This window comes from Cupressus sempervirens, chromosome 6 (genome assembly GCF_028749045.1).
Source record: "Cupressus sempervirens isolate cs-2001-9-10 chromosome 6, ASM2874904v1, whole genome shotgun sequence".
Classification (NCBI taxonomy): domain Eukaryota; kingdom Viridiplantae; phylum Streptophyta; class Pinopsida; order Cupressales; family Cupressaceae; genus Cupressus; species Cupressus sempervirens.
The window spans coordinates 654,606,805-654,678,893 of record NC_143123.1 but is presented as its reverse complement, the minus strand read 5'-3'; the positions used below and the strand labels follow the sequence as shown (position 1 = coordinate 654,678,893).

General features: G+C 34.8%; 1 protein-coding gene across 1 annotated transcript; it reads left to right on the top strand.

Annotated features, from left to right (window-relative positions):
• Positions 1–46,045: 46,045 nt before the first annotated feature.
• On the top strand, positions 46,046–52,889 carry LOC149553895 (uncharacterized). Its single transcript, XM_089789242.1, has 7 exons — positions 46,046–46,625; positions 50,958–51,074; positions 51,216–51,394; positions 51,511–51,604; positions 51,732–51,809; positions 52,053–52,154; positions 52,325–52,889. Exons 1-7 carry the CDS (start codon positions 46,161–46,163, stop codon positions 52,475–52,477), a joined length of 1,188 nt encoding a protein of 395 aa, XP_089645368.1. The 5' UTR covers positions 46,046–46,160; the 3' UTR covers positions 52,478–52,889.
• The last annotated feature ends 19,200 nt before the right edge of the window (positions 52,890–72,089 follow it).

Sequence of the window (72,089 nt, the reverse complement as noted above, 5' to 3'; positions counted from 1 at the left end):
ATAGACCCTAACAATACACATAGAGTTGGCCAAATACATCTTTGACATATTATTTTAGAAATTTTGGTAGCCCAACTTCTGAAGGCCATAACGCACGAACCATTGCTCCAATTAGCTATTATAGCCACTTTTTGGAAATGCTAGCTCATGATTTATAGGCTTGAAACTGTGCTAGCACCCTTTCATCAAATTTGCAGACCTCCTCTAGGTACTCTAAGGCCTCCAACAATGAGCCTAAATATTTTTCTACAAATTTTTCCATAGAAAATCTATAATAACTTTTTTGATACTTAAGCTGGAGCAATGAGATTTTTATGGTAGGCTTATATCTCTACAATGAAACTTCTTGTAGAAAATGAGAACATTCCAAGCTCATATGAAAAACTTAATAAAAATAGAAAGTTCTCATAAATAGTAACCACCCTATCTACTAGTCCTTATTAAAATAGAAAAGACTAAAAATAAAATATTTTTGGGCGACGTAAGATTTCCCTTACACCCAGGATGCTCCTGCATCAAAATGACTATTATATTATTCAAAAAGTAGGAAAATGATCCCCCAAAGAGTAGGCTAACAATGTGACAAGTGTAGGAGTAACATAATAGGGATGTAGATGTATCAAGTAAAATGATCTTGAAAAATAAACCATTCATCATAACAATTCACACAAAACATGATATAGAACTTTAATTTAAAATAAGAATGAACCATAAAAGATCTCTTAGATGCAATAAGATGAAAATATAAAGAGAAGAAATTAATATGCATATATTCATGAAATAAAGGTATTTGATGCAAAAATTTGAGAATCTATGATGTTGGTATAAAATCTAAGGTTTTCCAATCTTGAAGAGTTGAGAAGCCACTTATAGGGTTGATATGAGTAGGGTCCTTATGATCTAAGTTTGAATTGAGGAAAGGAAATTCATAATAACTATCATCTTTAAAAAGACCTAAATTAATTTGAGATATATTTGTAAAGGTACAAGAAGAGGAATCAAGGGTGTGGTCTTCTACAACTAAGACACTCATAGTAGAAAGACAAACAAAACTCATCAAGGCCTCATGTATAGAAGGAATATTAATAAAATGTAGAGAAAGAGGTTGATCAATAGGAGGAATAACAATAAAATCATCCAAAGGTGTCTCATGAGGAAGAGTTTAATCCATATCCTTATATAAGGGTTCATCCCAAATATTAGAATCATGCAAGAGGGAAGAAATCACACATTAGAGGAGGAACAATCATGACTAAAAAAAGTTTCAAGAAGGAGAGAGTAATCATCATTCATATACAAGGACTCATCTCAAATAGTATCACTATCAAGGGTAGGAACATCATTAACCACTATAGGTTAATCAAAATAATCTTTGAAAAGATTACCCTTTGAAGGGGAATGTGAATCAATGCAAGGAAAAACCCAATTCTCATCATATGCATGAAAATAAACATCGTGAATATCATGAATAAAACTTGAAAAGAAACATAACAACTCCATTGGAAGTAAATGCAATCTAAAAATGAACTAGATGCAATTTTTTGTATTTTCAAAATGAAAATATATGAAATGCAATCTATATGAAAACAATGCAAAAGGAGATCTAAATACAACCAATGGAAACAATAGAATACAAAGTAGATCTAGATACACTAAAAGTAATCTAACTCCAAATTTGAACAATGGAGAAAAATCTAACACCACAAAAGAAAGCATTGATGCAATTGGGTTGATGAAAATGTGCAAGGATAAAATGGGATCAACCACCTAGTACATTGGGAAGACCAAGATCCACCCCTTTGATTAGATTAAATTGATACAAGAGGAAGTATCAAGGAAAAGCTAATGGAAAAAAAGAATGAATAACATGGATATTTTCCCCTATCACCTCCATCTTAAGAGGGTTTAAGCAAGAAGATATGCAGTATAGAGTTGAGATAAAAAGATATGATGAAATGATGAAGTGTATAGAAATGAAAAAGATGAAGATGAAATACCTTGTGAGATACAAACTTAAAAATGAGCTATCAAATAATCTCTAAAAAGGTTGATTCTCATTGACTGGATTGAAAACTCCACTATGGACAAACCTAGAACTATTTCATTGATCTATTATGAGTGAATTAGTGTTTCACGGGAAAATAAGTTATCAAGGATTAAAAAAAGGCCCTTAATGATGATGATTTATATTGATTTTTATTTTTTAGTCATGTAAAAAGTTGAAAAGGGTACTCTAATCTGCAACATGTTCATCAATTTGGGATCTCAAACCTGGAAAACAAAGAGATTATTTGTTTGTTGTGGGGGATGGGGAGGGGGGGAGGGGGCTTTCTTCAGCTAAACTAAAATTTCCCTTTACTGATTTTATATGATATTTCATGCCTCTAATCAGATTTTCAAAATCAAACAACTAATATCACAAAGATCCACCAAATTTCTCAAGAAACCCCAAATCGGGTATGCCGAAAATAGTGCCAAAAGCTTCACAGCTTCACCTATTATTAATAAATCTGAAGTGGTAATTTTTACAGAAATTTGAGCAGCATAACAACCTATAAAATGATATTTCCAGATCTGTATAACATGCACACAATAGCTCCCAAATGGAGGACAAAAACAATGCTCATCGGGCTCCCAAAAATAGCACAAAATAGCCCGAAATCACCACAAAAACTTAATAATCTATCACAAAAGTATAATCATATTCAAATATATATATTCAGCTCTATTTTAACATTCAAAAGTCCGATATACAGCAGCAACCCAAACTGATATGAAATACTCAACCGGAAACACCAAACTCTTATTAAAAAAACACACCCAAAAACTCACAAATCTGCACTGTTCAGCACAAAGGAAAACTCTGCATGAGTATGCACATGGAATGAATTCAAACTCCTATCCTTAGCCTTCTTAGAAACCTAAAAACTCCCATTCTTGGGTCTCCTTCTCCACAGGTTTGGCAGCCTCTGAAGAACAACAAAGAAATGAGCAAAATCAAGTTCTGGAATGAGCCCAGAATACCTCCAAACCCCTTAAAAGAGGGCATAACCCTAACTCACGTCCAAGAGGGGTTAATAAAACATATTTTAATAATAATTTTTATTTATTAGTCCATTCACTTCCAAAGATTATCCCCTTTTGCTGAAACTTCGCCTTTTTGGGCATGCCTGCCTTAGCAAAGATTATTATTTTTAATTATTTGAAAAGGGGACATGACAAGTCCTCCCCTCCCAAATATTGCTTGTCCTCAAGCAATGGCTAAACAATAAACCAATCAATCCACCTGGATCCCAAATGTAGTCATGAACTATACTACTACCGAATAACATAGGCTCCTGCAATACCTCTGCAATATGACCAAGAGGAATCCATAATCAAATTGACAATTACAGCTCAACCAAACTCCAAAATCACCACTACCACAATCAGAAACCCATGAGACACAAAATCTTAGAACATCAAAACCCAAGTAAAGTGGACAAATCAAACTGCCAACACAACAAATACCATCAACGCATCCCACTGGCCTATACAAAATGTACAATCCAACTCTGCAACAATGGTGAATGCTCTCAAATGAAACTATACCAAGTATGGAGAATCCACACACTGTACAACTCTTGCAGTCAACACAACTCTGTAGATCATCGGCCACTATCTCATAACCATAACTCCCATGCACCCCTGATGGTGAAAAGCCATCACAAGATAAATAGCAAGAAATGGAACCCAAACCTAATTTTCCTGCCATCAACTCCTCAACACAAGGATCAAATGTTAACTGATGTACATACCCTGCAATATAATGTTGATTAAAAAAACCAACCTCAGTCAATAGCTCACCATGAACAAGTGATACAACCCACTATGACTGATCACTAGCTAAGTCAGGAGATGTCATAGCCAAAGGAGTAGAATCAATAACAACACCCACTAAAGCATCACTCCCAAACTCCTGCTCTAAGTCACATATTATCAAGCTATCAACTGCAGAACCTATCACCATGTCATGCCCATCACAACTCTCATCTTGAGGCATTAAAAAAATATTTCATCCTAAATTCTACACCACCAGCTCATCAAGCTTATCTTCTATACGGTTCAATAATCCAAGAAATCAAACTTGTCAGCTCAGATTCATAGAATTCATGATCTTTCTCATAATGATGACACTCGACATTAACTTGCTTCTGATGCTCAACACATACTATGTTTCTTGACATGAACTAAATTTTATTGGTGCTCGACATCAACTAAACTTTACTCGACTTGCACTATATGACTCGACATACATTGAAATTTGACTTTTCTTGGCTTCAACTAATTTTTTCTTGGTTTAAACTAACTTTGATCAACACCTACTATATAGATTATTAAGCTTGATAGACTCAATTTATTTTACTTGTTCTTCTAAACTTAATCAGTGTATCCATCCTTTACAAGTTTAAGTAAATAATCAATGAACTATAATTTAACTATCTTAACTGATCTTTGTACTCCTTTTCCATATCATAACTCAACTTTTCCTCTAGGTACTATTGTTACCTCATTTGATCAAATCCTCTCCATCAATCAAAAAAATGATAGTACTCAAATCATCTAAGCAATTGTCTTACTAGCAAGTAGCAGGTTTGAGATCAGTGACAAAACAATGATTGAAACACATTTTCATACTTGTATCAATTTGTTTTGAATAGTAAGGTGCTAAATATTGCATAGAAACCTTCAATAGCTTGAATGCATAAATCCTTTGTTGATCTTAGATTGGTTTTGACAAGTGAGTGTCAACACACTTAAGCTATTTACTTAGTTCATGCCAAACTAGTAATACATGTCGAGCACAACATATAAATATTAGACCATGCTGAGCTATAGTGAGTGTTAAGCCACTCATGTGTTGAGTCACTCAAGTGTCGAGTAGATAGACCATGCTAAGTGATTCAGGAGCCAAGTAAATAATGTGCCAAGCAATGCAAGTGCTGATTCATAGTATAAAGATTAGTGCATGTCAAGTATCAAAGACTTCATATGCTGAGTGACATAGTTTTGATATATTTGTTTGTAATGGTACAAACAACTATGTAAACTATTTTTGAGCTAACTTAAAGGTGAATTATGATATTTTGGATATAAGGATCAATCTCTATTTGCATTCCCTATGCAATTACATGTAACCAATCAAAAAAAATGGAAGGATTAAGCGAAAAATGGATGAATCTCAACCGTAGATTCATACTTAACCTTAAGCCACCAAAGTCTTCCTAAGGAAGACAAAACCCTAAACTATCTATCAATGAAGGAGAGTTAAAGGAGCAAAGAGGATAGTTTTCCATGCGAACACAAAGCATTCAAGGTGACTTAGATGTTATGAAGAGATAGTGAATTATAGAATCAGTTAGAATAGAATAGAGGATAGAGAAAAGGATACAACACTGAGACATCTGACCAATAAGGATCAAAAAGACATTGTATAGAGGTGATTTTTTATCAAGCAAGCAAGTGCCAACCATAGGATCTATGCTGAGACATTTTAACAGGTGATTTTAGTCAAATCTCTTAATAGAGTAGTCTTAATAGGTTGAATGAAATCATTTAATAGGGTGCTTACTTAGTTGTAAGTTGAAATCCTCCAATAAGGCACACTTCTAATAGGGTGTTGAAATCCTCTAAAAAGGTGAGACCTAACAGTCTTTGTAAGCCTTTAACAGGATAGACCTTTCACAAGGTAGATCATGTTTTATGGTCAAAACATTATAACCTTCATTGGATAAACTTTATTACTGCAGTAGTGAAGATTTGTGGGTGTCATCCCCACCCTAGTTTTACCTTCTCACTTGGAGGGTTTCTAGGTAATCATATCTAGTATTATGTGTGTGAATTCTTACATGTTTTCATGATTTAGATGTATATGTTTTATATGTTATATTAGTTTACTCATTGAACGCATGAGATGAATGTGTGGTGAAAATTTTATGGGTCCAAGTTTAAACTATTGATTCACCCTCTCCCACCCCTCCCCCCCCTCAAAAAAAAAATTACCTTTCCTATTGTAATTCCAACAATTGGTATCAAATCTTTGTTCTCTAAAAGAGAAGCTTTGCAACTTTGAGGAAAGATCTTGGAATGGAAGTCTACAAGTTGGGAAAGACCATTAAGAACGAGGAGATTGAAATACACCTCATACTACATCAACTAAATGAAGCAAGAGAGGAACTAAAGAAATTCTTGAAGAGAAGGAAATAAATTATTATTGTAGAGAATGACACACAATACAAAGAGATAGACACTACTAAGCTATTTGTAGATGGAAACTCATATAAATTTGATGCATCAATTGCAGACCTAGTTGAAAAGAATAGAGTCCAAGCTGAGCAGATTCAAAATCTCAAATTAGAGCAAGAATCACAAGCCATATCACTATGTGAAGTGGTTGAACAAAAGAAGAAAGCTATGGAAGAAAAAGCCATGATTGAAGAAGACAAAATAATTCTAGCCAACAGACTAGAAGAGAAGTCAACAAAGCTAACCAAGATTTCCAACATGTAATTAGATACCCTAAATCAAATAATGAATGCCAACTATGAGTTGAATGTCAGGGACATTGAGATAACCACATTGAAGTTGTAGAATGAACAATTGTAGAGTGACCTGAAGAGAGAAAAGGAATTTTTTGAAAGTTTAAAGAAACCAAATGAAGCCATAAAATACTCTAAGCAATTATTGAGATCCCCTAGATCCAATAATGATACATCTGGACTAGGATATACAAGCACTGAAGAAGGAGAATCATCAAAAAATGCAGAGGAAAGGATCAACAAAAGTAAACTCTAAACCTACTTGTCATAATTGTGGTAAGAAAGGACATACTACTAATGTGTGCGGGAGCAATACTACAAATCAGAATGTCAAGCCTAAGAACATGGTTCATTTCCACAAGCACAATAAACAAGTTCATCAGGCACATGAATGTAGAACCAAAACCATGCATGTACAAAGATCTGAAGGATATTGCTACAACTGTCAGAAGTATCGACATAGAGCTTTTGAATGTAGATCCAAACTCATGTGGTCATCAAACAAGCAAAAAAAGGTAAGGAACAATGACAACTCTTATAATTGGGATTATAATACAAGATATAGCTATTATTATTGTCAATAATATGGGCATGCTCTTGAGAATTGTATTAGGACACACTTCAAAGGCAACTACCAAAGATGGTTAAGTCAAACCGCATGTTTTAGTTGTTTGTAAGACTGGTCACATCAATAAATATTGTCCAACTAGGTTAAAGGCACCAAGTTGTGAATTTGATAAAGACAAAGGCAAGGTAAATTTTCAACACATTAGAGATGAGATGAACAAGACATGGAAGAGAAAGGATGTTTGCAGCACATCAAATGGAGAAGGGATCACTTCACCCAATGGGTCAGGTGATCACACCTCATCAAACTAGGCAAACAAGAGGTATGTGGGACTAATATTTAAAGGCTATATCATACATCAATTCCAAAAGGTTATAGTATTGAAAAGAATACATTAGCATGAATAAAGATGCAAGATTTTGATAGGAATCCAAGATAAATCTTTAATTTTTTCATGTTATTGTCGAGCATGAAATATTTCCTATATGTGCCAAGTGGAATGCTAGAAGATGTTGAGATAGAAGTCTGGCTAGTTGATGTCAAACTCATAATGGATACTAAGTGATGGAAATATCAATGGATGTTGATTGAGCCTAAAATAGACTAATGTTGAGCTTATAGTTGTGTAAGCACTTAGCATTAAATGCAAGGGATTTAAAGGGTATTTGATTGATTTTAGCTCATTTTTCATCATTTCAAATTTGAGCAAGAGTGAGTAGAGCATAAGGCAATCTAGAAATTTATCAAAGTAATTGTAAAAGATTTTAGCTACAATCTTAAGTCAATTCATCAGATTTCCAAAGGTATTTATCAAGAGTTGAGCTATGCAGTTTTAATTTTCATAAACCCTAGTTTCATACAATGGCATCAAGTTCAAAAAATGTTGAAGGGAAGGAAGTTTTAAATTTTTAGTTAGTGAGTAATGAAGATAAACAACCTGTGTTTAAAGCCATTCCTAACATCGAATATAAACAAGATCCTTCTGGCACATTGTTAATGATCCTGTTGAATGTAATAATGGTTCAAGATGTGAGAAAATGCTACAACTACAAGATTGGTAGCACTGGTGACATGGATATTAGGGAAGCATATAACAAACTGTGTGAAAATGGTTTTTTGAATGAAGAATTCAAGTTTGGGAAAAAGGTTTAACACAAGCCCTAGATTTTCCAAATGTGTTTAGGAGAGAGTGGATATGAATAGTGTTGAGCCAAATTCATGATGGTTCCTTATGGCTGGAGAGTGGACCAATCAAAATTACCAAGAGAATAATTCATAGAGTTATTGACTACCTAACCCTACATTGACCTAAGACACTAAGAAGTGATTCCAAGAAAGTGATTAAAAAGAGTATTGCAGCTATCTGGAAAAAAAGAGGTATGACCTTAGACACAATCACAGATCCTCTTATTAACTTTGCTATAACGGTTATATCACATAAGTTCTATCACACTAGTAGATTGAACAATGTACCTTGCATAACTATGGATGTTGGATATAAGATTGTCAAAAAAGATCATATATATGATCTAGCAGAACTCCAATTACAATAACTGATGGAGAACCTTGGAGAAATCAAGAAAACCAAGAGTGCACAATGCAAATTTGGTTCAATATTGATTTGTATATTCTTTTATGTACAAAACACATTCCCCTCATTTGTTACTATTAGGTGGAAGACCAACAGATCAATTGCAGTACATATTGGTGAGTACATTGAGTAGCTAGGAGAAAATTTTGAATCATTAATGAGTAGTTACTTTGAAGATTTCAAAAATTCAATGAAGCAGAGACTTAAGATACCACTATCTTTTCTTGAAAAACATTATAATGATGTATGTTTTCTTGTGGATGTTGATTATACAATTGTACAAGCTGCCACACCAAGGGTGAGATGGTTGAGACCCTTAGGATATGAGGTAAATGTAGATGAAGCCTCAACAACTATAACATCTCTACTAGCAGAAGAGGTAGAAAAAAGTGCAAAATTTTTTGGAAACTATGAGATGGTAAAATCAAATATTGCCATGGAATGGAAGACTGCCTCTACAATCAAGAAGAAGAACAAGCTAGTAAAGAAACTGAAAGCCAAATTTGGAGAGGGTGTTGAGGAGGAAGAGCAAGAAGAAGAAGAGGGTGAAGAGGAAGAAGGAACTCAAGTACAAGAACCTCTAGCATTAACACATGGCATGGGAGAAGATAATGAAGAGGAGGAGAGTGAAGGTGTTGAGGGAGAAGAAGCCAAGGAAGTACCAACTCTTGTCAAGCAAAAGAAGGGGAAGGCCAAGGCATAGCCTATGGAAAGGACCAAGAAACTTGTCAAACCAAGTCAACCAAATCCCACTGCACCTACAATAAGAGCCAACACATGTGCTACAACACAAAAGACCAAAGAAAAGAAAAAGAAAATAGAGAAAGGAGGCTAGGAGTAGAAAAGATAGAGAAGGAAATATATGGCACAACCAGATTCTAATGAAGAGAAGACATATTCAGATGAAAATGGCCAATTTAAGGTGGTGAGTCATAATTCGCTCTGAGATCTTGAGAATTTATGTGAAAATGTTAAGAACAATGCAGATCTATTAGGTTCTAGTCATGTTGATTTTGATAAATTGGGTAAAGATGAGAAAAACCAAGTGGAAGAGGCCCTATATGCCATGATATCAAAATTCAAGACAACACCTTTAAAGTTTTCCAACTTAGTACCTAAAAGTCTATATGACATAGTTGAGAAAAAATTTGGCATTATTATCTAAATTTGGAAAGATAAATTAGGGAGACCACACTAGCCCAAGTAATGCTTTAGTTAGCCCAAGTAATGCTTTAGTTAACTAAGGGAAAAATTGCTAAGGTTGTAAAGAAATATGTAGTTAGGTTCACACCTATATACAAAGCCTTTAGCATTCTACAAAGATGTTGTAAAGAAGTCAAGAAAAGTATGGAAACTCATTTATGAGGTAACCACAGTTAAGAAAGGATAAACTAAACCTTTAGAGGTTAAAGATGATAAAAAAGAAGATGATGACAAAGATAACATAGTTGGAGGAGAGATAGAAATGAAAAAAGATGACAAGGGAACAGCTGAGCCTGAGCAACAAGAAGAACAAAGTGTGCATGACACACAATTGTTGAATTTCAGTCCTCCACATGACACAACCAAGATAACTAAAACTATAACTATCAAGGATCTCTCTGATCTATCAGATCAGAACATCAATCCTCTTACTAAAGAAGATTTGAATAAAATATTGGATCAATTTACATTGCAGGCCAAACTTTTTTGTAATCCAATTTTGGTAAGTGTAGATGAATTACAAAACTTAGTAACTAATGTTACAAGGGAAAAGATGAATCCACAAGAACCACCTCCTATCATCCCCTCAGTTACTTATGTACAACCTTTGGTTCAAATTCTTGAAGCTACATCTACCAAGGTTGATACAATTGAGAAGAAAACAACAAAAGAGAAATACATTACTATAGATTAGAAAGAAACAAGATAGATAGAGTTATCTACACCTACAACACAAGGACAAGGTGCTAGTCAAGTCATAGTAGTAGACCAGGGCAAGCCTAAAGAGAGTGAGAAGAAACATAAGGTGAAGGAACAAGTGGCCATCCAAGCATTAGTATCTTTACTAGCATCTAGCACTTCTTCTACACAAACTCTTTAGAAGCCAAGCATAGAAGCTATTCCATTGCAGATCTCAGTGCCAAGCCCAAGATCATCAAAGGTTGAAAAGGTAATCCACTATGGAGATATAAGCCTTGATGAAGAAATTATTATACCAAAATATGATAATGATACTATGACATTAGAACAAATAGGCATACTATAGCAAACCTTAGAAAGGAAGAAGCATCAAGAAATGCTTAGGAGAGAAACTAGGAAAAAGCAAGCACTTCAAGACATTAAGGAAATCTTTCTAGAAGCATTTAGTTTGCCAACTCTTGAAGAGAACAAGCCACTAATGGAACAACTGATAGATACAGTGGAAAAGGTCATTAATGAAGACCTTGACACTAATGCCAAATTATTAGAATGGTTAGAAAAGAAGTTCCAAAATAAGGTGAATGAGAAAATATTTGGTGAGATAGCACTAACACAAGTTGCATTGGCAACTAAGGTTGAGGATGTGAAGAAGTTACTTGAGAACATCTTCTCATTGTACATAAAACTATGAAATCCAACGCTCTTCAGACAAGAGACCAAAAGTCACATTCTAAGCTTGGAGAGCCAAATTTTTGCATTAGGTGCAAGATTACCATCAAATCTAGCTTAGAGGGAGAAGCATTTTAGGACACTACTTTAAACACAGAGTTAGTTAGTTGTATTGATAGTAGATGAGGCTAACATAAGAGCCAAACTAACAAGCATACAAGAAACCCTCACCCCACATATGGAAATATTGCACAAGGAGCTAGGCTATGTTGAAACTCTACTAAAGAAAGACTTCAATCTTTCTAGTTTAGATGGCCTAGTTCACCTTGCTGGTGAGCTTGCAATCCAACTCAAGTCAATGGATGTTGCATGTGATAACTAGGATGTAGCCCTCAAGATCATATTGGATGTTCATAAATACTTTTTGGACAAACACACAATAAGTGTATAGCCCATTTGACATAAGTGTCAAAAAGGGGGAGAAATTGAAAGGGGGAGCATAGTAGCAAGGGGAGAAGTATTTTTGAGGAAAATAAGAAAAAAGAGAAACATGGTAGGGAGAGCATATCAAATGGTAGAGTATCAGTAATATAGTATATTGAAGTCAAAGTGTATCAATAGAGACACATTGACTCAAAAGGAGCATAAGATTTTGGTTACAGAATAGACATATCAACTCAAGGGGAGTTATCAAATTTTGAGGTATACAAGTTATTGCAAAATTTTGATATTTTGAAATTTTGTATATGATTTGATTCATGGATATGTTGTGCTCGAGAGATCAAGGATATTAATGTATATTCAAGTGTTTTTGACACTAATGTCAAAGGGGGAGATTGTTGATCTTAGATTGGTTTTGACAAGTGAGTGTCAACACACTTAAGCTATTTACTTGGTTCATACCAAACTAGTAATACATGTTAAGCACAACATATAAATATTAGATCATGCTAAGCTATAGTGAGTCCCAAGCCATTCATGTGCCGAGTCACTCAAGTGTCGAGAAGATAGACCATGTCAAGTGATTCAAGAGCCAAGTAAATAGTGGATGCCAAGCAATGCAGGTGTCGAGTCATAGTATAAAGATTAGTGCATGCTGAGTATCAGAGACTTCATTTGCCAAATGACATAGTTTTGACATATTTGGTTGTAATAAAACAAACAACTATGTAAACTATTTTTGAGCCAACTTAAAGGTAAATTACGATATTTTGGAAATAAGGACGAATCTCTATTTGGATTCCCTATGAAATTGCATGTAGCCAATCAGAATAAGGGAAGGATTAAGTGGCAAAATGGATGAGTCTTGACTGTAGATTCATACCTAACCCTAAGCCACCAAAGTATTTTTAAGGAGGACGAAACCCTAAACTATCTATCGATGGAGAGTTAAAGGAGTGAAAAGCATAGTTTAGCATGCAAACACAAAGCATTTGAGGTGACTCAGATGTTATGAAGAGAGAGTGAATTGTAGAATCAGTTAGAGCACAATAGAGGATAGAGAAAAGGATAAAACATTGAGACATTTGATCAATAAGGATCAAGAAGACATTGTATAGAGGTGATCTATTATCAGGCAAGCAAGTCCCAACCACAGGATCTATGCTGAGACATTTTAATAGGTGATTTCAGTCAAATCTCTTAATAGAGTAGTCTTAACAGGTTGTATGAAATCCTTTAACAGGGTGCTTACTTAGTTGTAAGTTGAAGTCCTCTAACAAGGCACACTTCTAATAGGGTGTTTAAATCCTCCAACAAGGTCAGACCTAACAACCTTTGTAAGCATTTAACAGGGTAGATCATGTTTCATGGTCAATACATTGTAACCTTCATTGGATACACTTTATTGCTACAATAGTGAAGATTTTTGGGTGTCATCCCCACCCTACTTTTACCTTCTCACTTGGAGGGTTTCTGGATAATCATATCTAGTGTTAGAGAAAATCAAGTTTGGAGCTAAAGTGGGTAAAGTTTTATATTCAATATTCAATTAATAAATTCTTGGAAGATTAAATGATGTAAGAATTGCAGTTTGGGAGAATTTTTTATATATATTTTAATTTAAAGAGTTTATTAAATATTAATTTTTATCAATATTTAATTAATGAAATTTTGAAAAGAATGATAAGGAACTAGATTGATTAAAATGTAAAGGTCATCAAATCACCTTTTTTGAAAATGCATTGGAAATTTCCTAGGAATTTTTGTGACAATTAAAAATTTGGAGAAAATACCATTTTTTGACAAAAGGCGAGTAATTGACCAATATTTCAAAATTAAAATATCAAGCAAATGAAAAAAATTCATGTTGAAGTCACAAGTTTAAATTAGGACTTTCTAAAAGTGACAAAAAACTATGACAAGTGATATTAGTTCTATAAGAGAATCTTCATTTGAATCAGAAACTTGGAAGTCAAACAAAACAATTTTCCAACTATAGCTGATAAATTTTAAATTAGCTTTTCATGGTTACTGTCTATGCAAGAAACTATTCTAATTCCATTATTACACCTAGAGATGAGGAACAAGATGAGAGAAATAGTTTGAATATTCCAAAGGTTTGGAAGAGGATTTTAATATTTTTATGAAAGTGTAAAGTTCTTGAAAGAAAAAGTGGTTCTGGAAAGTGTGAAATCGCTTAGAAAAATTCAAATAAAATTGTGGAATCCAAAGAAGAGGACTTTTTTTGTAATAAGTAGAAAAATTGTGAAAAAAAGAGTTTTAAAGGATAGAGAAATCCCAACCTCAACAAAGTGGAGAAATTCTGAAAAAAATTTAGAATTCTCTTTTATGGGGAAATTGAGTTTTTTTTTTTTGTACGCTATTATGAAAAATTATTTTATACAATTTTGCTTGAAGCTAAGACAAAAAAACCTAAAGGAATGAGTACAACTAGCAGGTTGATAATAAATAATGAACAAAGAGGATTCTATAACAAATTCAAGATTATTTTAAAATGGGTAGAAGTTAGAGACACCAATCTCAACTACTCGGATATGATTGAATTCCACAAAAGAATGTGTAGTTACAAGGATATTCACCTAATGCATCTAGATGCTCAAATTGTGAATAATGCTTACCCCCATATTTTCAACATGCTAAGTTGATTTTAGAATGTGTGAAGCACTACAACCTAGTGACAAAGAAATTAAAGATTCACATGGATATATCATTGTTCGTTTCTCTCAACTGACTATTGCATAGGCACTTGGGATGCCTTTATCCCAAAAAGTCAGTGATGAGGAAAAAATAACAAGTCTATAGAGTTTACACCTTTAGGGTTCAACATTTTGAGATCATCATAAACAATAAATGGACAACAACTAATAAATAACACTACACCAAATTTCCCAAGGAGCTAGTCTGATTAGATTTTCAATGGGAATATAAAAACTTAGTTATATGCTAAGTTGAACTTTTGGATTGCCACAATCCTATCTATTTTAGACATCGATGTGGTACTTCATTGAGTAGGTGGTTGAGGAGTAAAACCATATGGATAAAGTCATAATGATTAGCAATAACTTGAATGAGTAATAGATGAATCTAGAGAAATCAAGGAACTTTTATGTAAGCTCCTATATCATTTACATGTTGGCATGAAATAAAAGATATGATGGACGTAGATGAAAATGAATAATAAAAAGTAGAACTCCATGTTAGAAGGTTCAAAAATGGTACCTTTAGTTGTATTAGATGCCAAACATGACTTAGTTAGGGTCAATGATGCATTTTTTGTGTACATTTTTAGGACCTTGTAAAAAAGTGTTCACATGAGATTATTTATTGTGGAAATAAATTTAGTAGATAAATATGGTGCATGGTTTATTCAATTTCTCATTTCTTCTGACACAATATTGTAGGAGCTTTATTCTCAACCATACAAGCTTTCGTGCTACCAATTGATAAAATTGTCTTATTGAAGATCATTCAGCAAGTGGAAATTTACAACACAACTCATATGGGAAATATTTTGGTGTTATATTTTCCAATTTAGTTTGGAGAAGAGAATGCTAAAATGTGCCCATGTTTGAAAGTGATTGAGAGGTTATCAAATTATCCAAATTTCTTCCATCTATCGCTCTATCCAAGAAGACTCAATTTTGACCCTTACAACAAAATCAAAATAGTGGAAGGTTGAGACATCAACTCATAATGCACCTTGAATATGTTTGGGTCAATGTTGTAGATGAGAATGAGATTAGAAAGAAATTGTGTTCCAATTTTCCACTAAACATGATTAGAACATGAAAAATATTTCAAGTACCTGATCACTTGGAGGATAACTTAAATGTGGTTAAGAAGGGATACAATCTAGAAAATCAAATATCCATTAATCCCTTTGATTGGTTAAAGATGGATATTTCAGACCTCAATACATTGCCTAAACTAGTCTTGAATTTCATGAAGTGGTGGATTGAATGGAAGTTGGACAACTTGACCATACTAAAGGATGAATTGACATATATATGTTAATGGGTCATCTACTATTGTGAGATGAGAGACCAAAGAAGCCATCAAGATAAATAGTATAAAAAGGAGAAATACCATCAAGAAGTATAGAGTGAAAAAAGGAGACAAGTATTTCTTAGGAAAAACAACCAAGAAGGAGGTTGGATCTTCATATTGATGAAATGCAACATAAGAGGAAAAGATCCATGAATATTCCATCATCACCTAGTTAAAATCCAATTGTGTAGGAGATAGGCACTTAAACTAGGAAATAAGTAGAAATAAGAAAAATAGGAGTAGAGAAAGAACAACACATGACTAAACCAATGTAGGATACACTATGAATAAATGTATATCATATATCTATAAAATAAGTAGAGAACAATATGCCCAATGGTGTAGGAGATAGGCACTTCCACTAGGAAAGAAGTAGAAACAAGCCATAGAAGAGCAAAGGAAGAAGAACACATTATAGACCAATGTAGGATAGACTAAAAGTCAATGTCTATCAAAGATCTATAAAAAGAAGTAGATAACAAGATGTTTCCATTGAAGAAAGTATTGTACACTACTATAAAAGGTGATGATGGAAGAAGAGTGTCTCGAGGAAGAAGCAGAAACTCCTGCAATAGAGGCAAACATTCCTACTAAAGAGGTAGCAACTCCCAAGGTAACATAGAAAGCCCAAGGCCATAGGAAGGAATTAATATTAGAACAATCCAAGGGAAAGATAAGTTCATTCTATAGAGGGATCAAGATGCCAATATTCTAGAATGTGTGAGGAAAAGGATACAAAGAAGTCAAGAAAATGAGGTTGATCTAGAAGTTAAATTACAATAGATCCTTAACTAAACTAACCAATCTAAGGAGCAAAAAAAGGTGTGAAATTTACAAAGGTCATAAGAGAAGAATCTAGATCTAGAATTATATAGTTTGAAAAACCAATAGTTGATAATATAAAGGATCATATCACTCCAGAGTAATACAATGTGATAGAATTTGATTTAGGACATGCCTCCTATGTACATTTTATGGAAGAATTTGATGATTTTGCACAAGCCATGAAAGATAAGATGAGGAAGCTAGAAGATAAATATTAGACACAAAATTTGAGATGAAATCATTACACAAATTCATTAACAACTTACCTTGTCCAATGAGAGAAGATTTTCCATCCTTTGTCTCTACTCTAGTTATTTTGGTCAAATCAATAGAGGGTATTAGTGGGATCATAAGAGTTTCTAAAAGTGCATAAAAAATGAGGTTTACAAGCATGGTAAGGATTTGGTGGAATTTTATGATAGTGTATGGGCCATCCTTTTCATGATTAATTTAATGAAGGAGTAATGGGAAGATGAAAACTTTAAGTAGGAGATCATATTAGACTTGTAGGATTTGGTAAAGATGCCTAATAAGATTTTGGTTAATCGCAAGGTCATTAGGGAAGGAGAAATAAATAGTTTTTTTTATAAGTATGGCTCAATACTCATGGAAAAGGAAATATTTCAAAATTTTATTGAAAAGTCCATTTGATTGAAAGGGATAGCTAGGAATATCCAACATGAAGCCTCCAACACTATTACATCATTGTTATCACAAAGGTTGATAAAAAATGAAATAACTATGGGCAACCTAAAGAGAAGATCATATGAGTCTTTTTTATTGAATTTATTCATTGAGGATGATTTTGACAACTTATCCACTTCCTCAAATGACATGCATATAACACAAGATTTATTTCCAAAGTGGGAGGATAATTTGAGAAATTTGAAATGGGAAATGGTAGCCTTAGAATTGAAAAAAATATTTAACACTAAGTATCAACATGAATGAGTTAGAGACACTATTAGATACATTCTAGGAATTCAAATGACATGGTTAAAGATAGGGTATTCTTGACAACAAATTCATAATGAACATGCATAGTGGGAATTTATTGGCCCAGTAAGATTATTATATTCTCTTCATTGATGTATGTAATTATGTGCATTAATTTAAATTATTTTGCTTTCCCTAAACCTAATTAGGGATGATTTGGAAAAAATGGGCCATCCGTTATTATTTTGGTATAGGTCACACATTATATTCAAGGACCTATATAAAGGCCTCATTTATCATCTGTAAGGCAATGAAACGTTGATATTATTTATAAGAGATATTGAGAAAGCAAAGTTATCATTGAATTTTAGTTATTATTGGACATGCCTTGGTGCTTGCTTGGTTTCATATTTCCCTCATATAGGTTAATATTGTCTAGATGAAGTGTTGTGATTTTAATGGAGAATGCAATAATTTATTGATGAATTGCTTGGTTCATACTTTTGATGGTTTATTGATTGTAATTCATTGTGAAAGTTTAGCTTTAACCCATCAATCCTATGTATGCTTAACTTCCATGATCAATGTGCATTTTTTTATGGTATTTGTTGTGATATGAAAACCATTTACATAATCCCTTGATGATTGGTCTAGTTTTTGTGTAGTTGTAGTATAACTTGGTGAAATGAAACTTTGTTATCCATGAATTTGTCCATCAAAGTTATATCTATCATTGTCATAAACTTAGGAGTAGAGTAGAATTCCTAAACCCTTCTCCTTTGCTTTCTACATATTCTTGAAAACCCAAAAATAAGTACTTGATTGTAATCTATTTCAATAGATTCTAAATCCAACATGATCTAAAATGAACTTGAGTAATGAAAATGTAAGGCCCCTTGTGATATTTAATAAATCACATCAACTAGTGAGCTTATCCACAATCAAAACCTAAAACAAAAAGAATATTAGCTTATGTTGTGTGATCTTTTATGTAATTCCCTTGCAAAGGGAACCCAAAATAATAGGCCAAAATTGATAAGTTTGATGAGTTAATTTTTTATTTTATTTTTATTTTTAACATCCTTTTCCTATTAAATTCATTAATCATAGATGTAAAGTCTATTATGATTCTCTTAACATTCATTCTTTATTACTTAAGTTATTCGATGCATTAGTGTTTATTGTCATGAAGATTATATAGTTCATAAATATAAATGCAAAATGCCATAATATCATCATAATTGACTAAACTAACCTTACAATGAGGATGATCAAGAATAGAAACTATAACAAGATATATATCATGATTTACATAAGGAAAGTAGATAACATAAGTAATCACCATCATACATAAATACCAAGATGAATTATAAAAGAGATACAATTTTAATACATTTAATTTTCAAGAACCAAACCTCTTTCTTATTTACCCAACCCTTATACATGTTCTTTTCTTAAAATGTATCAAACTAAATCCCCACTTTCATGATTCATTAAATTACATCAAGTTACATCATTTACATTAATTCAAGTAACATGAACATCCTTAAGCATCTTTAAGCATCATCTAAGCATATCTCTGGGAAGAACTCCAATGCAAGCCACAAAGAGGCCTCTTGTTTTTCCACCTAACCATGTGGAACCATAAAAAACCACTCCCTCAAGCTAGGAGACAAAACCATGACCCACCTAGGTTCTAAGATAGTCTAAGCTTTATACCCAAAATCAAGTAGAAGGGTAACATAAGGTCACATAAAAGCATAAAGCCCAAAATGAAATTACAAAGAAAAAGGACAACTAGAGGCATAAGAAGAGTGAGGGATTCAACCACATCTAGGTGAGTGTCATAATACCTTCCTAAGGTATTGGGATCTACCTCCCAGGCTTAAGACTATCCTACAACATAGAACATCTTTTCCTTGAGTACTCAAACGGGGACAAGCACAACCAAGTAATGTTGGGATCAACATCCCAAATTAGGAACCTATGAGTTATGTAGAATGTCCCTTCCCTAAGTACTACAACAATACTGCCACAATTATCTTATTTAGTGTGTGAATTCCAAAACCTATCCCATAAGTTCTTTTTTCATTATGTTATCACTTATTAGCTAACTCACAAATGGAACCAGCTTGTGCAGGGCTCTGGCTTCAAAACATAGGATCCTTGGTAGACACTTATGGGCCCTAACACCTATGGTGAGCCACTCACCTAGGGTTTCTTACCCTACTCTAGATACAATACACAAGCCATGAAAATTTATGTAATCATGACATCCTAGAAAAGTCACATAAAAGAAACAAGGTCAATTAGGATCAACAAATAGAGAACCTGATTATAGGATATCACTCAATGAACCACAACTAAGAAAATAGTAAAATTGTGCATTTCTTTCTTATAACCGCACATTCATTCAATATTGATGCTTATTTGATCAATATAACCACACATTTGTTCAATATAACCATGCATACAATATGGAAACATGATGCATTGATATTAACTGGACAGAAGGGGTAAATTGCAGAGCTGTGCATATGTGTAATCTTCTTGCACATTTATTCTATAAAAATAAAAATATATATAAAGAATGTTATGAATTGAATTCCAAGACTTGATAAGGTGCAGGAGGGTTTCCTAATACCATCTGGGTTGAGATCCTAGAATGAAAACCCCATAGCCATTTCCTATCAAGGGATTCCACTCTTAGCATTCTTGTGACTTGACTCCATACTCAAGACTCCATCACGAATAAACAAAGGAATAAAAATCCATTTAATTCAAACACAATAGTAGAGAGATGAAGATCAAAATATTTTCATGATCTAAGATAGAATATTAATTTTATTTTCCTTATCTAAGTCACATGTTAAAGTAGAATGGGATAATAAGGCCTAATTGTTTTCCTATTCCGGTTGAAATTGGGCTTGGGTTTGTAGAAGATGAAAGCTTCCAGCCATTATCTCACTGTTTGTATCCTTCCCATCCTTAGTCTTGGTTTCCTTTGAGTTTATACAAGTAATGATCTTCAAAAATGTACATTTGACTATAAGTTTTCCTCCATAATTTTCGTGTTTCTATTTTTTGGGAAGCCCCTTATTTATAGGGAGCAATTTTAAATTCATAGATTATTGCATCTATTACAGTCAGCTCACTAAGGTTTGATTAAATAAATCAAACCTTTAATGAATAATTTTATTTAAATTAAATCTCTAACCATTACTAGGTTATCTAGATTGTAAAGAGGTCCTTACTTAAAGGATTCTCATGGTACAATGGTTAAGTCTCTAAGATCCTTCTCTAGAGGTCAAGGGCTCAATTCTAGAGACCTTTTACTATATCTATACTATAACTTGGCCTTGCTAAGTCGTAGGTTAAAATTGATTTACATTTTATGCTTCATGAGGAGATATGTGTGTGAGTTTGTGAAGGGTGAGATTGAAAGGTGGAAGGTTCTAGGTTCCAAACTCTAAAACATTTTAATCTCTCTTTTATTTTATTTATCTCCCATATCATTTTGTTATAAAATATTTATGCAAGAAATTACATCCAACCACTATCACACACACATATTTATTTAGGTATATATGTGTGCACCCATATATACTTGGATAAACATATACTGATATTCCAAATGGTAAGACTAAATCACAATAAGGATGTAAGTAAAATATCATTAAACTAAACAAGAATAAAAATCCCCAAGTTCCCAATTTGGATAGATGACTCCCCTAACATAACTTCTAGCTTCAGGGTGCCTATTTAGACCATGGTTTCATCTCTAAATCTATAGATATTATAGAGGCTTTAGTACTTGTTCTTGCATCACTAACCAACCAACACACATATCTAAAAATAACATTACAATAATATAGAATCATATCGATAGTAGTATAGGTGTTAGATGGGTTAGTGGGTTTAGAAGTCCATAATAATCTATACTTCCTAATCAATATTTAAAAACATATTAAATGTATCATAGGAAGCATAAAATATGTGACATGATGTATCATCTAACCTCCTACCATACTCATAATGCATAAGAACCTAATATCCCAAAATATATCTTAAATTAGGTTGCTAGAGAGGCATTACATTTCATAGTCTTAGCACACAAATGATTTTGATCAAGAGAGGATAATATACTTTTCTATTTTGTTCTACTATTTAGTGAATTATAAAACAAAGATCAACAAGTCTCTCATTTCTTATCTTTTTAATTATATTTTCTTATTTGAGTGTCATGCTTACTTTTGTAGAAACATAAGATCTTTCTAATGCACTTAACATTTTAAGAATAAAGTAGTAAAAATGTTATTTGATTTATTTTTTTGTTTCTCCAATTTGTGTTGTTATATGCTCAATATTTTAAAAATACTTGAAAACCAAAATTGGTATTTGAAATGGTTGTGCATTTTGAGATAAATGACACTTTTTATTTCTTTTCTTTTTTTGTGAAAAATATAAATTTTAACTATTTTATTGGAATTCTGGAGAAAAAAAAAGGATTGTACATGTGAAAATATTTTGTTAAAATTTGAATTTCATAATTAATATTGATTGATATAAATTGAGAGATTTGAGGTCTACTTCATGACTTTTTTTTTGAGGTCATTTAAGATTAGTTTGGTTTTATTTTAATAAAAAAATATTGTTATTTTTTATGCCACATTCAATTTTTTGGTAAATGTAATGAACTTGAGGTGTAGATGTTAGAGGGAAGTATGAAAGTGCATGTTGAAATTTTTCATGGCATGACTAAGCCAGTAGATTATCTTGTAAAGAAATAGCTAAAGTAAGTGATTAATAAGAAATCATAAGAATTTTAAAGGAATTAACAAAATGCCACCTCAACATGCTTGGAGTGCTCCTAAAGGCTTAGGATGAGTGTGGAGGATATGTCTCCTCTACCTATATTGGGACTTGTATGGTTAGGAAACCTCATCTCTTGGAGATATGAGCTCAATTTGGCTTGGTCGAGTCTTGAGGCCTTTATAATGACACCATTTGCATCCTTCTATATGATCTAGTATTTGTTGGACTTGAGTTGCTTTTGATTTTTCTTCAATTAGTAAGTGTGCCCAGTACAAGTGCCTTACTTTATGCCATTTTTTATCATGCAAAATGTTAATTCCTTTGTTTCATCCATTATTGATTGTGTCCAATGTAAGTATTTGGTTATATGATATTTGGTGGTACTGAATGAGGTATTTGTACATGCCTATTTTGTTGTTGCACATGTGATTCTTGCATGATGTATATGGTGTGTATACTATGTGGTTGATGTGAGTATAAAACCCCCCATTATATTTGTGTTAAATTGTGTGAGCCCAAAAAACCATTTCCTAGCATGGTCAAAGTAGATATTTATATTCAACAAGGTTGAGTGGTGTAAAAAACATCATTGAGTATTCAAGGATCATGAATTTTTTTAAATATTACAAATTGATGGTAACAATCTATTTATATTTTTATTCATTTGTTCATATCACATAATTGATGTTGAAAGACCAATTTAGTGCTCACTTTGTATATTGTAACTATATATATTTTGACCTCCTATTTACATATGGATTATAGTGTTTCACCTAAGTGATACCCTTGAAGTTGCATCATTTTTCATCCTACTAATGTGTCATGTTGTGAGAGAATGCAATCATGGGTCAAAACCCAATTGTGATGTACATTTTGTATGTCCTCTTGAAAGTACATCATGTTAGATTTGTCTTACAATTGGTAAGTCTCCCAATAGTGTGACCTTGCTTGTAGTAATGGTGAGGCCATTCTTGTTTTCAACATCCTTGTGTTTTTAGTACCATATGAAACTTTGTTTCCATCATGGTCTGCAAGTGTGGCATGTTGTCACATCTTCAACATTGTTGTTTTTTTTTAAAGGAATTTTTCTTTTAGGTTTTTCCTTAGTATGCCAATTGGGGAATTACAAATTATCATGCCAAATCTCTCATGCAAGGTTATTTGTGTTTTTGGGTGATCCTAGTGTGTGTGAGCACTATAAATTCCTAAATTTCTATGCATTTGACATTATCTCATCCCAATTCACACACACTATATATTTAATATTCATGAACTATCAACATCCATTTTCATAAATTCATCAAATGCCTCAAGCCTAGCAATTTTTTAATCTCAAGTCAGGCTATAATAGCTCATAATTGATACTAAAATTAAATGTTGAAGTATACAATCCTCACTCTTTCCTAATAATTACATAATATTAATAAATTATAACCATATCTTGGTTTTTAAAGACACCAATCAATGAAACTAACTCATATATATTAATAAGGAGAAAAAACACTAGAGTGTACCTTTAATTTCTAAGGGATGGATATTACCTTAATGTGAATTAGAATCATATAATCATTTACAATTCTAAAAATGTTGTCCCCAATCATTCACTCAAATCATAAAGTTAGTTTGAATAGAAGGTCCACTTGCACGAACTTTACTCTAGTAATTTAACAAGTTATCTAAGGTAATTATAAGCACCTCCTTGATAGTTCCAACATAGAGACAATAAAGGCAATGAGTCTTTTAACAACTTTCTATCAAATTAACCTCACAAGTTACAATTTCTTTCATGTAAGAAAGCATTTTCATGATGCTTGAGTTTTTTATGAATAGACCTTTTTCACTAACTAAAATTTAAAGATACATATTCACAAAAAAGGGGTCAAGGATACAAGATCACCTCATGAGTTCAAATGGCCCAAGGCTAGAGATCAACTTTTCATCAAAAAACAAATATAAGCAAAAACATAAAACCTTTAGGCTGCAAGAGTAGCTCCAACCAAAGGAGGATCTTTTTCATCAGAACCCAAGAAGTCCTTGGGGTTATTGGTTGGTTCAAGGGGAGCTCAACCATCAATAGCAGCAACATCTTTATCAATATCCTTGTCTTTATCTTCCTTAGCCTTGGGAGGAGAAATGGCTAAATCTAGCCGAGGGAAAGCCAAATTGGGGTCACGGTGAGAAAATGGCCAACCCACACTAGTGGCAGCAGGGGGAGCCACTGGGGACCAACCCGAGCCTAGCCTCTGAGAAGGCAAGGTCGAGTGGCGACAGCCATGAAAACCACCACTGGGAGAGTAGCGATGAGGCTATGACTTGGGGGTCTACAAGCAGCAAGGGGTGAGTATAATTGCTTTGGCCTTGATGACAACTATGAGGAGGAGTATGGTCAGTAGACAAAACATCTGGAGGCACTTGGGCAACTATACAAGGGGCATTTCCCTAGTGAGCAAGTAGCTCCCACAAGTGAGCCACTTCTAGTGTGACTTTGTTAGTTTGTACTTGTATCTACAACATGACATTATTACATATACATGATTTAGACTACATAGCAACATGAATAACAAGAAAGTTGTTGGAGAATAAAACAACATTGCAATCTTTCCAAATCGTAAATAATATCTCCATTATGAATGCATGCCAAATATGGGCATATCTAAAAGGGAGTCTGGGAGCATCACCCAAGACCACCATATGTCAAGTGAAAGCCTTTGGATCAAAAGGCTTGAAAAAATCATAAATCTAGAAGCAATAATTTTGGGCTTGTTTGTAGAACCAAAATATATCTAGGAAGCTTTTAGTCTGACCACAAAAAGGGCATCTAGGATTAGGAACTCTTGAATGTCAGAGCTAAGGAACCAAAGGCAAGCCCTAGAAAAGGAGACACCAGGTGAAGTGAGAAATCTTTGGCTTTTTATGGTATATCAAACAATGGAAAATCTAAGATTCCAAGTCTTATGAGACGAATGCAAATGCCAAAACTAGTTGAGAGTATCAACCATTAGAAGATGGGGCACTAGCCAATAATACCTTAGCCTAGGCTTGTAATTGGTCATTGGAGTGGTAGAATACCACTTCCAATCTTTCCACCAAGGGTGGGATGAGTGAATTCTAAGCTTGTGTAAAAAATTGGGAGGGACCACAAAAAGTAGAAGATTAATTGTATGTTGATCTGGATAGACAATATTATACTGCACCTATAGATCCTCCCATGAGTGAAGGCTCATAGTAACCATGGAGAATAAATCTTTGGGCATTTTAATACCCCTACAAAATAAATGCAAAGCACTGGCTCCTTGAATCTTGGCTAAAGGCATACCTTGAGTGGCAAACAAGGGTGACCACCAAAGGTTTTGTTGGTTCATTGAGAGTCCATCTCTAAACCCATTACTAGCCTAGCAAAGCCATGGCTTGATGGTATCCCAAGATTTCTAAATTCTTTTAGCAAAAAAAGTGCTCTAAATCTAAATAGGTTCAGAAGTCACAAGAAGGGTTTGAAAGACAATCCTCTTCTAGGCCAGTCAATTAGCTGAAAAGCCTAAAGAAATATAGTGTTGTAAGAAAAGTTTCTAGGTCTTATCTCTAGTGAGAGCCTGTATGATCTACTTAGCATGGAGGGCTATCCCTTGCTTATAGGTGGAAATTAATCCAAGGCCACTAGAATCTTTGAGAAAACAACAAAAGTCCTAGGCAACTCTGTGGAAGCCATGATGTGTAGCATCAAAGGCCCAGAGAAAGTCTTGGAAAAGATGTTCAAGCTTAAGGTATGAGGCTTTCGAGGGAGCCCAACATTAAGAATAGTACATATGCATAGCATCAATCACTTTGGCACATATTTAGAACTTCCACTCAAGTAAAAGGGGCTTAGTGATCCAATATTCTAGCTTCTTCTCAATTTGAGCAAGCACAACATTCGACAACTCCACAAGAGATGCTTGAAAAGAAAAGGGAATGCCCAAAAATTTAAAAATTTCACCATGTTGGACCCATTTCCACCCATACTACTGCAACCATTGAGAGCCTGGCAAGAACGATTGTTGGTAGCAAAGGGATTTGTGTCATTAGATAGTAGACCTTGAAGCAAGGCAAAAAGTATCCAAACACTGCAAGGTATTGGAAATGTTCTCCTCATCCTCAATCAAAGTGAGGAAAGAATCATTTTCAAAATGACCATTAACCAGTTGAGTGATCAACTCAAGCAGAGAAATGTGATGCACTGGACCTTGAGAAATGGCATTAGCAAGAAGATAGCCAAAGCCCTCGGCTGCCAAAACATAAAGAGGTGGTGTAAGAGGACAAACTTGATTGATAGAATGGAAGAGTCCAAAAGCTTTAGACTATCAACCATTGATGGTGATGCAAGTAGAGGCATCCCCAAAAAGCATCTGCACTGACTGTCAAAAGACTGGGCTAAAACCCAAAGCTTGAAGCATAGCTAAAATAAAAGGTCATTCAATTTGGTCATATGATTTGGTGAAATCAATCTTTAGGATTAAGGTCTGTTGTTTGGATTTCCTGGCCCATTCCATACCTTTCCAGATAAAAATAATTTTGTCCAAGATATAGTAGGACTTGATAAAAATGGTTTATTTAGGTCAAACAATTTGAGGGAGCAAATGCCAAATTTAAGAGAGAGGGCTTTGGAAATGATCTTGTAGGAGACATTCAACAAAGTGATGGGCCTCCAGTTGCAAATTTCTTCAGAATCGGCAAGTTTATATATGAATTTAATATTCCCTTTATTAATGATATTACTTGATGAATTAGAGTTGTATGCTTCATGATAAACATGAAGAAAATTAGGGCCAATGTCATCCCAAAGAATCTTCTAGAATACACAAGGGAAGCCATCACATATAAGGGCTTTGTCATCAGCCATAGAAAGGATATATTCCTTTAAGTCTGCAAGTGTTAGCTTTTTCTTACTAAAGGCATATTGTTTAGGAGCAAGCCTATTAGAGTAACATCAAGGCAGGCTTGTAATGCTTGATCACACACAATAGAGGGCCCCTGAGCCATAAAAACCTACTCATAATGATGTACAAAAGCCTCGAGAATGTTCAATAGGTTAGTGAAGACCTACTGATCTTCTCAGATGCATTTAATACCCACTATAGAGTGACAAACCCTCAAAGCAATAAAAAATTCCTTGAAAGCCTGATTGCTAACCTCCAACCAATGTAGACAAGCCTTGATTTGAGCTTCCTAAGAAACACAACTATTTGCAACATGTTTCTGGTGCCAAAGGTTGGCAAGTCAAACCTAGAGATCTGTATCAAATGGATTCATGGCAAGATCCTCTAAGGCCATATGGAAATCATGAGTAGTGGCTCCATAAGATCTCCTATGGTACATAGCTAGTTGTCTACCATAAATGTAAAGAAATATCGCAATACAGAGGATAGCATCATTCTATCATTGAATCCATCTAAAATGAGTGTGGGGGGCCAAGGATCAAAATTCCATACACACAGGATGTGTGTAACAGTTGGCAAATGGGACAATAAGTAAGTGTTGAGGTAAAATTCAGTTTTACTCGAGCGAGGCTGAGTTGTTTGCCAAGTGATAGAAAAGAGAATGGGGGAGTGATCTAAAAATTTCACATTAGGTAGGGGAGTGACAAGCATGACATGCTTTTGAGAAAAGGAAAAAAAGGACTGCATAGAAATCATAGCCCTATCAAGTCTCTTGAAAACTCTGTAAGGCCCAGCTCAAAAATTGGACCAAGTATGCCAAATCCCATCTGGGTAATAGCTAGCATTAGGATCAAAAAGTCCTAACTTGTTAAGCATATAAATATAGGCCTCTCGTTCACCAGCTACCCATCTAAAGGGCATAAGGCCTTCCTTGTCAGAGGCTAGCTCAACCATGTTAAAATCCCTAGAAAAAACCCATGTCATAGGTGGCAAATGATCCACCAACCAATGCCATAGGTGTGAATGATCAATAACATCATTGGGAGCATAAATGTTAACAATAACAAAAGAACGAATCTGAAAAGATAGCAAAATCCAAACCACCCTATGTAGAGGGTCAAAACCATACGAAATAACAGAGGAAATTAAATGAGGGGACAAAAGAGTAACAACACCACCTTGACCAGCTTCATGTTGAGAAGCAAAAGTGACACTGTCCAGCCAAATAAAATGACAAGTTGAGGTAAGAAGAAACCCAACAACTTTAACTTCCTAGAGACAAAGCACATCAAGATCAAATTGATGCTTGGTATCATGAACATAATATTTTCTAGGGAGGTCTGTCAGCTACCACACATTCCATGAAAGGAAATTCATGGAAACCTAGCTTACATGTCATTCTCATCCCCTAGAGGGGAGAAGATATTGTGCAAAAATGAGGGGTCATCAAGAGCAATGACCCTCTGAAGCTTCTCCCCATTATCAAAAAACTCATCGTGACCATCTAGGTTGCGAAACTGGCATAGCATTTGCTAGGAAATCATTGGTGTTGCTTGTGGCACTCAAGTCCAAAGAGGGCATGGATCTAAGGTAGGAATGCCCACTATCCCTTGGCCTCCAGGGTTTGAAACAAGAGGTGGAGGGAATTGAGGATTCTATGGGTATCTAGCTTGAGCTACGTTTACCATGATCCATAGGCAAAGAGCTCACCTTAGCCACAACCAAACCCTTCCCTTTTTTCATCATCATAGTCCATTCATCTTTCTTAGCAGCCATAGTTGGCATAGCTTCCGAAGTAGAGGGTTGGTTATGGTCCAATAAGGGACAATCCCTAATATTATGCTCAACTGACTGGCACCAATAGTAGGTATTTGGAAGGTTAAGGTAAAGAACCTTCTTAGTAAAGGTGGTACTACCTATCTAGATTTTCATTGTATCCTCAAGGTCCCTAGATAGGTTGACCTCAACACAAACCCTACATTACGGATGAGTGTTGAAAAAATTGTCCAGTTAAAGGTACACAACCTTGCTGACAATTTGTGCAATAGCAAGTAAAAAAGACCAGCAAGGAATGGGAATCCCAGGAAACTCTACCCAAATGGGTACCTTAAGCTTCCAATCATCTAAAATAAAAAAACCTTGTGCCCAACATTGAAAAACTAAGAGGGAGGAGCTGGTAGTCTAGGGATCTCACACAAAAACATGTTCGGCTTGGCCTATATTGCCAAAGTGAAAAGGAAAAAAATCCTTCAGTAAGACTTTGAATGCCTTCAAGGCGAACACCCTTAGGTGTCCAAACCTTGGAAACCCATTCCCACAGTATGCTTTTAGAAGGAGTATGACCCACAAAATACCCAATGAGGGTTTTTTGTTCTAGCCATGTGCATGCACTATTAAACTCCTTGACATTCAAAATTATATCAGGAGAGGAATTACCTCATAAAACACCTTGAGAATGAACTTGTGTCGGTGCTTGGTCGGCAGAGCTATTCTCTCTAGTAGCAATAACAAATCTAGCACCAACATCAACTGTTGGGTTGGAGAAGGTTGATCTCATTATAAATGAAATCTTATTCTGCAATAAATATGGTATGACAGACAGTGGAAACCAATGAGGATTCAAATGGACATGAAATTGATCTAAATGTCTAAATGATTCATATTTGACCCATAGATACTTATGATATTTAATATACACTAGAAATATATAAAACATCAAAATTAGTTTTGATCATTTTCCAAAAATAAAATATACCTTAATTATTTATCTATAACATTTTATATTTTTCTTAATACAAGAAATTTATAAGTAAATAAATTTTTTTCTTTATAAATTTATTTTTTCTTGACTAATCTACTTTTTTTATGAATAGTCCTTTTCTATTAATAAATAATATACTAAGTTTACAATTCACAAAGAAGGGGTTGGGGGATACAAGATCACGTCACGAGAGTTCACATGGTTGAAGCCGAAATCAACAACTATTCATCAACAAAAAAAAATTAAGAAGCAACCCTCTAGTAGCTAAAGCAATGCCAATTGAGGGGGGTGGTTCATCCTGATCATGAAATCCCCAGTCATCCCTAGGATTGGCAGGCTGGCTGGGAACAATCCAGCCATCAGTAGCATCATTAGGGGCCTGGTCAGTATCCTTAGTATCAGGTCGCAAAGGTGAGATAGCCAATTATAGGTGAAAGGGCCACTTTCTATAAACCACATGCTGAGGACCAAGAGGAGGAGCCACCAAGCACAAGGACTAGCTTGTGCGACCATGAGGCGAGAAAATTGAGTGGCAATGCCAACCACCATCGCCACCACTAGGAGAGCAGTGGCAGGTGTATGCACCCTAAAATGGTCACCTTGACTATGTGCCCCGGTTTCATAATTTATCTCAAGCTTGAATTGATATTTACATCACCATTTCCTTTGATCAAATTAAATTATTTGAATTATAGAAATTATTTAAATTATTTAATTAATAATTATTATTTTACATCAATTTCCTTGATTAAATAGGAGTTAATTTATTTAATTAATAAATGGTTGGATCATCTTGATTTTTGTATTATTTAATTAAAGGAATTTTCTCCCTTTTAATTAAATAAAACTCCTTCTCACTTAATTTTATGTGCAACAATTATTATTTTAAAAGAAATAATTAAATAAATGTCACACACTTTATTTTGAAAGAAAATGGATTATTTTATAATTAAATTAAATAAAAACACCCCTCATCTTAAGGCATTTTACACTCCATATCTCTTAATTAAATGCTAATTGCACATTCTCTTTTGTGGATCACACCTTTTCATTTAATTTTCATTTTCCCTCTAATTTGGGAATGCTTCTTGGCTTTGGTATATAAGGAGACCTCCTTCCTTCATTTTGGAAGAGGAAATTTTATTATCACCATTATTTGGAGCTTTCATGTGATTTCCTTGAGGACGTAGAGCATTCTTATGAGAAGATCATGACTTCTTATGCTACTATTATGATAGACATTTTTTGAAGCTTTCTTGGAGACTTGGAGATATCTTGCATGTTAATGATTATTTGAATCTTCCGTTCATTGGATGTACTTGTGAAGACCAAGGCAATGTTCATATGAGAGCCACCACTTCAAACCTTTGAAGGTCTTTGCACATTGATGATAGGAAGCTATGAGTCAATTCTTGAGATCTTGCACTTTCATGGTGTTATTTTGAAGGATTTCAAGTATAAGGATTCATAGAAGTGTGTTTACATATTTGTCCATATTTTTCACATGCCATTTTTGGCACCCACCATGGGGCAACCCACCTCTTTCATGTTGGTTTTGGATGTTTTTGGAGCTAACCCCTTGTGTAGAGTTTCTTGGAGAAGAAAGCCCTAAATTTTTAAAGATTCAATCATATCTCCCAAATGGCTTGGTATTTTAGCCTAAACTTTTTTTTTGCAAGGTGGCGACATATTAGACAAGCTTTAATCCAATTTTCAGATTTTTCTAAGGTATTTTTTATTTTTTTTATTTTTAATGAAAAATCATTTTAAGGAGAAAATTAGCAATTTTTTTGGAAAAGTATGCATTTTTGGAAAGCTCTTTGAATAATAAATATGCATTTTTGGAAATCTCTTTGAATAATAAATAGAGTTAGTTCTTTGTGTTTTGATTTTAGATATCATATTAAGGCTCAATAATTTGATTTGAAAAAATTGGTCTATTTTGACAAAATAGCTCTCTAGGGCACAAATGAAAAGATTTTTTCAAAATTCTAACATTTTTGGAAAGCTCTTTGATTTTTGATGGGGGTCTCTTTTCTCCATTTAGGGTTTTGGATCTAAATTCATATCATATAGGTCCAATCTTGTTGACTAGGTCAAAAATCAATATTAAAAAAGGGCATTTAATGAATAGTTTGCATTTAATTTTCACATAGATCAATGCATGATGTGAAATTTCATTTGGGTTATTTGTTGATTATTACCACTCTTAAAAATCATATTTTTAGATCTAACCCTAATTTTGCATAAGTTGGATATATTACATATCTTGTGTTTGCTTATTTTGCAAGCAAGTGTTTCAGCATAAACGAAAGGTACAATAGAGAAAAGATGTGTTGCAAGAATTACTAGGTATTTTGTTGGATCTCTATAACATTTGGATTTGCAACTAAAACAAACATCTCATGTGTTTAGCTTGAGTGCTTTTACATGCTTTCATAGATTCACACTTCATTTGGTGCTCTAAAATTGGATCTAGATTTTCTTCCATAGATATATGTTTCACATAGTAATTAGGCCCTATGAACACTATTTGGCGATCTTGAGGGACTAAGCTTCATCTTCTTGCTTTACATGTGGAGATCCTCTTGACAATAGATCCCCTTGTAGGTAGGGAAAGATATTTGTCATTGTCTCACTATTCCACTTAGGTTTGTCCTCAACATCCATTGGTACTTTCTCTTTAGATAGTGGTGGTGTTTGTTATTGGCTTTTCCAAAAATTTGGTGAGATGATTTTGAATTATCATGTCAAAGAATCTTGTTTGTTATGTTTGGGTGAGGTGAAGAGGCTAGAGGAGTATGCTTTGTTCCCTTTTGGGCACATCAAAAACATAGAACCCTTGAATCCAAACCAAGTCCCCTTGTGGTACAATTTTGTGAGTCTTCCTTGATTAGAAAGGGTTAACTGCAATGGACACTCCCTTTATTGGGTCAACCATATGGACGAAACCTCAAGTAGTAATAGTCATTTTTGACGTGGTAGTAACAACCACTATATAAATGTCCTTGTGAGGGAAATCCCCATGGGTGTAGTCTTTTGTTGGATTGTCGAATCTCCTCAATATCTCTGATTGATTAAATTCTTAGAATATGTCAAAACCCTAGTGCACCGAGATTGGATTTCACCCACTCTAGATTGCAAAAGCTCTAGAGTTGACCATTACTAAGAACCTTAGTGCTGCCAAATTTTCTTTTCTAGGACTATGTGCATGATTGAAAAACATTTTGAGAACATACACAAAAGTGGTTCTAGGGATTAGATTCATACTACAACATGATTCTTGTTCATGCACAAGGTTGCTTTGTCCCTTGCCCATTGCTTGTAGACATTTTCTTGAAATCTTTTATTATTGTTCTATGTGCCTGATTATTATTTATAAATCTAAAATTGATCTTAGTTGGTTAAAATAATAATTCATTATTCATCATATGGACTCTAGGGTAACCATGTTTTCTTCATTCTTGAGTTGCTTTGACTATTGTGGACCTAATCTTGAGCATCTAAACTTGTTGTCACTTTGGATCCTTGCATCATAGCTATCTTTGAGTTAGTAAGTCTTATCTTATCTTGTCCCCAAAATCAAAACTTGCAAAGTTAGAGATTTCCCTAGTGGAGAAAGTTTTCTTTGGGATTCTTTGATTTCATGCTTGGATTGTGGGTATTCACTTGTCTAAACATATCAATTTATCTCATATTATTATAGAACATTATAATTCTTGGATCATTCCACAATTGTGAGACCAATAGTGGCATATTGTGTTAACCAATCCTAAGACCTCTATTGGCTGATTAAGTTAGCAAGAGTGACAAAAAATTACATTATTACACCTTATTAATTGGACAAGTGATTACTTTACTACCCAAGAGTGATACCAATGCATCTTGGAGTCTTTCTATTTACTAGTGTTTTCCCTCTCATGCCAGTTATGACTAGGTTTCAAGTGAGTCACGGTAAACAACCTCAAGTTAACTTTGGTCAATTACCCTTAGTTCCAACTTGTCAAAAACATAAAGGAAAAGAACCTATCTTTGATCAAACACCTAAGGGAAAAATTGAAATTGAGCTTACTCCTAGCAATCTTGGTAAATTGAACATACCTAGGCCCTCTTCACTTTTTGAGAAGGACATGTTATTCACTAGAAGCAAAGATAAAAGCATGGATGACATGATAAATGATAGATTATTGAGGCAAAATGGGGTTGAACCTTTGGGATCTTGCATAAACCATGAAGATATTGATGGAACTACCTTAGCAAATGATTTTTTTGGAGGAAATCAGCACTACTCTCCATTTCTTGCTCCTCCTAGATTATCACCTAAATCTTCTCACCCAATGGATGATAAAATCAGACAAGATGAATTGGAAAAGATGGCATACTTGGAGAAGAAAGAGAAACAAGTAGCACAACAAATCAACGAAAGTTTGGCTAGGTCTCAAGAATTTCTCAACAAAACTCCAAGAACCCCTAATGGTCAGTTTAATAAAGCGAGTATGTATATAGAAGCCCAAGCTAGAAAAATAACTAAAGATATGGCTCAACAAATGGTTAATGATATTCTTTCTCAAAGAAGTAATGTTTCTCCACCTTCTATATCTCCTAGAGGTGACAAGGAGAGACATATTGTACAAGAAAAACAAGCTTACATAGATGCATTCATACAATGTGAGGTGGAAAAGAGAGCTCATGAAATAGCACGTCAGAAACTTTTGCTTGGTGGTGGTAATGGTTTTCCACCTCCTTCTCCTCCTCTAAGAGTTACTAGACATATGTCACCTTCACAATCTTCTAAGAGAAATATGAGACAACCATATCCTCCTCCTAGATATCAGCAAAGGTAAATGTCTCCTCCAAGGAATTTACAACAACACCCTCAATTTACTACACATGGTTTTGGTGTGGATTATGATTTATTAAAGCAAGACCTAGAATTCCACAAGTACATGGATCAATACATTAAAATTAATAAGGATAAATACTTCATGGATTTAATTGAAAAAGATGTTCAAGTATATTATGATTTTGATGTGAATAAGAATATTAAGAGACAAAATCCTTCATTTCAAGAACAAACTGAGAAAAATATGAAGATGTTAATGGATAAAATTAGACCTAAGAATCCATTTTCTCTACAGAGTGTTTTTCCTCTACCTTTTGAGAGGAGTATTCTAGAGGTGGAATTCCCTAAGAAAATAGAATTTCCTAATTATGATAAGTATGATGGGAATGGATACCCTAGTGATCATGTGAGATAGTTTAATGTTTTGACCTTGGAATTTGCACATATAGATGCTTATCTTATAAGATTGTTCCCTATGAGTTTAAAGGGTCAAGATATGCAATGGCTCACTAAGATTACTCCCCCACTTAATAATTTTGAGGACCTTGTTCAAAAAATTATTCAACACTTCTCTTACAATGTTCAAAAACCACTTTCTATGTTGGATTTATGCAATCTCAAACAAGATCAAAGAGAATCCTTTATTACCTTTTTGCAAAGATGGAAAAAGTTATGTTCTCTTTACTCTAGAGAAACTCCAAACAAAGAGAAAAATGATATACTTGTGAGTAATTTGGTTCCTAAATTGAGAAATGAAATTGGCAAATGGTTGTTTGAAAATTTTCATAATATGGTAGAAACAACTTTTTGTATTGAAGATGTTTTGAAGAATCAAGGAATTATCAAGAATAATGGCAACAAGAATAATAACAACAATGGAAATAAGAATAGGAGTACTTCTTATAAAGGGAATCAATGTGTGGTTAATGAGAGTATAGTTGATGCACCTAAGTCTGATGACCAAACAATTTACAAGTCATCAGATAGTGTTCATTCTATGAAACTTCAAGCATCTTCTCAGCAAAATAATAGAGATAATTCTAGATATAATTATACAAATCCTCAAGAGAGAAGAAATTTTACAAAGATTGGTAGACCTTATGAGGATGTTTTGGAAGAGTTGGTTGATGGCAAGTTATTAACTTTGATTGAGAATTGGCAACCACCTTCTGTTAAGGGTCTACGTTGGGATGATAATGCCTATTGTAAATATCAACAGAGCAAAACTGGTCATAATATAGAAAATGATCAAAGGTTAAAACACGATATTTAGAATTTGATTGATAATGGAAAGTTAGTAATTGATGGTTCCAGTCATGCTACTAATAATGATCATCAAGATATAAGGATCCATTACCTAAGCATGAAAAGGGTGAATCATCTAAGAATTGGAAAGCTCAAGTGAATTATACTTATTATAATCAAAATTATGGATATTCTAATGCAAACAATGTTATCAACATGGTTACAATTAAGGAAAATGGTAAGGATTTGAATCATCCACATAATCTTGCCTTACATATTGAAGTCATGATTCAAAGAACTCTTGTTAGATGTGTGTTGATAGATGGGGGTGTCAAGTTGAATATTTTTCCTTTCAACATACTTGAAAAGTTGGGATATTCAGAACAAGATATTGATACTAGATAGAAGGTTACTATTAAAGCTTATGATGGTAGTGAAAGACAATCTAAAGGATTGGTTGTTTTAACTATTCTAGTTGAGTCAATTGAGAGAGATATTCAATTTCATGTGGTTGATACTAGTACACTTTCTTATAACATTTTATTGGATAGACCTTGGATACATGAAATGAAATTCATTCCTTCCACACATCATCGGTGTGTTACATTTGCACATAATGAAATTGAGATGTGTATTCTAGGAGTTAATACTTTGGCTGTCAATAATATTTTAGCATAATCACATATGCCTTTGGATAGAGTTTCAGATGAGATGGTTGAAGAATCTATAGAATGTGTGATAGAATCTAAGACACTCAATAGCGAAATGGAGGGATGTGAGGTTGTTTCTTTGGTTGAACCTTTACTTCCTATGGAAGAAGTGGAAGAAGGAAGTGTTGTTAGCAATTGGATTTACAAAGAAGAAAATGATGATGGACCCATCTTTGATGTTTATGATGATGATGAGGAAGTGTATATACTTGATCAACAAGATATATGTGATGATTTGATCCCTTTTACTAATCTTCCTTGGGGAGATGGACATGGTTCAATTAATGAAGCTTCTTCTTCAAAAATGCAAAATGATTCATATATACAAAACAATGATGAAAGAGCATATTCAAATAAGTATGAATTGGATTTATCTTTAGAGCCTTCTCAATTGATTTGGGTATTGATATGATTCTCAACCTAGTACAATTAATAAGATTTCAAACTCACATATTTCTCATGAGTTGGATTCTCCAATTATTAGACAACTTTATGATTCAAGAGAAATTAAGAGGAACTTGATAGACTCTGATTCTACAGTTGCCAGCAAGGATGTTATTCATATTTACAATATTGAGCCTTTACGAGATGAGATTCCATCATTGAGAGTTACACTTAATGGATTAGTGACAAATGAAGATTACAAAGTTATGAGATTACAAGAACTTGAGTTACTTTATGAGAAGAGCAAAACTATTTTTGATCACATGAGATTTTATCAGAAAAGATTGTCTAAGACTTATGACAAGAAAGTTTTCCCTAGAGAGTTTTCAATGGGAGATCTTGTTTTGCATGAGAATCCTAAGAATCATAAAAATAAAGCTCAAAATGGAAAATTTGAGCCTAATTGGTTGGTTCCTTTTATTATTACAACTACTTTTGGATCAAGTGCCTATTTGTTGTCTACACCTGAGGAAGATTAGCTCCCTAATCCTATTGATGTGCTTCATTTGAAAAAGTTCTATCCCTGATGTCTGTTCTTGCTAGGGGCATCTATACATATTTATGGGTCCTGAAAAAATATTTAAAAAGAGATATATTCCAAAAATACGAAAAAAATTATAAAAGAAATGGTATTTTTCAATATCAACAACGGTGTTCCTTAATATCTTAAACACCAAAATAGTGTTTCTTAACACTACCCTAAGAGTCTTGCCTTGATTATCATGCTTTAGTTTATACTTAATGTTGAGTTATGCTTTGATTTTTCTTTGTATGATGAGTGTTCATTGCTATATATACATCTTTACTACACTATATCTGTATGTTTTTTTATATTCCCTCCCTAGTCATTTTTACACTAGGGGCATGTGGTCTATTTTCTTTTTATGAGTGATTTGATTAGTATTGATGAGTGTCTCTATGGTTTTCTTTGGGATGCATAGCTAGAGAACTATGGACCATGAGATACATTTTTGGTTGATTTCTTGCTTGTGTGGTTTTGATCTCAAGACTTGCAGTATTTCTCAACACTACCAGATCCCATTCATATCATCATAGTTTCCTTGGTGAATAGTGATGATTATGGGAAGCTTCCGATCACATTCATATCTTTAGATTACTTTGGTGATTAGTGATGATTGTGTGATCTTTCTGATAGAGTTACATTCATATCTTCATGGTTCCGACTAGTGAAGGTTGTGTAGCTCAGCTCGATGATTAAAACTAGGATCTTAATCTTGGCCAAAATGAGTAAGTACATAGAATGGATAGAAGTGTCATATGGACATGAACATGCATTTTATCCCCTTGTCTTTTTGGAGGTTTTAATTTTTTTGTTTATCTTTTGGAGGTCTCTTCATCATTTCTTTGCTCTCAGCTTTGATCGTGATTGTGCCTTTTAGTACACGTCACTTGTTTGTGATCTCAATTAAAATGTGATATCTTACATAGTTGATTATTTTTGAGGCATTTTCCCTCTTCTTCTTTCCATCTTCTTTTCTTTCATTCACCCCCCTTCTTTCTTTTGATTTAGGGCATGCTTTTCATGCTTAGTGATTTAACCTTGGTTTCTTGATCTATATCTTGCTTATATTTCATCATGAACCTTTTTTTGATTTGATCATATCTATCTTGTTCTTTCTTAGCCTTTCCTTCATTTTGATTTCAATCCTAAGGGGACAAGAACACTCTATTGAGCTTCATTGTTTACAAAGTTGATTCAAAATCTACTCATCTTTTTCTGCCTAGCTTGGGCAGATGATTATTGTACTTGGGGCAAGTTAATGCGTGATTTTTCATTTTCTGGGTGATGATATTTTCCTTTTACCTTTATATATATTTCATGAATATTATAGTTGCTAAAAACTCTTTGGGGAGACCTACAATTATAAGACCTACAGTGGCATATTGTGTTCTAGGCATTGTAAGACCCCAGATGGCATGTCCAGCGAACAAGAGTTGGATGCTTAATCTTTATATATTTTTGGCATAAATCAATCTTTATACACACTTTATTTTATAGTTCTTTGACTTAATGTGCTTGTCATGTATGTGAACACACATTAGTCAAAGAGGGGCAAATGTATGCACCCTAAAATGATCACCTTGACTATGTGCCCTGGTTTCATAATTTATCTCAAGCTTGAATCAATATTTACATCACCATTTCCTTTGATCAAATTAAATTATTTGAATTATTCAATTTATTTGAATTATTTAATTAATCATTATTATTTTACATCAATTTCTTTGATTAGATTGGAGTTAATTTATTTAATTAATAAATAGTTGGATCATCTTGATTTTTGTATTATTTAATTAAAGGAATTTGCTCCTTTTTAATTAAATAAATCCCCTCCTCATTTAATTTTATGTGCAATAATTATTATTTTAAAAGAAATAATTAAATTCACTTGTACATATTGCAATGATGCTAAGTTTTCTTTCTAGTTCTTTCCCAATTGAGTTCTTAAACCAATATATATATATATATATATATATATCGTGGCTTGTCCCCTTTTGCCAAAAAAGAAAAAGAAATAATCAAATAAATGTCACACACTTTATTTTGTAAGAAAAGAGATTATTTTACATTTAAATTAAATAAAAACACCCCTCATCTTATGATTTTTATGGAGTTTTACACTCCACATCTCTTAATTAAATGTTAATTGCACATTCTCTTATGTGGGTCACACCTTTTCATTTAATTTTCATTTTCCCTCCAATTTGAAAATGCTTCTTGACTTTGGTATATAAGGAGACCTCCTTCATTTTGGAAGAGGAAATTTTATTATCACCATTATTTGGAGCTTTCATGCAATTTCTTTGAGGACTTAGAGCATTCTTATGAGAAGATCATGACTTCTTATGCTACAATTATGATAGACATTTTTTGAAGCTTTCTTGAAGACTTGAAGATATCTTGCATGTTCATGATCATTTGAATCTTCCATTCATTGGATGTACTTGTGAAGACCAGGGCTAATGTTTATATGAGGACCACCACTTCAAATCTTTGAAGGTCTTTGCACATTGATGATAGGAAGCTATGAGTCGATTCTTGAGATCTTGCACTTTCATGGTGTTATTTTGAAGGATTTCAAATATAAGGATTCATAGAAGTGTGTTTGCATATTTGTCCACATTTTTCCCACATAGTAGGAAGCCTATGAATGCGGCATATGCAAGCGGTAGCCCAAAGAACTGCGCCCTTATCAATAGCCTCTGGGTAATGTGGTATCAATTGATGCATCTAGAGGCACTCTAACAATTGTACAAGGGGTATTGTCCCAATGATTGAGAAGCTCTTGAAGGTGGGCCACCCCCAGAGCCACCTTGTTCGCTTGCACTTGGATTTGCATCATTACATTATTACAAATGCACACTTTAGTGTACATAGCAATATTTATATCAAGAAAACTATGAGTGAAAAGAACAACATTTCTATCTTTCCATAGAGTGAAAAAAATCTCCATTCTGAAAGTATGCTAGATCTAGGTAAATTTTCTAGGGAATCTGGAGAAATCACCCAAAATAACAATATGCCAAGAAAAGAGTTTAGGCCGAAACAACTTAAAGAAATCATGAATCCAGTGCTAATAATTCTAAGCGCATCTACAGAACTAGAAAATATGCAAAAAAGACTCTGGTTGGCCACAAAATAGACACTGAGGATCTGGAACCCTAATATGCTTAAGCCAAGGCCCAAGGGGAAGACCTTAAAAAGCCAAGCACAAAGAAAAATGAGCAATCTTGGGTTCTGTAATGGCACTCCAAATAGTGTCAAAGCACTTTCTCCATTGAGAAAGGGAAGATTGCAAATGTCATCTTTGATTGATGGTATCCACCATTAGCAGATGGAGAGAAAGCCATCAATATCCCAAACTTGGCTCGTTGCTAATGAAGGGAGTGGCAAGATACCACTTCCAGTCAGTCCACCAAGGGTGAACAGATTGGATACCCACTTTATGAATTAAGTGCCCTAGAATTGCAGAAAGAAACAAGTCAAAAGTTTGTCGATCTAAACAAGCAAGACGAAACTAGACTTGCATATCTTCCCAAGATCTGAGACTCATGGAGACCCTAGAGAAAAGATCTTTAGGAGTCTTGATGCCACGTTTGAAAAAACATAGAGCACTAGAACCTTGAGTCTTGGTTAGGGGAATACCTTCGATGGCAAACAGAGGAGACCACCAAATGTTCTATTAGTTCAAAGAGAGCCCATCATGGAACTCATCACCAAAGCAACGAAGCCAAGGCTTAACAGCCTCCCAAGCTTTCTATATGCTCTTGATAACAAAAGAGTCCTATATGTGCACGAGTTCTCACATGATGAGAAGGGTTTGAAAGCCAATCCTCTTCCATGCAAGTTTGTTAATAGGAAACCTAGAGGAGATGCAATGCTGAACCAGAATTTTCCAAGCTTCATCTCCAATGATGACACAAATAATCCATTTTGCACAAAGAGCAAGGCCTTGCTTCTATGTTTAGAGAAGGCCAAGGCCTCCAAACTCTTTAGGGAGACAACAAAAATCCCAATCAACTCTATGAAAGTCAAGATGGTCAAAACTAGAGGCCCAAAGAAAATCACGGAGCCGTCACTCTAATTTATGATAGGAGGCTTTAGAAGGAGCCCAACAGGAAGAATAATAGACATGCATAGCTGCAAGAACTTTAGAGCAGATCTAGAATTTTCCCACAAGAGAAAGTAGTTTCATAAGCCAATAGTCCAACTTCTTTGTAATCTTGGCAAGCATGGCATTCCACAGATCCACTGGCAAAGCTTGAAAGGCAAAAGGAATGCCCAAAAAGTGAAAAATATCCCTGTGTGTGACCCATTTCCATTCAAACTGGTTAAGCCAAGGTGGAGCTAGTAGAAAAGACTGGTGATAATAGAGTGTTTTATGCCATTGAATAGCAGAGCCAGAAGCTTGACAAAAAGTGTCAAGGCAATTCAAGGCATTATTGATGTTTTCTTCATTCTCTAAAAGAGTGAGATAAGAATCATCAACAAGATGGCCATTGACCAACTAGGAAGAGGAATCTGGCAATGAAATGCCATGAACCAAACCCGAAGAGACAACATGGGCTAACACGTAACCAAACCCTTCAATAGCAAGAACATATAATGTCGGAGCTAGACGACAACCCTATCTAATGGAACAAAAAAGCCCAAAGGCTTCAGATTGGGAGTTATTTGATAGTAATGCAAGCATTAGCATCTCCACAGACTGCAAAAATTTGGGACCAAAACCAAGAGCCTGAAGCATGACCAAAATGAAATGTCATTCAGTCCGATCATAGGCTTTAGCAAAATCGATTTCCAATCAAACAAATGGCTGATTGGACTTGCGAGCCCACTCCATACCTTCCCAAACAACAATGATGTTGTCAAGAATATACCTATATTTGATAAAGTGACTTTGTTCTAGCCGCACAATTAAAGGAAGGAGATGGTGAATTTTAAGAGAAATTGCCTTAGCAATAATCTTATAAGACACATTAAGAAGTGTGATGGGCCACCAGTTACAAATGTCCTTAGGATCGCCAGCTTTAGGTATGAATTTGATGTCTCCTTTCTTGATAACAACTCCTAGGCTTTTAAAATGGTAGTCTTCAAAATAAACTTTGTCCGGGTTGGGACCAATATGCTCCTAGAGGTGTTTGTAAAATTCACAAGGAAACCCATCACACCCAAGGGACTTGTCATCAACCATGGAGAAAACTGCCTCTTTAAGATCTTGAATTGTGAGAAGTTGCTCACAGAAAGCACGTTGCTCAACCGCTAGGTGGTTTAGAGTAATAGAAATACATTTTCTGAGGGCTTTCTCCCGAGCAACCAAATTTCCTTGTAAAGCAAATATGTTTTTGTAATGTTGAGCAAAAGCTTGTAGGATGTCAAGGAGACTAGAGAGAACATAAGTGCCTTGTTTGATTTTTTTAATCCCAAAATTGGTATGATGGGCTCAAAGAGCTTGAAAAACTCCTTCGAAGCTTTATCACCAACCCCAACCAATGGAGACGAGCTTTGATTTAGGCCCCTCGAGTAGCATAATTATCCGCAACTTTCTTGTCATGGCATAGTTTGGCAAGTTGAATTTGCAAATCAACATCAAAAGAGTTAAGGGTGAGAACCTTAGAGGCTTTCTTAAGAGCAGTGATAGTGGATTCATAGGTCTGCCTTCTAAAAATCACCAACTGCTGCCCATAGATGTGTAGAAATCGAGCAGTTCTAGTAATAACATCATTCCACCATTGAATCCACTCTATCTGAGAATGCGGACTTGGCTCCAAATTCTAGACATGTAGGATATGAGCAAGAGTGAAAGCATGCATTAGCACTGACATCTTGAGGAAAAACTGAGTCTTGACAACTCATTGGACAATTGTATGCTATGGAATAGCAAAATAAATGGGATAGTGGTTTGATAACGTCACATCTGGCAATGGAATGAAACGTAAATATCGATCCTCTGAAAAGGAGAAAAAAGATTGTGTAGTAATCATGACATGATCGAGATGTTTTAAAATGCAGTTAGAGCCAGCTCGAAAGTTGGACCAAATGTGTCAAACCCCACTATGTTGGCGACGGTTAGTATTGGGATAAAAAGGCCCAATTTATCACACATGTAGTACTAGCCTTCCCTTTCCCTAGCTGTCCAGCGAAAAGACAAAATGTCATCTTTGTTAGAGGCTAGCTCAACCATATTAAAGTCACCACACATAATCCAAGTAGCTGGAGGCAAGTTGTCAGTCATCCAGTACCACAATTATGATCTTTCCATAGCATCATTGGAAGCATAAACATTAACAACTCCAAAAGAATGATTATTAATAGAATGAAAAAGTCAAGTGATTCTATGCATGGGGTCAGAACCGTGTGAAATAATAGCAGAATGAAGATGAGGTGATAAAAGAGTAACTACACCACCTCTGCCAAAATCAAAGGAAAACATAATGCCATCCGACCAAATGACTCGACATGCAGAGGAAAGCATGAAACCAGAGATCTTAACTTCTTGCATATAGAAAAAATTTAAATTACCAAGTCTATGACGGGTATCCTTGACATAGTACTTTCTGGAGAGGTCTTTAAGACCTCGCACATTGCATGATAAAAAATTCATGAAAATTCTTCCATATCTTCCTCGTCCTCGAGAAAGGAGTAGTTATTTTGTAAGAAAGTTGAAACTTGGTTAAAGCCAGAAGGAAAATCCTTTGGACTGCTGGCCCAACATTTCTCTTCTAGTTTCTTAGCACATCCGAGAGGATTGTGAGAACGCCGCACATTCTAAGTCGCAATGGAGGAAGCAGCAAGAGGGGTGTGAATCACAACCGAGGTGTTAGCCCTGGCAACCGCCTTTATCCCCTGTGAACCAGGGTTTGAAACCTATGAAACACCAAGGTTTGGTTCCAAAAAAATATTTTGCGTTCTTATAATGGCTAGGGTTTGCACTCCTGTTGAAATAGGAGGATCCGAAATGACATCTGAATATGACTATTTAGGAGCCAAGGGAACCTTGCCCCTTGCACCCAACAGTAGTCCATTCTTCTTTTTGCTTCCCTTCTACTGGTTTGACAGGGGCCTCTTTAGGCGAGGGTTTAACCCTAAGCATAGCCAAAGGGCGATCCCTAATCTTGTGTTCTGCTGATTGGCACCTATAACAGGTGTTAGGCAGGTTCAAATAAAGCACCTTCTGAAAGAAGGTTTGGGAACCAATATGTATCTCTACATAATCCTTAAGATACTTGGAGAGATCAACCTCAACATAAACACATTTCTAAGGACAAGCATTGAAAAAAATTTCATGTTCCTTTGTAATAACTTTGCCAAGAATATTGGCAATGGACTTAATAAATGCCAACATGGCAAGTGTAAATGCAAGAACTCTACCTACACAGGAACCCTAAGCTTTTGGTCATTAGAGATAGTGAAATCTCTCGACCATCTTTGAAAAAAAAGCAAGGAAGAATGCAGAGACCAAAGACCATTGCTAAAAATTGCGTCTACCTGTGACGGGTTGGCAAAACAAAATAAAAAAAACCTTTGGTAAGGTTTTGCACAGCGTCAAGGTGATCCAACTCTTGTTAACCCATTCTCGGAGCATAGCTTCAAGAGGAGTCCTACCCACAAAATACCCTATTACGGTATGTTGCTCTAACCAATCACAAGTAGCATCAAATTCTTGCAAAGGAAGGATAATATTAGGATTACCTCGTGAAATACCTTCGAAACGAATTTTCGAGTTCATTTATTCAATGGAGGCATTATGGCTTTTTGAAGTAGCAGTGTGAACGCTAGTATCAACAACTGGGTCACCACTGGCAGGGACCATTATAAAGTAGCCTAAAAACTTCTGCAGTAAATGCAGTTTGACAGGTGGAAAACAAAAAGAAAGCTCAAACAGAAAGTCGTAAGCAAGGAAATTCAACGATCGCATGAAACCCTAGCAACCACTAATCTACTTCATAGAAGTTATTCAAGTCTTTCACCCATTCATACAATAGAGTTTAGGGAAAAACGCTACCTAGGGTACTTTTACGAAAGCAGCGCTTTACAATAATAACGTTCACATGAATCGTGGCACTTAAAAAGAAGCGTTTCCTGTGCTGAGGATAATAACGAAATGTCCCTTCCATGTTTGGTCCTTGGGGTCCACAAATACCCAATGATATTTGAATATAACGGCTACTAAGATTCTTGCACTCCCGATAAGAACTACCTGCTACTGGTTAAGCATTCAGAAAACTTTTTGAAAGAAAAAGCAAAACAAGCTTGTATTTACAACGTCCTTGGTACGTACATCCAAACTATTATGTAATTTCATTACAAATTCAAGAACCATAAAAGATGTCTGGAGCACAGAATCAGAGGAAACTGGAAGTAGAAGGAGATATAGCGAAATGCGAAATGTTTTGGAAGGGGGATGTGAAGTTTGAGGACATTTACTCGTTCAAAGTCGATGGTTCCATTGAGGAGGCAAATGTGATGAATGAGGTGAGAGAGAGGGTGAAAGAGCAGGCCCGTGTGTGGCGTGCAATGGAAGCCGCCAAAGGGATTTCATGGTATCTGCAAGCCCAGTGTTGGAAAGACAATGGAAACTTTGTCTCTTCGCTCTCTCTCTCAACTCTCACAAACACCATTGTTTTGAAGAGGCTCATAAGACAGGGGATTCCCCCTCTTGTGAGACCCAAGCTGTGGTTCATTGCATCTGGAGCTGCTAAGAAGCGCTCCACTGTTCCCCACAGTTACTATCAAGACCTTATTCAGGCTGTCGAGGGTATTGTTACTCCTGCTACTTACCAGATTGATCAAGTAAGATATGCTCTCATCCTCACCATTTTTAAATTCAAACTATATTGATAGCGCATGATCTTTGGCTTTTGCTTTTGCTTATATCTGAATGGAAGCCGCCAAAAGGGGTTTCCAGGTAAGATATGCTCTGAGCCTCACCATTTTCAAACAATATTGATAGTTTATGGTCTTTGTCTTTGCTTATATTTGAATGGAAATTTGCTTAACAATTAGCACATACCCATGTTTTGATTAAGGCCTTCGTTCAGATCTCAATGCAATTGTGCAAGTACATTCCAGATTAAGGCCTTCGTACCAGATTCCAAAGTGATAATAAACTCTTGGCATGCCCTCAGATTTGAATGGAAATTTAGTTGATCGTTAGCACATGCCCATATTTTGCTAGAGCTAGGCCTTTTTTCAGATTTCAGTGTAATTACACAAGTACATTCCAGATTCTTAAGAGATAAACTCTTGGCCTTCCCTTAGATTTTAGTGCAAATTTGCTTAACAGTTAGCACATGCCCATATTTTGATAGAGTAAGGTCTGAGCCTTTCCTCAGACTTCAATGCAATTATGCAAATACATCCCCAGATTCTTAAGGGATAAACTCTTGGCTTTTCCCTAGATTTGGTGGAAATTTTCTTAATAGTTAGCATGTACCCATGTTTTGATACAGTAAGGTCTAGGGCTTTTCTCAGATTTCAATACAATTATACAAGTACATCCCCAGATTGTTAAGGGATAAACTGTTGGATTTTCTTTAGATTATAAACTCTTGGCTTTTCCTCAGATTTTAATGGAAATTTACTTAACAGTTAGCACATACCCATGGATATAGGAAGGTCTAGGCATTTTCTCTGATTCCGTGCAATTATACAATTACATACCCAAATTCTTAAGGGATTCACTGTTGGCCTGTACTTACATTTGGATGCATTATGTTTGCACACGCATATGTTTTTTATAATGGCGATTGTCTATCCTCCAGTTTTAAATTTAATTACACTAGTACATACCTGTAGTTTCAGAAGTAAGCTATTGGCCTTTGTTTAAAATTGAATGCGCTTATGCTAGTACATATATTTTGACAAAGTAAAAGCCTCTTTAAACTATTGCTATTAGGATTCAACTGTGTAGTTTTTGAGTCAAGTTTCATGAGTAGTATGGTTCACAAGAATACATTTCTCATGAAAATGAATGAAACACTTAGCATTCGTTGTTGAATTTGCATTCATTATACTAACATATTCTCTTATGTAGGAGATATTTTCCACAAAAAGTCAAATTATGGTGTTTCTATTAGGATTCAATTATGTAGATTTCAAGTCAAGCTCAATGACCCATATTCATGACTAATGGTTCAAATGGTTCACAAGAACCCATCTCTCATGAAAATGAATGACACATTTGACACTTACTACATCTGGATGATACTCTTAGAAATGTCCTCAAAAAGTTTAATTCTTTACAAAAAAATTTTACAAAGCTATTGGTCTTTGTTTGAAGTTGAATGCACTTGTGCTAGCACAAGCCTATATTTCGACAGAGGAATCTATTGTCCTATCCTTGAATTTGAAGTCATTATGGTAACATGTTCTCATACTATAGCTTAAGATTATGTGTCATTATCGACTGGGGCCTCAGTTATAGAAAGGTGCAAATCCTAATGTTTTTGCACCATTGTCATTGGTCCAAAACTAGTGTATGTTAAGCTCAAAATGTTGGATTTGAGGTGTCTTTAAATCTCTTATTGTGTTTGTTCTGTATTGTGTCTTGGATTTATCCAGTAAAAGAGCTTTTAGCTTCCAAATCCTCCTCATACTTTGATGGGGGAGCACCTCTCTGTTTCCTCGGATTTAAGTGAAATTGTACCTGCAATATCCATTTTTTGATGGAATAAGCTTCTAGCCTTTTCTTGGATTTGAGTACAACAAATACTTTTGTTATAAATCTCAATGTTTATGCACTCATATTATCAACCTTGAATGCTGATTCCATCAGTTTAGATATTTAGGCTTCTTCAAATATTTTCTAGCTAGATTTCCCCAGCCCTCCACGCCTATGTTTTGGCATGGATTGATAATCAGAAGCCTTTTTGGTTTAATAGTTTTATACAAGTAGGCTCCTATTCTTGTTTATTTTGAAATGCAATCATACTAGAATAGTACAATATCAATCTGAATCATACATCGCAGATAAATGCCAATCTAAAATCATTTTGCACTCATTTCCTTAGCTCTAATTCCTACAAATGTTTGGAAATATAAATTCATAGTAGAAGTCCTGTTTTTCAGAAATCTGAGTTTCATCTTAGGCATTGGTTCAATGATTTCTTTTATTTCTACTTAGTTACATTACACAGTTAATTTCTATTCTAAGTTAAAAAAAAGAGAGGAGAAAACGTATTTTGGATGTTGGTTATGTTCATTTGGAGAGTTCAGAGTTGTCTTTAAATAAATCTGTTGAGACAATTTTTATGGATCCCATGTTTTCTACTGAACAGTACAGTTTCTATATTACACTATTAATATACAATATTGTTTTTCAGATTGAGGATGGGTGGAATAGGATAATGCCCCCAAAAGCTCAATTCTTAAGGGGCCACGGGAAAAACAAAAGTGATTATATTTATAGGCAGCTAAAGCAATTCTAGTAGGAGGGGGTGGGGTCCTAGGTAGGTAGGTTATCGTAGCAATCTAAGGAGGTTTTGGTTATTGGGAATAGGCTCCCAACCTAAGATGGTATACTGTTAATCATTTTCTTCTTCTGTTAATCATTTTCTTCTTCTTGATCAACATGACTTAGCAAGGACCAGCTTGGGAAATTTTAAACTATTGTGCCAACTTAAAAGACCATTATCACCTTAAGAAGTGGAAGACTAGCAATGTGGCAAAGGAGACCAACCACATCTTATAAACTAAGGAGATCCATGAGATTTGTGAAAATCGTGCTTGGAATGAGCAATGTGGCTATGGCCATGATGGCATCCACACAGAAGAGAAGCATTCCTTCTGTCATGAGATGATAATATATGAGCAATAGGACACATGGCATTAGCCAAGTCACTGTTCTACAAGAGTTCGTAAATTGGATGCTTCCAAAACAAGTTTGTTGACTTAAGACCTTAATTTCTAATATAACATTTAGAACTAGAGTATATCATGGCTTTAGCATACATGGAAAAGTGAGCATTCTCAACAGCTCCAAAGATTAAAGTGGGCATTCCAATCTTTCCATATGCTTAATACAATTTTGAATTTTCACGTGCCATACGATTCTCATAGAATTTTTTCGGCCAAGTTCGTAGACTATAGTTTGAGTGGACCTATAGTCCATATCTGCAATTCTGTCAAGCATAATAAGAATTATGTTTTCTTATTTGTATTAGTCTTTGACTTTTTCCAATTTGGCTTGTTACTTATAAAGCCCATGCTAGAACAATAATAAATTTAACAGGTAACCCAAACATACGAATCATCAAATGCCTGGCCCAGACTGAGCTCTAGGCATTCAGTCCCTTCGAGCGCACCCCAAATCCATATTAGAACTACAATAAGTTGATTGCATTCATGCATATCTTTATGAGGAAGTTTGTGCAGACCCTTAATCTGAATGCAGTCTATTCTGTAGGGCATGGATGAATCTCATGCTCCATTAAATTCAAACATCTCAGAATGACATCCTGGAACTTTTTTGTCAGAATACCCCAAAATTGAAACTGAAGCATCACCCCTCTAGACAGAATTACTGGAGATTGAGGATTTTCCTATAGAGAAAAATGCTAACAAAGATGTTTTAGTATAAAACAACTTGGCCGCCTTGATGTCATATTTTATAAACCATCAGGGGCCAATAATTTGAACCCTTCGTTGAAAAACTTATTTTTATAGACTTGGCTCGCCCCTCTAGACAGAATTACTGGAGATTGAGGATTTTCCTATAGAGAAGAACGATAACAAAGATGTTTTAGTATAAAACAAATTGGCCGTCTAGATATCATATTTTATAAAGCATCAGGGGCCAATAATTTGAACCCTTCGTTGAAAAACCTATTTTTCTAGACTTGGCTGGAGTAGGGAATTTTTACTAATGTAATATCTTTTCATAATTTGATTGATAGCAATTTTATGCTGAGCACTTAAAATACAAGTTCGTTTCTCAGTGTGGTTGTCAGGAAAATTATGCATAAACTCTCACGCTTGATTGAGGTATTTATATGTCAATTGCTATTTCAAAATTTCAAGACTCCAATGCTCACAGTCCTGTTAAACTGTATAAATGAGGAGGCCTTTTGTTATAATTCACAATTGAATAGCATTTGATAGACACGTTTTCTAATTTATGTTCAGGATATTGCTCGTACTTTTCCTACACACCCATGGTTGGATACTGAAGAAGGGCATGCATCTCTGAGAAGAGTTCTTGTGGCATATTCCTTCCGTGATTCTCATGTTGGGTATTGTCAGGTGACACTAATTTAGTTGTGTTCCTTTTCTTCAGCTGTCATGCACACATATATGAGAAATATTAAAAAGCTTGCTTGATTTTATCATTACCTTGATCTGACATGGTGACTCAATGGAAATCTTGTCCTGCTTTGGAAACAGGGGATGAATTATATCGCAGCATTGCTATTGTTAGTCATGAAAACAGAGGAGGATGCATTTTGGATGTTGGCTGTGCTTTTGGAAAATGTTTTATTTAATGACTGCTATACGGACAATTTATATGGATGTCATGTTGAACAAATGGTTTTCAAGGATTTCCTTGCGAAAATGTTCCCTAAGTAAGGACGTTATACATCTTTCTGGAAAGGAAAGAGAGTCCTTGAACTTTAATCTATTATCTTGCCTTTTAAAGCTTGCAGTAAGCTACAACATTGTTCTTCCTTGTTTGTGCCAGGCTTGCTCGACATTTTGAGAACCTAGAATTTGATGTGTCTCTTGTAGCAACAGAATGGTTTCTCTGTCTGTTTGCAAAGAGCTTGCCTTCAGAGGTATCTCTGTTTTGTGCTATTATTTCGAAAAATATTATGCAGACTCCATAGATAAGCTATATCTATTTCTGGATTTATTCTATTTCTTATAAAACTTTTGTACGTTACCTTGAGGATTCATCAATAGACTACAATGAGAGTTTGGGATCTGCTTTTCAGTGAGGGAACCAATGTTCTATTCAGGGTTGCTTTGGCTATCTTCAAGGTTCGTGTTCATTAACTCCACTTTTATGCTAACCTTACATAGATCGGTTCATTGTTGAAAATATCAGTTCATTGAGTTTCAACTGTGTAGAATACTGTAGGTCGCTCCCTTTATTGTACTAGTAGGAAGCAAGCAATATAGTTCCAGTCTGTTATTTACAAGATTCTAAATTTCAAAAAAAAAAAAAATGAAAGGCTTTCTTGTGCTAAGACTCAGGAGTGCTTTCTGCAATTGACATTGTAGATAAATGAGGACCAGCTACTGGCCGTTCAACAGGTTGGAGATGTGATCAATATTCTGCATCACACTGCACACCATGCCTTTGACCCAGATGCACTGTTAAAGGTGCCTAAATGGAAATAACTTAACTTTGTCAACGAATGTTTCTTTAATCTTCTCTTATTTACTGATCAAATTAAACTAGTAGAGTTAAACTAGTAGTTGCACGCTCTAGTACAAGCTGATAGGTACTTGATAATAAAAAGTGTTGTTTAAAACAAGGTCATTTGTTTCAGGTGGCGTTTGATAAGATCGGTTCTATGACCATTAGCTGTATAACGAAGCAGCGTAAAAGGCGACAGGCAGCAGTCACGGCAGAGTTGGACAAGAGAGTAAGGCGGCTTGACTCATGGGAAAGAGAAAAGTCATCATCTGAGTTTGAAAACTGAGGTTTTAAGTTCAACTACCTTCCTGAATGTATATTGTTCGCCGGTGAGAAAATGTTACATCCCTTATCCTCAAAGAGGGGCATTTAAAACCATTTCACAGCATTGCATTTTGCCCCTGTATGTTTAATATTAAGTATATATCAAGAAGGTAACTCGTTCATGCACTTGCCTTCCTGCAGCAATAGGGGGCAAAGACCAGTTGAATTCACCCATGTATTTGATATCCTCTAACAAGTTTTTCTCCAGTCGTATGTATAGGAAAGACAATACAAAGAAGAATGGTGATTCTATGATTATTTGTATTTATATATGCAACTGCTTTCATATAATTTCATTGATTCTATCATTATTTGTAGTTGTACACCATAAAGAAGGTTTGTCTTGATAATAAACTCTCTTTTCTTTTGATGCCTATCTAGAGACACCTTTTATAATCCTTATGTTCAGTTAACAATCTTGCACTTTTCCAGAGTCAGAAACAACTCTTTTCTACTTTAGGTTATATAGAGATGCATTTTATAATCATCTTTTTCATTTGACGACAATCTTGCGCTTTGCCATTGCCTGTCCTGTAGACAGCTTTTGTTCATGGTGGAAATTAACTTCATTCTTTCTTGCTCTCAACGTTTTTATATTCCTTATGTTTTGGAATTGTAGAAATTAAATGAAACAACATCTGGCAGTAAGTTTTGCAACTTTTGAAAAAAAAAGACAATCCAGAGAGCTATGTAGTAGAAAAGATTAAACTGATTGTTCTGATTTTTAAGGAATTTTAAACAACATTTAGGTTCCATGTTAAAGTAATATGGCAGGCAGGAAATGTACACTTCATCAACGATGGATTCAATTCTGAAGTAAAGATCAAATCAGCAAAAATAATGTGCTGCAATTTGCATGTCAGATATTGTATTTAGAGTGTATCAGATATGTTTTTGGTGTAACGGTAAAGTGGGGCACTCACAAGAGAATCACCCCAATCCAAAACTCCCTCAGCACAATAAAGAGGCTCACAAATCAAGTAAAAATTGTGTAAGTGATCCATATTATACCAATTAAAAGAATGTGCTACAAGCTTTACCTCACCCAGATTTACAGGCTCTTTGTAAAAAAATTCATAGCGGGAATAATCTTAGCCAATATTATCAATCAAAGATAACGTCTGATATGTTGTAGAAGGTAAAAATTTCTGCCATGCAAACAGTCTTTGTGGCTAATGGAATTTCTTGAAATAACTTTTTACTTCTCCCTAGATTTGGTGCCTATTGAAATTTTATACTGTTTGTGTTACACTTCCGTCTGGTCCTAGACAAGCACATTATTGATTTGACACACTATGACAGTATTTTCATGTTCAAATCTGCAAACTCGGTTAGTGAATTGGTCAGTGAGTTTGAGTAGAAATTTTTATAGTGGATTAGCAATCAAAGATTCGACATGTTCAACAAGCTGAAATTTCCTGTCATGCAAATGGTCTTTGTGGCTAATGAAATATCATTAGTGTTGTGTTGTAAACACACACCCCATTGCAAATGGGACCCCCTCTTGTTTTGCCTAGTGGCTTTGTGTTTAGCTTGGTTTGTCGTAGGTTTTTGTTATTTTTGTCTATCTTGGTAATAAATTTGGTCTTTTAGTCCCCTAATAGTGGGAAGGCCGTAGTGCCTTCTCAAGTTCGGATGAAACTTTGATCAAGTTGTGAGATAAGTACAGAGCTGAAAATTTGTTATTGCCAAAATGAGAACTTAAGTGCAAAGTTTAATATTTTTACCTAGCTAATGGGATGTCATTACTATTGTTTTGTAAACACACGCACCCCTTTAAGAATGGGACCCCCACTCATTTTGCTTAGTGGCTTTGTGTTTAATTTGGTTTGTTGTAGATGTTTCACAATTAAAAATGGGACCCCCTCTCATTTTGCTTAGTGGCTTTGTGTTTAGCTTGGTTTGTCGTAGGTGTTTCCCCATTAAAAATAGGACCCCCCTCTCGTTTTTCTTAGCGGCTTTGTTTTTAGCTTAGTTTGTCAGAGGTGTTTGTTGTTTTTGTCTAGCTTGGCAATAACTTTGGTCGTTTAGTCCCCTAGCAGTGGGAAGGTTGTAGTGTCTTGTCAAATTTGGAGGGACCTTCGATCAATTTGTGAGATAAGTACAACATTGAAAAGTTGTGATTGTCAAAATGGGAACTTAAGGGCAAAGTTTGAAATTTTCACTTAGCAAATGGGATGCCATTAATGTTTTATTGTAAAAACACACACCCCATTACAAATGGGACCCCTTCTTGTTTTGCTTTATGGCTTTGTGTTTAGCTTGGTTTGTTGTAAGTTTTTGTTCTGATTAGATAAAGCAAGAAAAGGCTCGAACCCATACAACCAAAAGAACCAACGAGGTCATAGAATTAACAGCAAGCCTAAGAGGTAGGCTGAAAGGAATTCACAAGAGGTGAATTCCAAAGGCTTTTGACTAGAGCCACAACCAGCTGGACACAGGTCCAGCAACTAAGAGATTACAATTTAAAAAACAAAGGGGTTTAGGCAAGAACCCTAAACTGGACACAAAGAAAACCCCTTGCACCCAGAAAAGGAGAGGCAAAGAAGAGGAAAGACCTCCAGAGCTGAATGGAAAAGACAAAGATTACCAAGAAGGAAACTAGAAGAACCCAGCAAAAGAATAGGGGAGGAAGCCACTTCAAAGAGACCAGCCCAAGGGAGACAACCAGCTAAAACCAAACCTGCCACCCAGCAACTATGTGAGGAAGGGCACCCACAACCATTGAACTCTTCATACCAACAACAATGTTGTAGGTGTTTGTTATTTTTGTCTAGCTTGGCAATAACTTTGGTCTTTTAGTTCCCTAGCAGTGGGAAGGTTAAAAAGTTGTGATTGCCAAAATGGAAACTTAAGGGCAAAGTTTGAAAATCTCACTTAGTATAAAAGTTGTCAAAATGTTGTGAAATTGCGTCAAATTGCAAGACGATGTCAAAATGCTATCATAGAACTAGAATGACGAATGATGTCATAGAATTGGGATGTCAAAGGTGGAATTTGAAAGATCACAATTAAAATTCAAATTGGAAATGCTAAGTGCAAATCAAAGTTCAAATGGCTAATGAGGAACAAGTTAAAAAATTCTTTTTGTCTAGTTTGGCAATAACTTTGGTCTTCTAGTTCCCTAGCAGCGTGAAGGTTGTAGTGTCTTGTCAAGCTTAGAGGGAACTTTGATCAAGTTGTCAGATAAGTATAGAGTTAAAAAGTTTTGATTGCCAAAATGGAAACTTAAGGGCAAAGTTTGAAAATCTCACTTAGTATAAAAGTTGTCAAAATAATGTGAAATTGCGTCAAATTGCAAGATGATGTCAAAATGTTGTCATAGACATGGAATGATAGAATATTCTCATAGAATTGGGATGTCAAAGGTGGAAAATTAAAATTGGAAATACTAAGTGCAAATCAAAGTTCAACTGGCTAATGAGGAACAAGAAAAAAAATTATGAGTTCTTAAGCAAAAACTAAGAAATTTTGGCAAGTGTGAGTGGAAAGAAGAGAGCATTTTATCATTTCCAGCTAATTTTCTCATTTGTGCTCAAATTATGAAGGATTTTCACTTAAAAAGTGAAGTTGCACTCAAATTATTTTCCATATACAGTCCTACGTTGGAATTTTGACCCAACATTTGCTCAATTCCAGCTGCCTAATGGAAATCCAACCAACTTGCAAATAGTATCAACTCACCTTTTCAAACCCACCCTAGAAGAACAATAATGTTTTAACGTGAAATGAAGGATAAAGAAACAATTTTGTTCATGGTTGAAGACATGAAGTAGGGACATGGATAGTTTAACGATTCTATATTTGTTTGAATCCATGGACATAAATGGTATAATGAAGTAGTATTACATGTTGATAAATGTTTCCCCATCTATGCTATGTTTTAGGTAGTTTTCCCTCCTATAGCCATAGGATTTGCAAGAGTGGTAATTAGAACTTTACATCTTCTCTCTAATATTGATGATAAAAATAAATATATGTGTATGAAGGTCATGTGCACATTGATTGTTTTGTTGGTGTTTGTCACAGATATTCAAGAATCAACATTTCAATGCTAAAGAAGTCAAAGCCAACCATGGGTGCTAGACCTCCGCAAGCGGAGCAGATCATTTATTCCTTTCTGTTGTTGCGGCACACGAATGTAGCTTCCACAACTTGCTATATTCCTAGAGAATTTATTTGTGGTTAATGTTGTTTTTGTTTCAAACTTGATGAGTCTCTAATTGATTCTCATTAATGTAGTGATCTTAGATTTAGGAAGTAGTTGTAGTTTCCTTTTAAAATAATGACTATTGCAGCTTTGAGTGCAATCGAGAGAAGAATAGAGTGAGTTGATTTTCACAGTGTGATATTCTTTTCAATCAAGTGTAATCTTTCACCGTGAATGAATAGAATGCACAATTCAAGTTTATATCTCTTATCTTGATTGTATTTTTTGTTTGCTTATCCAAGGGGGCCCACTTGGTGAGTGAACTGTTCTATTAGAATAGATTTCATTTCCTTGTCTATTTCCTTGCAAGGTAGAATTTTGTTGCTCTTGCAACCATTAATAACAAAATTAGTGAATTGTTCTTGCAACATAGGTGCATAGATAGGTTTACCATTTGCAACATTATTTTAAGCTTTAAGTTACATTGTCATTTTAGTTTCTAGCATAAGTTTTCTTTAGCATTTCTTTTTCTTTAGCTATAATGACTTAAAGAAGAATTAAAGCATATACTTTGCAATCAACATTTCAAGTTTATGCTCCCGGATTGATAAATCAAATGAAGTTAGTGTACTATTTTAAGTAAAACACATGATATTGCTTGATCGTAGAATCATTATGAAAAGATGTCCAATCCTTTATTACCAAGGTATTAAACTGACTAACCATTTTTGGCATCATTGACTGGGATGGTGTCAATCTAGTTCGACCTTGAAGTCATTATGATAGTTTAAATTGAACATTATTTTGCATGCATGGAAGAAGAGACCTCCTTGGGATATTTTTTCTTCGTAATAATCAGGAAGATATTTTTAATCCTGAGCTTGAAGAACTTCACAGTGAGAACAAAGAAGAAGAACCTTTTGAAAATCCATTTGCTACTACTCAAAAACGAATACCCTCATCCTCTGAAGAATCATTTCATTTGAATGATCTTTTCGTTGAACTTGAATACCAAGATTATCCACATGCCCTTGTTATCTATTTCTTTTTCCTACATATGGCTTAACCGTAGCCTACATTTCTTTTTCCTATCCCTCCTCAGCAAGGTAATCAAAACTTGAAGAACATACCTTCTGCTGCACTTCCCAAGTTCTATGGCCTAATTACTAAAGATCTTGAAACCTTCCTCTTTGAGTTTGACATCCTTTGTAGAAGTTATGACTATACAACTAATGCCCACAAGATGAAGTTGTTTCCATCCACCCTAAAGGAAGCTGCTCTGAGATGCTTCATGAGGTTGGGTGCTAATGTTGTAGCAGATTGGCCTACAATGAGCAACTTGTTTCTTACAAAGTATAAAGAACACTACAGGGGTTGAGATTTGAAAGGGGATGACATTTTCAAAATGTCCCAGAAGGAGGATGAAACCTTGGAAGATTATGTCTCATGGTTCATGTTCAACCTACAATGTAACACACATCACCAGCTAAAGGAGGAATCAAAGAAACTTTTTTTTCTGAGAGGTGTAAATGATGGAAGTATCGAGGTTCTAGATTTTATGGTAGGAGGAGATATCACTCAAAAAAACTAGATTGGTATACAAATTATATGTTTGAATTATTCTAGGGTCACTGCAAAGAAAGGTAGGGGACTTAGAGACCTACCACATAAGTCTAATGGCAGTTCTGGAGTATCAAAGATGGAACCATCCTATTTGTTGTCAAATTTCAAGCAAGACATCATTAATGATGTAGCCATTTAGTTGGATACCATGCAAGTGAGAAGGAAGAAAGATGAAGTTGATGTCATGTTAGCTAAATACTATCTACATTGTAGGGAGAAGAAAAGGAACTGTAGATGCAAGTGTTTTTGCAAGCTTGGAGTCACAACCAATGCCAATTGAGTTTAAAGTCATTGATGAAAATGAAGAAGTTTTCTACGTTGCTCAACAAAGGCCATGGGCTCAAAGACAAGGTGTGCCACAAGATCCTCTTCAAAATTATATTAGTAACAATCAATGAAAAAATTCTTAGAATACTGCTTTTAGTGGATATAATAATTGACAACAACCTCAACAGGGTTGACAACAACCTCAGCAAGGTTGGCAACAACCTCAATAGTGTTGGCAGCAACCTGAAAATTGGAATACCCAACCTAGTCATCAAGCCTTAATGCCACCACCTTAGCAGCAAGCTCTAATGCCTCCTCCTATAGCCAATATTATACTCCTCATAAGCATACTCAACTACTAGTTCAGCCTAATCATAATCCCAACAATACCAAACAACAAGCACAACAATATAGTTATGCTATCTCTTTGAATGATATCCACCTAAGGTCACACACTACTCTTTCTCCACCACAAAGCCTATAATAACTGAAGTTGAAGATTCCCCAACTGAACAAGTGGATGAGTCAGTTCAGTAGACCTCTCTTGTAGCCAAAGAGCCTACATTTCCTCATAAGTTGATAGAACAAGGCCTGCCTACAAAGAACCAAGCAATAATTGATTTGTTTAATCAGTTGAAGTAGATGACAGTAAAAATATCATCACTTGATGCTATTAAGGAAGTTCCTGCTATACTAGAGTCATCAAGGAAGAATGTATCAAACAACCAGGAAGAAAGAAGGATCCAAAAACTATTCACGTCTTAGGACAATTGTCTAATTAAATGTTGGATAAATTAACTATACCTAAATATTCTAACCCTGGGAGCCATGTGGTTATTGTCACCATTCATGGGATGCAAGTTCAAAATGTTTTAGTTGACCTAGAAGCATCTATAAATGTCATGACAAAGGAGGTATTGTCTCAATTGCATATCACTGGTCTCAGAGAAACACCAACCATACTTCAGCTTGTTGATAGTTCTACTATTAAGCCAGATGCGGTGATAGAAAATGTCATAGTCACCTTAAACTCTTGCGAGTATCTAGTAGAATTTTTTGTCCTTTCACCAAAGGCTAACATGAGTGGATATCCTTTAATTTTAGGGTGACTTGTGGTTAGCTACTGCAGATGCCTATATAGCTTGTCGGTCTGAGAATATGACAATATCTAATGGTATCCATACTAAGAACCTGACTTTATACTCCCCTGCTCAACCATTGTTGCTAGATGACCAAGTAATTTGGCTAGACTTGGGTGATGATGATTGAGAGGTAATTCCATCCATTGGCTAATGATGATAGGTTGAGAGTCATTTGTAGCCTCTAGAGAAGAAGATGGATAATTTCATCCATTATCATGAATGAGTGTGGAGTGGAGTCTCAAGAGTGTCCTCAAGCTGACTGCATCTTAGAAACCATATTATCATCTTTAAACACACCTCAGTATTCAAAAACTCCCAGTTCCTTCACACATTATTACCTCATGAGGTGGATTATTCTCTTGTTGCCTAGTTATTCACGATAGATAAGGTTATTAAGATGGAACTTGGTCTAGGAAGAGAGTTGAATGTGAACAATGCCTTATCACCTTCCCATCAGAACATTATGTTGTAGATACTACAAGCGAATCAAAAAGCATTTGCTTGGGACTACATGGACATGAAAAGATTAGATCCTATGCTCTGCACTCACAAGATCTACATCAATCTTGATTTCAAACCTATCCAACAACCTCAGAGGAGAGTCAACCCTATTTTGAGGGATATAGTTAAAAATGAGCTCTAGAAGCTATTAAGTGTTTTTTTTATCTACCCCATCTATGATAACCAATGGGTTTCACCCCTAGTTATAGTACCAAAGAAGGGAGGAATATGGAGGGTTTGTGTAGATTATAGGCAGCTCAATTCAGCCACTAAGAAAGACCACTTCACCTTGTCATTTATAAATCAAGTTTTTGACAACCTAGCTGGCAAGAAATATTTTTCTTTTCTAGATGATTTTAGTGGTTACAATCAAATACACATAGTTCTAGAGGATCAATAAAAAACAACCTTCAAATGCCCATGGGGAACATTTGCCTACTCAGTTTTACCTTTTGGCTTGTGCAATGCCCCAACGACATTCCAACGAGATGTCATAATTATCTTTTTTGATATATCTCTTTACTATATGGAGATCTACATGGATGATTTTATTGTTTATAGGACTGCTTTTGATGAAGCAAAAACAAATTTAGAAATGGTACTCAAGAGATGCCAAGACTATAACCTTTCCCTCAACAGTTAAAAATATTTTATGATGATGGAAGAAGGGATAGTACTAGGTCATTTCATTTCTTCACAAGGCATCCAAGTAGATCTAGCAAAGATTGAGGTCATTAATACCTTACCCACACTAGAAAAGTAGAAGGATGTATGAAGTTTCCTTGGCCATGCCAAGTACTTTAGAAGATTCATCAAGAATTTAAGTCAACTTGCAAAACCCTTTTATAACTTGTTAAAGAAGGATTATGAATTTTTCTAGGACTCTAAGTGTACTACATCTTTCCTATAGCTTAAAGAAGTTCTTACTACAACACTATTTTTGAGAGGGCCTAATTGGGGATTGTCTTTTCACATACATACAGATGCCTCAAACAATGCTATAGGTGTTGTGCTAGGCCAGAAGGTACACTTAGTTGAACATGTTATTTATTTCATCAGTGAGAATTTGCAAGGTGTAGAGTTCAACTACATAGTCATTGAAAAGGAGCTATTTGTAGTTATCTATACCCTAAATAAATTTAGACATTATATTACTGGCTATGAAATATTTGTTCATACTAATCACTCTGCTATAGAGTACCTAATGAATAAACCTGCAATATCAAGAAGATTGGCTTCTTGGTTCCTACTTATGTAGGAATTTATTATCACAATAGTAGATAAGCCCAACAAAGCCAATGTAGAAGTTGACTTTCTCTCTCAACTGCATGTCCTTGATGATCCTACAACCATAGATGATAGTTTTCTAGATGAACATCTTTTTTTGTTGTCAACACAAAATCCATGGTATATAGATATTGCAAATTACCTAACCACTAAAAAGATGCCAGTTCACTTCTTTGCTAAAGAAATAAAGTTATTAGTTGAAAAGAGTTTTAACTATTCTTGGATTTTTGGATTTATGTTTTATATTGGTCCTGATCAAGTAATGTGTTAGTGCATAAGGGAAGACAAAACATATGATATCTTAAGGGCATGCCATGAATAGCCTTGTGGAGGTCATTTTGTAGCCAAGTGCACAACCTTTAAAATATTGACAACTGGGTACCATTGACCAAGTTTACACAACGATGCAACTAGATACACAAAGAAATGTAATAAGTGTCAACGCATGGGAAGACCCACTAAATCAGATGAAATGCCCCAGCCTCAGATAGTCATTGCACCCTTTGATAAATGGGGGATTGACCTTTTAGGTCCTATTGAACCCTCTTCACAAGGTAAATCCTATATTTTAGTTTGCATTGATTATATAACTAAGTGGGTAGAGGCCAAACCCATGAAACATCCAAGGGATAACAATGTTGCCAAGTTCTTGTATGGATCCATCTTTACATGGTTTATAGTCCTAGAGGAGTTGACATCTGATCAAGGAGCTCAGTTTACATCTAATTGGATAGCTTCTCTTATGGAGGAATATACCATTCAGCATGGTAAATCATCACGTTAGCATCGACAAGCTAATGGTCGAGTAGAAGTTACCAACAGGGAGCTAGAAGTCATTCTCACCAAAACAGTAGCACTCCATAGGAAAGATTGGGCCACACGCCTTCTTGAATCTCTTTGGGCTTATAGAACCACCTAGAAATATACAAGTTTCACTCCTTTTGAGCTAGTCTATGGTAGGTCAACTATAATTCTTGTGGATTTTGAATATGAGACATTGAGGACTGCTTTGGAGCTTGGTATGGAACTTACTATTGCACAACAAGACTGAATTTTGAGTTTAAATGGCCTTGATGAATGACCCAAATCTGCATTAAATAACACATAACTCATCCAACATCAATGAAAACAATGGCACGATATTTTTATTAAGGATAAAATGTTTGTTGTAGGATATTGGACACTTCTTTATGATTCCAAGTATCAACACAACCCAAGAAAGTTTCAAACTTGTTGGTTAGGACTATATGAAATTGTTTTTGTATTTCCAAATGAAGTGGCCTAGTTGTCTACTATTCATCTTGTTCAATTCAAGTTACTTTTCAGTGGGCATCACCTCAAGCTCTACAAAAAACTAGATAGTCGTGAGGAGTTCTTGTAGTAGTTCTAGCACAACGAAGACATACTTGTTCCTATAGCCGAAGAGTTTGGGTCTTCTACCTCGACTTCTGCTAATTCTTGATTCCATTCAAGATTTTCATAATAAGAACTTTCTTCTTGAAAACTATTTCTTCGCCATGCACTCCACCTCACCCTCTCTCTTCACCATCTTTCCATCCCATCCCATCACTCCATCAATTTAGGTGATCTTTTTTAGAACACTTTTCCTGCAGCACTCGCCAAGTTCATGCCACATAACCTTGTACTTACTTTATTTTATTCATTCTTTATTAGGAATTCATGTTGTTTAAAGTTACTACTCTTGTATATCCTAGCCTAGTGTGACCCATGCCCTTATTTAGTTGGGGGATATTCATTTTTCAAATTTTTAAATCGCATGTAAACTTTAAAGTTTTTGTCTTATGATATGACTATCATCACATGTTTGATGAGATATCCTTCCATGATTGCATCATTAAGGAAATTAAGGACATTAAAAGTTGAAGCTTAAATTTTAATGATATATTATCAATGTGTTGGGGGTGGCAGGCCTATACATGAGTGAAATATTATGAGAATTGATGCAAGAAAAGATATCATGAGATTTTGTGCATTTAAAATCTTTAATTCTGAGAGGCATGTCATAATTGTATGTCATTTTTTTCTATTTGTAAGATTTAGTGTCATAACATTGTGAATTTTTTTAATTCACCATTGTTGAGTTATGAGAACACCATAATTCTAATGTTCATAACAATGGGTGGAGGTGTTCAAAGATATGAGCCAGTTGATCATAGAGTTTTGTTGGGTGATGCAGCCAATTGTGAGATGTTTAGGAGAAGAGGTTGGCTAGACCACTACCTCAATCATAAGGGGTTTGATGAGCAAGTTGCTCTTCAATTTTTGAGCACCTTGAAGGATGGCTTTGCAATGGTTAAAGGGATAAAAATTGAATTTACATAAGATGTGGTGGCTAAAGTCACTAGGTTATCCCAAGAAGGAGAAAATTGGGTAAAGGATTTTGCTTTACGTATGGCTAGGACACAATTTAGTTTGCATCTTGGCCCTCTACTATATATAGACAAGAAGAAAGGTACCTCTAGATTATCTTTGCCCTTGGATTTTATTCAGCCTGCTACATTTATCATTTAGTACTTCACTTGTGAAGGTCGTTACAAGTACCTGCATGCTCTACATTTCAAAATTTTGGCTTATCTGTAGCATGATTGTATACATGTAAATCTTCCCAATTTCTTGTTTAATATTGTGAAGAAGCAAGCTTCTTTAGTACAATTAGGAAAGGATCAGTCTATCTCCCATCATTGTTTGATAAAATTAATTGTGGGAAGGAAATTAAACAAACAATCAATTGAGACATGGGAAGAGTTTTTACAATCGAATGAGGTAGAACCTAGTTTGGTCAACCCTAGAGGCTAGGGTGTTGGACAAAGAGAAAGAACATCCACTAGTTTTTGTAAAATTATTCCTAGGATAGAAAATATTCTCGAATCCTCTCCCTCTAGCTCTAGACCAACTAGGAAGATGATTTACAAAGTTGATGCCTCCATTTCTAGCAAGAAGAAAAGAAAGAATAAAGAAACTGATAGTGACCCCAAGACACCATTGTCTATAAAGACCAGGTCTACCATTAGGGCAGGAAAGGGTAAAATTGTGGAACTAGAAGAGGAAATATTAAAACAACAATCTAATGGTGAAAGTAATATCAATGAAACCCTACACTCGCAAGGGGAGGAAGCTTCAAAAAAAACCTCCTAAAGTAGCCATGATAGAAATAACTACAAACAAGAGGAAACAAAGGAATCCTCCATGTCTATCTACACCCCCTATGAGGCGAAGCACAAGGATTTTTAAAGGTAATAGGGTTATTGAAGTCTCTGTTCCAATAGCTAACCTAGAGTCTTCTGAGTTTATGAAGGAGTCATCTTTGGAGGGAAAATTTCAACAAAATGTAGCTAGTGATAATTAGTGCAATAACCAGATTCCACAGCCCGAAGTTGACCTTAGTGTTAACTATGTACTTGTTGATAGTGATAAGGATTCTAAAGAGCCTGAAGCATCTAAGGAGTTTGAAGAAAATTGTGTTATGTAGGATACTTGTGAGAATTTAGAAGACCTTCTTTCTAAGGACTACCCATAATTCATGCAAGAAATTGTTGAAGAATTGATCTAAAAGCTCAATCAAGATGGACTAGAAACACTAGCTAGAGCAGCAACTCAGTCCAGTAAGGAAGAGAATGTGGTGAAATTGCTTGTTATATGGAAGGGTGAATGCTCCACACCACAAAGTACCACAAATTCTCCTCATCTGACATATGAATGGATAGACATTATCCACCAAGAATCGTTGCCACCACCAAATTTGTCTACACCCATGTCTGCAGGGATCAATTTATTCCAACAATTGTAATGGGAAAGAGCACAATGGAAGATGAAAAAAGAAAATTTGAAATATATCAGTAATGAACAAAGCTATCAGTTGAAGTAAAGCTCAAACCAAAATGAAATTTTAAAGAGGAATATTGAACAAGTCATAGGGTTGATTCTTGAACATATGGAATGTAGATCACCATCACTAGTGTTTACATTATTTCTCAAAGAACAACTTGTCAATTTCAATTTGACAAGAATTGCAGAAGAGCTTAATCCCTCCATTTCAACTCGTGAATTTTATGATGCATTCTAGTATGTTCCAATGAATATGAAGAATTTATTGTGTAAATTACATCTGCATAACTTGGCAGTGCATAATGATATAGAGTGGAACTCACTCCTTTATGTAGGAGATGTGCAATTGAGAGCAATAATGTCTTGGATGCTGAATGAGATAAAGAGGGAACACCAAGTTGCACCATATAGGGACAATGAAATGACAACTCCTTTACTTATGAGACTAGAAGTTCAAAATTTTTGATGGACATTTCTAGACTAAATTTCCATTCTAGGCAACCCTAGTGGAGCTAGTAAAGTATACCCAGTAAGAGAACAAGCTTTTGCAAATTTTCAATAGCATTCATCTCGTGATGTTGAAACAACAATTGTTGCTTCAAAACAAAGATGGACATGGATGCCACATAAGATAAGAGAACCCCACTCTCCTCAAAATTTAACTCTTTCCACTATCAAAATTCCATGGTATATCAATTTGGGAAGGAGTCTACACTAATATTGGCTTCCATTAAGATTTCAATCTCCCATTCTCCTGTAACCATTACTAGCCATTTACAAAAATGTAGAGGATCATGATATGTGTACAGAAGTTTGGAAATGGAGAAGGCTCAGGAAAAATTATGGATACTTTGATTATGTTAAGAATGAGCCAAGGGAAAGGATAGCTAGTGATTGGAGAATTCATTCCAGAATCATAAATCTCATGGTTGTTGGGAACCAGCAATAGCTCAGTTGGGGGGAATGATCAGCCTCCAAAAGGTCATCATTCTATGTTCTTTTTATCTTACTTTCAAATAGTTATCTTGCAAACTGTTATGACTTTATGATGTCAAGCATATGAACTTATGGTTTTATTTTATGTATATGTTATACATATGTTTGAAGACATGAACTAGGGATATGGATGGTTTAAAGATGCTATATTTTCTTGAAGCCATGGATAAAAATGGTATAATGAAGTAGTATTACATGTTGATAAATGTTTCCCCATCTATCCTATGTTTTGGGTAGTTTTCATCTTGTAGCCATAGGATTTGCAAGAGTGATAATTAGAACTTTACACCTTTTCTTTGATATTGATGACAAAAATAAATATATGTATATGTAGGTCATGTGTGCATTAATTTTTTTGCAGGTGTTTGTTGTAGATATTCAAGAATCAAAATTTCAGTGCTAAAGAAGTCAAAGCCAACCATGGGTGCTAGACCTCTGCAAGCAGAGTAAATTATTTATTCCTTTATATTATTGTGGAACACAAATGTAGCTTCCACAACTTGCTATATTCCTAGACGATTTATTCATGGTTAATGTTGTTTCTATTTCAAACTTTATAAGTCTGTAATTGATCCTTATTAATGGAGTAATATTAGATTTAGGAAGTAGTTGTAGTTTCCTTTTAAAATAATGATTGTTGTAGCTTTCAATGTAGTCAGGAGAAGAATAGAGTGAGTTGATTTCCATAGTGTGATAATATTTTTTAATCAAGTGTAATCTTTCACCATGAATGAATAGAATGCATGATTCATGTTTATATCTCTTATCTTGATTGTAATTTTTGTTCACTCATCCAAGGGGGGGCACTTGGTGAGTGAATTGTTCGATTAGAATAGATTTTATTTTCTTGTTTGTTTCCTTGCAAGGTAGAATTTTGTTGTTGCTCTTGCAGCCATTGATAATAGAATCAGTGAATTATTCCTGCAACATAGGTGCATGGAAAGGTTTACCATTTGCACCATTATTTTAAGCTTTAAGTTAAGTTGTTGTTTTAGTTTCTACCATAGGTTTCCTTCAACATTTCTGTTGTTTTAGTTGTAATGACTTAAAGAAGAATTAAAGCATATACTTTGTAATCACCATTTCAATTTTACACTTCTGAATTGATAAATCAAATGAAGTTAGTGTATTATTTTAAGTAAAATACATGATATTGTTTGATCATAGAGTCATTGTGAAAGAATGTCCAACCCTTTATTATTAAGGTATTAAATTGATCAACCAAAGTTCATAAGATAATCATGTTGAGGTAGCAACTAGCTTGTTGATGTTGAGATTTAAGTTACTACAACAAGCATAATCAAACACTTGGTATTCCATATGAAATACCAAATTTCCAACTTTCCCTTGAATATTCAAAAAATCCATATACATTGTTTAGAATTGGGGTATTTCACAATGCCTTAGGAAAGTTTCAATTCTTTGAGGTGCTTATGATATTGGTTGTCTTTAACACTTTCAAGTTCCCTATCAATAGAAAATGAAAAAGTGCATTTAATGCACTTAGCTTGACAAGTTATAAAAGCCCTCTTAGAGCTCATTTTTACTCTCTGGGTGTTTTGAAAAAAAAAGTAATCTTTGAGTGTGACATAGCTTTTCTTAATGACTAAATTGCTGAAATTTCTTAGGAGTGTGTTACATTCCAATCTATTTTCAATTAGATTTCTATGTTTCTTAGACATTTTCAAGGAGGTGATTTTTTCTCTGTCACTTCCTTAGAATTTTTGTGTGTTCTTATATATAAATATCATTGTTTTTAATTTTTTACTTTAGGATTTTCTTCTCTTATCTTAGAAAGAAATAATTTTCATAATAAATTTGGGTCCTAATTACTTTAGGGTTCTTTAATTTTAAAGTTTTTTGTGTTTTCTCATACCTTTCAATGTAATGTAGCATGATCTAGGTCAATTGTGATGTTAATTATGGTAAATTATGGTCTTTTCAGCAATCTTCTTATATACCCTAAGTTGTATGTGGAAAGCTTGTACAACCCTCTGTGACTTTACACGTGTATTAAATACTAGGGTTTCTATCTTGCCCAAACAATGATTTGTATACCCTTGGTAGCCTCATAGACTATGCCTCTCTTGGAAATATATTTATTCTCTTTCTTAACAATTTTGTTTTAAGTATACTAGGGGTTTCTTTGAGGTTCGTGAGTCTTGGTTTTGGAAGTTTTCCTTACCCATCCTTAAAATTTGAATCTTCAAATTTCTCGATTTCAAAACCATATTTTCCAAGGTTCCCTTTAGAATTTAACCCTTTGCTAAAGTTTTTACTTTATAAGGGGAAATGAATCCATTGTTGTATGCAAAGATGAAGGGTGAAAACCAAGATTAACCTCCTAATGTAGGCCTAATTAACACAAGATAAAGTGTTAATTTGTGATGTATGCAAAAGGGGTGAATTTATTGGAATTACTTCTCCCTCACCCCCACATAGAGATGGTTTTGTATAGGTAGATATGCAATATCAATCTAAATCTAAAGGAATAGAAATATGTATAACAATTGAAAATGAAAGAAAACTCACACTGAAGAATACAAAGATATAAATATACTTTCAAATGATGTCCTCTCTCTCTCTCTCTCTCTCTACACACACACACACACACACACACTCACACATCTAAATATATATATATACACACACATAAAATATATTAAAAACATGAAACCTAAACATATATACATTAAAAAGGAACAAGTACATGGTTATATGCATATAGATAAATACATATATTTATATATACACATATATGCATATATACACATATGTATGCACATATACACAACATATGTGTATATATATTAAAAATACTTAATAAAAACAAAAGAATATACTAAGAACCTTTGAAAAAATAAAATAAAAATACTAATCTAGAATGATGCTTGATGACTTAGATGCCCTTATTGTTGTGCTTCTGATAAAAAAATTCAAAACAATGAGGTGAAAATGATAGGTTTGGGTGGATTTTTGACCCTGAAATTAACCCAAGTACTTCCAATCAAAAGTAACCAAGTACTTTCGATCAAAAGTCATAAAATTTTGATCGAAAGTCTTGGGGTTGTTTCTATTGAAACTCCCTGACTAAGAATTTGAGTTTGTGGTCTTTTGGAGGATTAAAAGGTTATAAGCTATCCAAAGAAGATGATGAAAAGGTAGTAGATGAGGAATTATACATATCTATGATCGATAAGCTACAATATGTGGTGCATAGAAGATCAGATATAACACATGCAATTGGATTAATAACAATTTTTTTCTAATCCTAAAGAATCCCACTTGTGTGCAGTTAAGAGTCTTCAAATATCTTAAAGGAACTTGATGCAAGAGCATCAAGTGGTGTGCAATCATATATCACCCACAAATATGTCTATAGATAGGTTATGATTTTTTTTTACATTTCTAGATACCCATTTGGGAAAAATAGAGATTCCAACTCTTAGATTTCTAGTGTTGCTTTTATGGGTTAGCATTTTTGTGTAACTTCAGATATATGCAAGTGAAGAAAATGGGTTATTTTGTTGTAGAGCTATAGTTATGAAGAATTAGAGAGTCAAATTTAATTGAAATTTTGAGTGCTCCAAAAAGAGAATTAGGTCAAAAGGTTTTATGTTTTGAAAGCTTTTGTAGTTTTAAGTTGCTTGAAGATTTCGTAAAAACACCTTGGAGTCCCATTTGAGGCACTAAATGGCCTCGTACAACCACAAAAAATGGGGGGCAATTGTAAGCAGCCGATAAAGCTATAGAGAGCTTATAGAGCTTTCCAAAAATGTACATGGTTGGTCAATCGAGTCCTAGACCAAAAGTCATGCTTCTCAAAAGTTGGACTACCTTTTCTAGAACCTTCTATTTTGCCTCGACTTCTAATGTGACTTCTAGAAGCTCCATTTTTTCATTGGCCACCAAATTTCAAAATGTAAAATAAATTCCTAACCCTAAACATAAGAAAGAATACTTAAGGCCCATTCTTGAGGTGTAAAGGCAATTTTTTTAGTGGAGTTTGGGAGAAGGTATTGTGAGAAGTGTTTTTCTTCAAAATTTGATAATATTGTAGCCCATGGGGCTTGTAGTTGGGTCTATTTTCTATAATTCATGTTGTAGATTCTTATTCAAATAATATAAATATTTTTTCTATTATGTTTATTTTTTCTCAAGTTGTGCCCTCATCTAGTTGTATCAAAGGAGTTCCTAAGTGCGTAGATAGATCACCAATTGTGAGGCAATTTGTTCCAAGGCTATGGTTATGGGTTTTGAGAGAGTGATAAAATGCCTCTACAAAGAGAATATGGTGGAAGGGTCAAAGGTTTACCACCTGAGGTTGGATCCCTTCACAAGCAAGTGTGAGCCTTGGAAGAAAAGATTCACAAAGGATGAATTTTGTCATAAGAGATGAAAGTGAGGATGAAATCAAAGAAGGAAATATTGATCAGGAAGGGAAATGAGAGGGTGAAGTCTTGAACCAAGAAGAGGAAAGGATTTTTAAGGTCCTTTCCAATATTGGGAAAAGACCTAAGTTTGAGGTCCCTATATTTTTGGGAAATCTTAATCCAAAGGAGTTGATAGACTAGATCAATGAATTAGAGGTATAATTGAGTATGAAGATATTGAGGATCTAGTTAGGGTTAAGTTTGTGAAGGCCATACTAAAGGGTAATACAAAAATATGGTGGTGAGAGATTTAATTGGAGTAGAATAGAAGAGGGAAGGAGAAAATCACAAGGTCGAATCATATGGTGGACAAACTAAAGAAGCAATTCATTCTTGTTGACTATGAGCTTGATTTGTTTAAGAAGATGCAATCATTAAAGAAAAAAAGAAAATCCATCTAGGAATATAAAGAGGAGTTATACCAAGCCCTTATTAGGAAAGGCCATGAAGAAGTTAATAAGGAGAAGGTTGCCTGTTATCTTAATGTTTTAAGACCAAGCAAATAGGTGGTGTTAAGTCTGGTTAGAATGATCGACATTAAAGAGGCAGATCAATTTTCCTTGAAGGTTGAGGATAACCTAAACAAGAGGCTTGATGAAAAGAAAAGAAGGCAAGGCCAAGGAGGAAGATGCAATGGTAGGCCTTTTGGAGGACAAAATAATAACCATAAGAAAATGAAGAGGTGGGTACCAACTAAAATAGGAGAAATAAGGGTTTCAACCACTCCTGCGATCAAAATTATGGAGACCAGCCAAGAAGAGGAAGAGGAAGAAGAAAAGTGAGAAGAGGACAAGGACCATGAAGAGGAGGCGTCCAAGGTACATGTTTTCACTATGGTGAAGAAGATCATCATACTTATGAATTTCCTCAATGCCAAGAAAGGAAAAATAGGAGAGATGAAGGCTAGACAAGGGTTGTGCATGTGGATGAAGATGCCAAGTCATCACATTCAAATATGTTGAAAGAGCAGAAGTCCTAGTTTTAAAAAGGAGGAGTCTATTTCATACCAAGTGCAAGTGTGAGGATAAAGGTTGTGATGTGATTATCAATGGTGGGAGCATTAAAAATAAAATGTCAGAGCATATGGTCATGAAGCTAAAGCTCAAGAATGAAAAACACCCACATCCATACTGGATTGTGAGGGATGGATGACCATAGGATCCTGGTCAATGAATAGTGCTTGATGAGTTCAAGATTGGAATTTACCATGATGTGGTACTCTATGACATTATACTAATGGATGCATGTCATATATTTTTGGAAGGTCATGGTAGTATGACATGCATGTTGTACATGATGGTCATGAAAACATCTATTCTCTGAAAGAGG

What these genes read in the sequence shown, in the direction of transcription:
- LOC149553895 (XM_089789242.1), top strand. Translation starts at nt 46,161, where the DNA reads ATGTCTGGAGCACAGAATCAGAGGAAACTGGAAGTAGAAGGAGATATA. An exon ending in CAAAGAGCTTGCCTTCAGAG is followed by an intron (nt 51,605 to 51,731) that starts GTATCTCTGTTT and finishes ATTCATCAATAG; the next exon opens with ACTACAATGAGAGTTTGGGA. An exon ending in ACCCAGATGCACTGTTAAAG is followed by an intron (nt 52,155 to 52,324) that starts GTGCCTAAATGG and finishes CATTTGTTTCAG; the next exon opens with GTGGCGTTTGATAAGATCGG.